We start from the raw sequence: 72,089 nt of genomic DNA on the forward strand, positions 1-72,089 counted from the left end.
AGTTGACTAAAGGTCGTTCCAATAAGACAACAGTAAAGATATACAGTCAAGTGTTTTATAGATATGAACGTGATATTCTTATTTGGCACGTCTCGTCTAAACGAAGCACTGGCTCATCCTGCTCCGATTACTCCGAAGTAAGGCCGAATGAATTCCTTTGGGATTTCTTTCAAGGGCGGATGATTCCACCATTGCTGCAACTGGAGAGGGGCTTGGTTGGCCTCATCTGCGGAATTTTCCCGGCAAACTCAGGAAACGGTCTTCTACTGAGTCAGATCATTGGTCCATGGAATTCAGTATCGTCTGTACTGACTGGCAGCGGCTCTCCAGGGTTATAGACAGCGACTATTCCCTGCGGTGCTTGGAGATGCTTTTCTACTGAGCTACGGCCTTTGGACGCATTTAATTATGGGGGCCTACTCAGTTTTGCTTTTTTGCAAGACTCGACCGTGCAAACTTCTAGCGCCTACTGAGAAGTCAACCCCCCCTGAAGGAAATGGAACCTTCTCCCGGACAAGGGAGCCCAAGACTGCGGTTTAGCAATTCCTAAGCCCCTCTGCTCCGAGGCAAGTCGTTCTAAGGACTGCAGCTCCACACTGTCTTCACCCGAGTAACGATTTCCAGTGGGTTAGCTGTGTCAGTTTGTTGCTGCTGCTGCAGCGAATGAGCAAAGAGTCACGTAGCATCCTAAGCATTAACCCATTTCCGAGGGCACGAGCAGTCCGCTTAATCAGATGCTGCTTTTGCTTCTAGGATAGGCACGCATAAAATTGCACGGGCAGTTACCTAAGCGGCCTATTGCTAAGGAATACAGAAAATGGATTGCTTGCAAGTGAACTTTAATACATTCGGTACATGAGATCTGTATTAAGTTGATCACTCTTCCAGCAACACGTACTGAGGTCCTATAAGTCCTATTTACAGAAAGAATAAAGGCATAAATCATTATGTGTGAGCCCAGCATTTTCGAGAGCCACATATACGCCTTGCTTTGTGTTTCTTTCAGAATCAGAGACTCAGCAAAGGGCTCTGGTTGCTATTTTGATTGAAGCTGTCGTTAAAATCTCCTTTATTGGGATGACAATTCTTCTGCAGTGTAATCCTAGCCAGGTGTCTTCAGAAGAGCAAATCCCGCCGAGCTGAATGACGTTTACGCCCAGGCAAATGCGGTATAAGGACGGCAGCAGCCTACATATATCGACCCAGATATGGAATCAAGAAGAAACCATTGCAACAAGACCCAAAAGCAAACGCCTTTTGCTGTGTCTGATAATGAGTGGGAATGAGGAAGGGCTGCTTGCTGGCTTCAGGGTTACTGTAGATGCTTTATTTCCTTTATTCCTATACCCTTTGACCCTCAGGTGGGAACCTGGAAAATGCTTTAGCTCAGTGGTTCTCAAACTTTTCTCTCTGGGCCACACTTTCAGAATGAAAATTTGCTGGCGCCACACCGAATTTTTAATTGAGGAAAAATACCTTGGGTGGGTGGGAGAAACACCTTCTAGCAGTGCTTGATTTTGAAAATACATGTCTCTCTATCCATATTCTGCAGTTTTCTTTTTTAAAAATCTTCCCTCCACATTTGCCAGCCCCTCCTGCCACACCCTTTGAGAACCGATGTCTTAGCTCCATAAAGGCAAAAGCGTTGGACAGGGACCGTCGCCGCCTTGTCCGGCTTTGCTGCCCTGCGCAGGCAGCGGTCCTGGATCAAATGCCTGCGAGTAACCATGCTCCCAGCCACTGTGAAGATACCACTGCGAGGCAGCCTTGGGTCCAGCGTGCTCCCAGAATAGGGGTGTGTTTGTCACACACACACACACACACACACACACACAGAGAGAGAGAGAGAGAGAGAGAGAGAGAGAGAGAGAGAGAGAGAGAATCGTTTCCACTTGGGGCGGAGTTGGCCCCCATAGTAGGGCAGATGCACCTTTTTTCGTGGCTGCACAGGGAGGGGGCGGGAGGACGGCTTGGATTTCTCCAGCCGTCCAGCGTGGAGACTAATTTGCTTGCATTGGCGCAGGATCCAGCGCTCCTTCCCAGGTACCCGCCCCTCCTCATCTCGGGCATCTCTCTCTCTCTCCCCTCCCCTCCGCGCTCCAGCCCGCGTCCGCCCTATAATAGGCTGTTGTCTGCAGCGGCGCTGGGGCGGAGAAAGGAGAAGGGGCTCCTCGGAGGAGGCCGCGCCTTCGAGCAAGCGGACGCGGCGCGCTCGGCTGCCTGGCCTCACTCCGCAGGGAGGTCCTCGGCGGCGACTGCGGCCAGACGCGCGGGCGGCCCTCGGGGGAGACCGGCCGCGCCTCGCCTTGCTTCCTTCCGAGGGGGATTCGAAGAAGGGGCTTGGCGCCCCGAGGCCGCCAGGATGGTCTCTGCCTCCGCCAGGCCTGCGCGCGTCCGGGAAGGAGAGGCGTCCGGGGAGAGGTCGCGCTGAGGGTTGCGCCGCGGAGCCGGGCCGAGGAGGGACCAGGCTCCCGGGGGCCGCGCAGAGCGATGCAGCACCCGCTGGAGCTGGGCGCCGCCGCGCACTATTTCCCCGCCGACCCCTTCGTCGACCACCGATCGCACCGCTACCGGAGTTTTATGATCGAGGAGATCCTGACGGACCACCCGGACGCCAAGGGCTCTGCCCCGGCAGGAGAGCTGCTCAAGTTCGGCGTGAAAGCGCTGCTCTCGGCGCGGCCCTACCACAGCCCCCTAGGTAGGTCTGTGGGCAGGTGGGTGAACCGAATCCCGTCCCTCCCCGGATCGAGCTGTTTGTGGGGCGTGGGGGGGGGGTGTCGGGAGAGCTCGGCTGCCCCCCTGGAGAGGGAAGGTGGGGACTGAAAGGGAAATAAATAGACGTGGACCTTCTTTTGTCCGCGCGCAAAGAGCTGCTTGGACGCTGCTTTTCCCCCTTTCCCTGCTCAAGGTCAACTCTCCCCGCCTGGAAGCTCCACCGATCTGCTTCTCCTTCCATCTTTGGCCGAGGGGGCGGCGGGTGCCTTGGGGGCAGGGAGGTGGCGCGCGAGGGACAGTGAAACTCTGCTCTCGGGGGAGTTTCAGCACTCCGACCCCCCCCCCCCCCCCAGTATGGAGAAGTCGAGGCAAGTCCCACCTCTTTCAAAGAGAGCAGATCTCCGTCGAACATGGCTAAGGCTTCACGGATCAGGGCCTCGGGTAATCTTTGGCTGCGATCCCCAAAGACACGCGCGCCTTTCCTTCCGTGGAAATCTAGGGGACTCGCTCCCCAAAGGGCTGGCACGCCAGAGCTGTAGCTCAAGAAATGGACGGGCCTGTGGCACAGCAAAGTCTTACGTTAGTGGGGATTTTTCCCGAGTAAGACTGCAGTAACACATAACGACTGCCGTCCTTGATACACTAAACTAGGGAGTAATCTCCCGTAAGCTTCGTGGTGCTGATTCGTTTTACTTAATTAACTTTCCCCCAGAAACGGAGGTGCAAGTTTGTTGTCTTTGAGAGGGTCAGCGTGTCCCACCACCCATACCCGTAAATAACACAATTCGGAAGATTCCTATTCCGATCCATGTAGATCGGTTTGAATAAGTAAGTTCAGAGTTTTGGCGTGCGCGCGTGTGCTGGGTCCAGGCAAGGCGAAAGGAAACAACCCGATCCACAACCCATTTAATTTGATGCCTTTAGGCAAGCAGTTGTTTCCACTGGCATGGCATCAAAGGAAAGGGAATGGATTTAAGGCTGCAGTCTTGTGTTCCCTGAGCTTTTGGGGCTGTGGGGTGCAGGGGGGAGGACACGCGTTTTGGTTTATGAAGGCCCGTTGAGGTCGGTGACACTTACTTCGGAGTAAACTGGGACGGGATCGGGCCTCTCTTTGACACCCCCGCCCCCTCCCTTGTGTCCAGATGAATCTACCGCTGGCAGAGATAGCAGAGCCGGTGTTATGGGTGGGTCTTGCAATAAAAAGATCCCAAGATCCTGTGGAATGGCATGGAGGGAAAGTGTCGAGGCTTGCACCGCGAGAGCCGCGGCCTGGACGCGAGGGGCGAAGGGGAAAGGTATTGATCTCTAGTTGCTCCGAACTATCTCCCTTGTGGTCTAGGAGCTCTTCCTCCCGGGTAACCGGCGGAGGGAGCCAGTTTGGGCGCTGGGTGGGTGCTCCGCTTTGCTTCACGCCCGATTGGACCAACCCCAAGCTTTCGATGAAGGACGGCTCAGTCGTCAACCTCCAGAGCACCAAAAACTGGGAAGGATTCTTCCAAAAATGGGGTCCTCGCGTGGCAGCGCACTGCTCCCTAAGAGAGCGAGCCTGAACCCCTTACAATGCAAGTGGGGAGTGAAACGGACCTTCTTGCGAGGGAGAGCCGTTTCAGGCCCACCCCAACCCCCCACCCCGCTCTCCTCAGCAGCATTAGATCAACCGCCCATGTTTCTACGAGTGGTATTGCTTTGTTTTGTTTTGTTTTCAAAGTAACCGTATCCAAATGCGTAAAATGTTTCCTTTGCGTGCCATTCCGTCTTGTAGAGCGGGCCTTTGGACCTTGCAGTCTTGCTCTCGCCTTCCGGTATCTCTTTGCTGTGCCCCCAAACTTGAAATGGCGCCTCCATGACAAACGTGTGTGTGATATTTCTCTGTAGGAGAATATCCCTTTTCCTCCGAGGACGGGTTTTCTTGCCCCTGGTTCCCCACCCGGGCCTTCTAGAAGCAAACTTACTCTCCTTTTGCAATCTGCTTGGAAACCAGGTGGGGCTAGACGCGTAAACCTTACAGTTTATTGGCGGAGCTCTGTGTGTGAGAGAGAGGCCTGCACAGACCAGGCTCTCAAGCCGGAAGGATTCCGAGAGAGTCTTTCCCTTCCCTCTTCAGTGCAAAACGGTTCCCTTTTCGGACTCCAGCGCTGAACAAATTTGCATCCCTCCCCGAGCGCTGAGCTGACGCGGGACCAAGCCCATCGATTTCAAAGGCCTTTCATGGGGCTGCGTTTGGCCGAGCCTCTTTTCCTTTTTAAAAAAATCCTGAATTGACATGCAATAGCAGAGCGATCGGTGGGAAAATGTATAATATATCTTATCTGTATTTCCCATGACTTCAGGCAAGGGGAAGGGATAGGCCACAAAATGTTAAGGAGGATTCGAGGGCGCACAAAAAGCAGATTAACAGCATAACCCTCTGCACATTTACAGAGTACATCAGCCCAGCGGGGCTTATATGCAAAGGATCATAGCCTTATAAATCCAGCTATTTTCTCTTAGCCAGGTAGTGCTTCGCACGAGGCCTACGATTAAGACAAGCATAACACGATCGTCAACGGGTCTTCAAAACAGAGTCAGGAGATAGCAACGGAATTGCCAAAAAGAAAAGTTTACATAAGTGCTCTGCGCGCTGAATTCACACGCCCTCCCCTTTTCTATTTGAATATGTCTGTCTTCAAACACTGGCCTCAGAAATTATCATTTAGGTCTCATTTTATGTCAGGAGTGGAATTCGGATCCGATACAGCTCCCCCGGCCATCAGAGGGTCATCTGCGGCTGGAGTTTTTTTGCCTAGGGGTAGCTCTTTCCAGTGGCGTAGCGTGGGGGGTGCAGGGGGGGGGGCCGGCCGCACCGGGCGCAACATCTGGGGGTTAGGGTTAGGGGGCGCAAATCCACGGGTTAGGGGGTGCAAATTACTTGCCTTGCCCCGGGTGCTGACAACCCACGCTACGCCACTGGCTTTTTCTCCGACTCTGTAGGAGCAAATTGTTCCACCGTTAGAGAAAGCAGCCCAGGATGGGCTTTCTAAAACAAAACCAAGAGACCCCTCCCTGTGGGACATGCTGGCCCGGTAAACGGTGCGCATTTGAGCCCACGTCGGCTGTTTATTTTGGGGCCTCTTCCGCGGGGACTAGATCCTTGTAAACGCTGCGCGCAAACGCCTAACAAGCCAGTGGTGGCAGCCGGCGCGTTTCGATCTGCTCGTCCTCCCTGCGGGGTGATCCGATTGCCTCCAAGGCCCTTCGACCTACTGAACTACCAACAAAGGCGGCGGAATGGGTTCGTTTTGCCAAGCAGGAAGCCGCTGCGCCTCGATTTAAGCCGAAGTAGGGTGGGTCCGAGAGTCCCTTTTGGAGAGAAACGTCGTGGATGTTCCAAAAGAGAGACGCGAGGATTCTCTCGCTTCCGCGCTAGGACTCGGAGCGCGCGCTACGGATTCGCCCTTTAGAGTGAAGCACTCTTGACACCTTTCAGGATCGAAGGCTGAAGAAAATAGGAGCGCGGAGAGGGGCCCGTGGGTCCAAGACAGCTGCTCACATGGCACTCATTGGGGAGCCTCTTTCTACTCTACCAAGGAAAGAAATCTGAAATTATAAACGATTTGCGTCTTAGTCTATTTTTAACTGATCCCCGCGGTAGCCTGTATGCATTGGCTCTCGAGCGCTGCCAGCGCCTTTCCCCTCCCCGCCCCAAAGTATGCGGAGTGCGGATGAATTTGTAACTCTCAGGCGGATGCAAATGTACCGCCGCCTTTAGAGTTTGCTCAGCAAGATGAAAAAGTACCCCCGAAATGACCTCCTGCCTGGATGGAGCGAATAAAAATTCCTCCACGGTTTTGCGAGGAAATCACTGAAGGCGGCAGGTCTCTTCTGCATGCTTGATAGGGAAGGTAGTTTCATTGAACTCAATGGGGGCTGCTTTTGAGTAAACGTGCATAGGAAGGTGCTGTACAGATATAGATGGATGCGGTGAGTGGAACACTGCATGCCATTACTTTTAATGGGTGAAGATTTAAGCATATGTTGAATTCTCTCCACTCAGTCAGTGCTTAATTATGTTTGGATCCTGTCCCTGGTTTGGTTTAGTTTGGGTGTGTGTTTTTTTTTGGGGGGGGGGTGTAAGCTATGATGTTTTTGCATTAAACAATGGTTGTCTCAAATCTAGGAAAAGTTGTTTACATCTTTTCATTATTCTATTTTCACTTTTTCATTATGGAGGAAAATGCTGGCATTGTCTTAGAAGCTTGATTGACACGCCCTTTAATGTATTTGCATGCAAATTAATGTGTATGTTATGTACAGCTCAGTCCTACACATGTCTACTCAGACGTAAGTTCCATTGACTTCAGTAGCATTTACTCCTAGATAAGTGTGTTTTGAGAATCTAGCTTTAATCTAAATATCGGGTTACATTTCCATTGCCTTGAGAATCGGCCTATGAAAGTGGAATAAATTTAGATTCCATTTTAAATCCTATTCATAAGCTGCTAGACAAAAGACTTTCCAAAATCAGAGCAGTAGGCTATATATCAATCTCTATTTATTACCTGTTTTATGGGAAATACTGAGTTACTGCTTCACTAAATAGATTTCCACAAACATGGAAATAGTTTTTGAGCAACAGTATATACAGACTGCATGTAGTGTCTTGAATTCTTTTAAGAAAAGGTTTTCACCCGTTTGCTAGACGCATTGCTTGAAAGTAAATTTCGGTAAAATCGAAGGGACTTGTTTTGTCTAATATTGTGCTTCCAATGTTATTTATTTATTTATTTTAAAAAACTATTCCTGATGCTCATATGATTCGAAAATACTGTAAATATTTTAGCAGCAGCAATTTTTCATTTCTTTCCAAACGATAGAATATGTTCTACTGCTCTTCAGGGAAAACTAAATATAAAATATGATCACTGGGAGCAGAATGCTAGATACACAAGCTGCTGAATAAAACGGCAACATTTTTCAAAGAAGTCAATTTCTGCCGCTGTCTTAAAGCTTTACAGTGGTAGTGCCATCCTAAAAACATGCAAACAAGCGCAACTTGCGAGTAAGTCCCATAATCGAAGTATTACCAAATAGGACGTTACCTAAATTCGACTGACGTCATCGACGTCTATTTACAGCACAGGAAGCGCCTAATTCACCTTCGTCATAATCAATGGAAGTTTCGATTTAATTTGTTTACGATTGAAATGGCAAAACCACTGAAGTCACTAGGGCGCTAGTTTCCTTGGAAATGGCTTTCGGATAAATACAGCAGCTGAGGATCGAAAGTTAAACCAGTTTAGTTATGGAAAATTGGCAGGATGGCTGATGGGACTTACAGGAAAGGAATCCTTCCCTGTCGATCTCTCCTGCTCTCACCCCCCACCTCCACTTTCGATACCCAATCGCTTTGGATCTAGACGCACTTTAAGAGGCGCTCTCATTACTCGGCTCTCCTTCCCCGCGCCCTCCAGTAAACCTCCGAGTGGCTGGATTCGGCTGCGGGAGTATCGCTAGCCAGTGCGCGAGAAATCGTGCAACCTGCCCCTATTCACCTTTAAGCCAGAATCGGACACGCTTAGACTTAATCCTAAATCAGCCTGGAAGGAAAAGATCGCGCTGCACGATTTCCCGCGCTCATGCAGTCTAATCCCAACCTTGTTTACTCGGAAGTAATGCAGTTTAGTTAAATGCGTCTTAACTGCCAAGTAAATACGTTCATTATTATAAACCCCAGCTGCTCCTATTTCCACCCACTGCCTCCTCCTGGCTGGCACTCGGACACCTCCTAGCTAAGAGACTCCCCGTTTCCCATCCAGCTTCGTCCGGCCAGATTGAGTTGAAGGGAGAGCAGCAGGAGGAGGAGCGCAACCGTAGACCTCAAGGTTCTGAGTACTGGTCCCGCTCCTCCCCGAGGCTTCCTCGGTGATCTGGAGGCAGTGACTCTAATATTCTACCTCACCTGGGTGGGGAGATGAAATGCGGGACCTACCTGCCACGCAGGTCACCCAGAGCTCCCTTGGGAAAAGTTGACATGCAAATAAAGGAAATACATATATAGATCAAGCGATTCGAGATCTCAGCGGCTTCTTAGCTTCTTTACCACCTTAGAGGCCTGTCTTAGGACTCTATTAATAATCAGCCAGCCACATGATGGGAGTTGTAACCTAGCGAGGTCTTAGAAGGGCACTGTCTGCCCCAGCGCAATCCCTGCAGTAAAGATCTTTGTGGAGAGCAGATTTATAGTGATCCAAGTGGTATGCCCGAATACCAGTTTCCGGGCGTCCCAAGCGGGGCGAGTGCTGCTGCTGTACTCAGGTCCTGCTCGTGGTTAAGGCGACTCTGGGTACAGGATGCGAGCTGCACTATCTGGGCCTTCGGCCTGATTCGGCAGGGCTCTTCCTGTGACAATACCTCTGTGCGCCATCGCGCCACGGGAAGCCATAATTCATCTGCTCCCCTTTAAAACGCCACAAGGCTTCTTTTGTCTGTGGGTAAGGAAAAATCCCCTGAAGAGTGGCCGGAGAGTCCCGAGCCTATGAATCTGCCAGGCGCGACAGCAAGCTTTCTTCCCCGGGATCTTTGTCCTGACGCTTTCCTGCTTCCAAACGCTGCTATCTCGGAAGTGGGGGGCGGGCAAGGGTGCTAGACCTAGAATTCTCACCGCCCCCCCCCGCTGTTGACTCTCAATCTCTCTCTCTTTGTTTTCAGCGGTGCTGAAGGCTGAGCAGGCGGCGGTTTTCAAGTTCCCGCTGGCGCCTCTGGGCTGCTCAGGCCTGAGCTCGGCGCTGCTAGCGGCGGGCTCCGGGCTCCAGGGCGGCTCGGGGCCTCCTCACCTGCCCCTTGAGCTGCACCTCCGCGGGAAGTTGGAGCCGGGGACTCCGGAGGCGGGAGGCAAAGCCAAGAAAGGCCGTCGGAGCCGCACCGTCTTCACCGAGCTGCAGCTGATGGGCCTGGAGAAGCGCTTCGAGAAACAGAAATACCTCTCCACGCCCGACAGGTGGGCCCTCGCCCAGGGAGAGGGGGGAAACGGGAGCCCTGGGAGTGGGAGTTAGAGGCAAACCCCCCCCCCCGGACGGGGCGTACAGCCGGACAGCACACGGTGGTGGGGATCGTTGTGGGGTGGGTGAGGGGAATCCTATCGGCTTGCCTTCCTGCCAAAAGAGAGAGGGAGAGCGCACGTCGAGAAAGCCAGCCCGGGAAATCTTCCCCGGGGACTCTTACAGGTGTCAGGATCAGTTCCCTCCAGTCCCCACCAGAGCTCAAAGTCCGCAGGCCCTCCGCGAACGACCCCACCTGGGCAAGCCTCTGACCCCCGCTGAACCCTTCTTCCCCACAATGGGGATGAGGGTCCAAACCCGGAATGAGTCCATTCTTCCTTTGGCCGCCGTTTCTCCAGCAGGACAGCACCGAGGGTGGTTTCCCACATCCCTGCAAGATTTAATTGCGTGCGCAGGAGGATACGGAGGCCCCCAGCTTGCAAATATGGCTCATTTTGGGTTTGCTTATTGGTGATCCACCAGACATTCCAGTGTCCAATACTAGACCTTTCTTTCTGAAAAGGACAACATAACTACTCATTCATGGAGCTTCATGGACGGACCTGATAAATGGCTTATTTATTTCTTTTCTTTAGCGAGCCAACCTCTCGGGGTCGTCATATTTGCTCACTTTATATACGAAAATGCTGCGCTCCCAGAACTAGAGGTCCTGACCCTATTAAAGAGGGTGGATGGTGGGCGTAGAGGGGAAGGGATGGTGAGTGGATAGCGGCGCAGTTTGCGCAAGGGAAGGAGGATCTGGAGATAGAGATCTCGAGCCACGTGCGCCCTCTCTTCTCTTCCCTGTAGGATAGATTTGGCGGAATCCCTGGGCCTGAGTCAACTACAGGTGAAAACTTGGTACCAAAATAGGCGAATGAAATGGAAGAAAATAGTAAGTGTGCTTTCTGGAAGTTCAACCATTTAAATCGGTGTCCCCCCCCCCCCTTCACCCCATGTACTTTAGATAGGCAACCGCTGAAAAACACACTGTTCCAGCCAAATGGCTTTTCTTGACCTCCTAGGAAAGGGAGAAAGAAGGCGCCAGGAATATAATGGCAGAGGTTTGTTTTCTCTCCTCCTGCCTGTCTCCAAGTACCGGTGTGACCTGGACGCATCCATCCCAGCCGCAAAGGAAAGAAAATGCTAGTCAATTGCAACCCTTTCCTCTGTATGAAAAGTAATACGCCCCCCCCCCAACCCACAGATTTCCTAAGGCTGCGGACAGAAAGGGCTCCTTCCAAGGGTGGAGAACCTCGATCCACCAGACGTTTTAGACCACAACTCCTATCAGTTCCAGGCAGCATGGCTAATGATCAGGAATGAGGCGAGTTGTAGTCCAACTCGGACTGCAGTATACAGCGCCCGGAACAAGCACTACGGAAAGCGATAGGGCCCATCTCATTGGACTGTGGCACGGTCAAAGATTGTACCTTTGCCATTGCTCCAACCCGACTCAAACCTTCAGGGCTTCCACGGGCAAAACGTACTCTTGGCAGGGAAGAGCCAGTCGACCCCACTTCCTCGGTCCCATGATGTATAAGAAGGACTCAGGATTCAAAGCTGATCCTCCTCACTGCGCCCCCCCCCCATTGCTGCCAGAAAGCCTGACACTGGTGATCTGTGGGATTGATAGACCCATGGATTACTCGTGGATTTCAATGTGGCGTTCTAACGGGATGGTAATCGGTGCAGCTTTGTCCACACCGATGCCTTCAACCTGCTGTTATCCCAGAACAAGACCTTGCCTGGGATATTCAAGGGACGGAGAGGCTGTCCTGTTCCTCACGTGGAACTTGAACGAGATGATGTCAGATTGAATTTGGGCTGTTTAAAACCAGTCTCTCCTACTCTGATCCTGACCGTAACTTTAAAGTCCAGGTAGATAGTTGATCGATCTTACTTACACCCCGATTCTCACAACAGGAATGTAGGAAACAAACAAATTATTTCAATAAGTGGGGCCTGACACACATTCACGGTGATTTATTATTACTGTAGTCTTATTCCATCGGTGTGCACGGAATATTATAAAGGAACATTAGACAACTTGGGGAGACACCCAGAGGAAAGGAAAAGCTGGAGAGGCAAGTGTAAAGGATTAATAATAATAATAATAATCATTAATTGTGTTTGTATACTGCCCTTCCTATTGAAAGAGCGCAGGGCAATGCGCAGCGTTTTAGAAAAACCTCATCTTTAAATTGAATCAGTCAATTAAATAAATATTAATCCCACTCTTTCCTCCCAAAGGAACCCAAAGTAGTCAAAACACCCGGACAGTGCAGAACTTAAACCATAGTATGGAAAAGCAGCACCAAACTAACATGGCTGATATGCGCAAACACAGTTAGTACTGGCAGTGCACATTGTAATTGCATTTGCGCGCAGTAGTTATGAAGAAAGCGGCAGCCTTGTACGCCTTCCAGGGCTCATAGGACTCCAACTCCCATCAGCCCCCGTCAGCATGGCCAATGGCCAGGAATGATGGGAATTGTAGTCCAGCGACCTCTGGGAGGCCACAGGTCCACCATCCCGGAAATTCTACTGGGAAGAAATCCTGTGGATCCTGTACAGGATTGTAGTGCGGTTGTCTTTTACGGAGTGAGAGTCTCTTCCTTGTCGTGGCCTCAAGCATCCGTCAGACATCATCTGGCAAAAATAGGGGGGCGTTTTGCAGCGTCCTTTAGGCGGAAATCCTGTGCTTGTTCACCCAGGGCTTATTTTAGAGCAGGCATATCTAAGAATGTGATGCGGAGGGCCACAGGTTAGGCACCCCTGATCTAAACTCCTGGAGAAGCTCCAATTGTAAGCAGAAGTACTCCTATAAAACAAACCAGCACGGATCTTTCCTGGTTAGGAACTGGTGCTCTGAGTGAGTGCACAGATCCAGCAGCCAAGGCGATCCTCCCTGTTAGCCTCGCTCCTCTGCAGCAGGAGAGTGACCCTTACTTGCTGCCTGAAGATGGCCACCGGTTTCGGACAAGACTGGTGCTTCTTTAACAGCTGCGCAAGGTAGAAACCCAACAGGTGAGGCGATCTTCTGCGTGGAGAACAGCTTGCTGGAGAAAGGCTCGCCCGCTGGATTTCTGCCTGCCAGGATTCTGTCAAAAGAGCAGGATTTCTGCAGGAAAAAAACCAAACCCAGACAGTCCTAGTTGACCCACTGGTTCGCGCAAGCCAGGTGGAGGGTCAGGGTCGGTGTTAAAATCCTGGGGAACCGATGCTTATTAGAAATCAGGAGCTTTTTTTTTACTTTGAATTTCCCTTTTTTAAAAAAATAAAAAGGACGGGTTCCTTACAAGCCTGTAATTCCCCGCCCCCCAGCTGATTAAATTCTCTGGGCCTTCTTGCTTTCTTCTCCCGATTTCCCCCCCTTTTTTTCTTTTTTGCAGGTTCTGCAAGGCGGAGGGCTCGAATCTCCCACGAAGCCCAAAGGCCGCCCGAAGAAAAACTCCATTCCTACCAGCGAGCAGCTGACCGAGCAAGAGCGAGCGAAGGAAGCAGAGAAACAAGCGGAAAGCCTGGGCTCCCCCTGCCAAGTCAGCCAAGAGGAATAACGGCGCGCCGCAGGCTGAGGCCTCTCGGCGGGAGTGCCTTGCAACACAGAGACTTACGGTACTGCAAAGGCGGCCGCGGCCGAAGCGCCTTGCTTCTCCATTGAGTGGCCTAAGAGGCTGGATCCGCGACGCCTTCGAAATCCTCCCTCTCGCATCCGCGCGCGCCCTGTTGGAACCTCCAGCCATTACGGCTTGAACTGCAGGCTTGTGCGCCTTGCCAATCGACTAGTCCTCGCTGAGGCGCTCGCTTGCGCGTACGTGGTTTCTTTAAAAACCAAGTGGATTGCCTGATGCGTAAAGAGGAGTAGGCGCACAAAACAGACGAGGGGCGCGCTACTGACTTTGTTTTTCAGAAGCTGCAGAGTGGAAGAAGATGGGTGGCAAAATGGTTAGTGGACTATTATTCTCAGTTGAATCCGTTGTATTTACTGCGCGTTTGAGCTGCCCCCGCCTCCGTCCCTGTTGTGCACACGTAAGGAAAACGTCGCCTTCGCGCTGGGTGGGCGTTGGGTGAGAAGGATTTGGGCAGAAGGGGGGCTGCTCTTTTTCTTCTTTCGCTGTCTCAGACACGGGGTGGGGTGGGGTTGGGGTCCCGCAAATTATTCGACAGACAGACGCCTTTTACAATCGGTTTTCATTAACATGAAGATATTGATTTTATTTCAATAAAGTATTTTATGGACGACTGGCCTGAGCAATGTCATGCGTTCATTTCCTCAGAACCGTCGAGGCCAGGAATGGGAAACCTAGGCGCCTCCCCGCCCCCCCCATAGGAGTCAATAGGGCTTCACCCCCCATAAAATATTTGAGGGGTCCTCCGCCAAGTTGATGGACATTTCAATTCAAGTGGTGTGCGTGACCACATGTGATTGATTATGCGGGGCGGGGCTTACCTGGGCCCCCAAATATTTACCGTAATTCTAGTTGGCCCATGGGTATGACCAGAATTTTTGGTTGGGGGGCAGGCTTTTGTTAAGGGGGGGGGCAGAACACAATTTGATGGATTGATTGATTGATTGATTGATTGGAAGCAGCTGCCCCCTGCCCCCCTTGGCTACACCCATGCCCCTGCCGCCCCCCCACCAGATGTTGCGCAACTTAAATTTCCCAGCAGCCCCAGAAAGCGTGGGAGTTGGATTCCAGCAACAATGGAGCTAGCCCAATAGGAGGATTCCGGAGAGTCAATGCACAACTCACGTTCCCCCGAGAGTAATCCTCTCCCTGTTCAATGGTACTAACTCCCAGGGACCTGTGCAAAGGCAGATTTCCTGGGAGCAACTCTCAGGCCACTAATTCGAGGCAATCAGCTGCAGGAAAGACAGTCAAATTCTTAACAGTGTTCGTAGATCAGTTTTCGCAAGAATACAAACCTCCCATTGTTAATACTGTAACGTTAATTGCCACTCTCTGCTTTCTGCATTTCCTTTCGCTTAGATCTCAGGATTTACGATCAGGACCCCACACTTCATACATCTGGTGAAGTGGACCGGAGTCCAGGAAAGTTTACGCCGCAATAAATGCGTTAGTCCTTAAGGTGCCACATGGCTCTTCGTTGCTCTCTTGCGGCAAGACAGACTAGTGGGGCTGCCCTCTTCGTATGAGTTATTGCTCCTCTTTTCCCTTCCTTGTCAGCGCAGCTTCCCAGCTAGAAAGGCTCGTTGCGTAGTTTTTGACCTTCTGTGGTATCAAGCGAAGCGTAAGCTTGACTAAATATAGAGAGCCAAGATCCCTTATAAAGCGAAGCATTTTCTTGGTCTTTTCCTTCAAGGCAACAGTATGCAAACCTTTAAGGCACACAGATGTCTCCATCCGCTTGCCGCAGGCTTCTGTGATACCCTGAAGCTGGCATACTTTGACACCAAGAAACGAGAGAGCCCAGTCAAAGCCATCATTTAATGGCTGACACTTTGGGCTATGGTCTTAAGTTGGCATGTCTGAAGCATGCTCTGTGAACTTCTGTTCACAGAAATCTGTGGACCAAATCTTGCAGAACTTCTCAAGTGAGCGCAAATTAAGTACCCGCTGGACACTCGCGGGTTGAACTCTGCGGTACTGCCATGTGCTGAACTTTGGCTAAAATTTGATCTTGCACTGCTAGTCATTATTTAAAGGTGCTTATTGCTCTCTGTGTTATTCCTGCATTGCAGGGGATTGGACTAAATGATCCTTCCTTGGGGTCCCTTCCGACTCTACGATTCTATGATTTTATGTTACCTTGTCCTAGTTTTGACTGGGGCTACGTGGAGCTTCTCCCAAAGCAGTCTACGCAGGTTTGGAAACTGACGTAGGTTTCGAGTTGCCCGCCAGCTATGTGGCGCTACGGGCTGCTACTGGGCTGTCGGATCCAGCGGAGGATGGAGGCCGGGTGTCCAATCCGAGCCGCGTTTTCCAACAGCAGCCAGCTGCCTTAGGACTGGAGGCTAGCTGGCAGGGCGTGCATGGAGTTGCAGGATGAGCCGCTTTCCCCGTCGCTTGTTCCCACCTGCTGGAAGCCGAGCTCTGTGGAGAGGGGCTCTAATCCAGTTCTGAAGTACATCGGGACTTCTCGCAGCTAAAGGCGGGCGGCGGGCGGGGGAAACAGAGGCTGCGATCCTTAAAAAAACCTCTTTCCTGAGAGTGAGCCCAGTTATCCGTGTACAGGATGGGGCTGCTCACAGCTGTACTACTTTTAGTGCCCGTTTTTAATTCTACTTGTAAACAATATTTCATCCAAGGAGTGCCTTCTCCCCTCAGGTTATCCTTAGGACCACCAATGTGAGGTAGGCTAGCCCGAAAGAATGGCCCAGTGAGTTTTATGGTTGAGGAGGGATTTGAATCTGGATCTTTCCTATCTCTGATCTAACCACTCCGCTGCTTCTCCCTAACAGCCTGAACCCAAAGCTCAGATGCCAGCCGCCGCCATCTCAATAGGGCGCTGCCAACCGAGCGCATGTGGGATTCAACCTGGCCTGCAGTTAAATCTTGTCAGCCAAATGAAACTGGGTGGCGGTGGCCACCCTGCACATACGTGTTTATTCGGAAGCCGGTCGGTGTTTGGCGAGGCTTATTCCCAAGGAAGCGTACCTAGTAGGATTGAGACTGGTCGGCGCTGGGCTGCCCGGCCCTGTCATTGGGCAGAGGGAGGGAGCGGCCTTAGGTGAACTGCAGAAAAATCCTGGAGGGCGGAGCGGTGTGTGCCTCGCAACCTGCCTGCCCTGCTTCTCCTCGAGCTGGCCTCCTGCCCTACAGGAAGATTTCAGTGCCAGTGTGGGGTGGGCGCGGATGGGGGAGGGTGGTATTGCCCTTCGCCTCAGCATTCATGGTAAGTGTGTCGGAATAGACTTGTTCATAGGAGCCTAGCCTTCAGGCACACCCGGAAGGAGAAGTACTTCAGGCACAAGAGCGGCTTAAAGCCAGGACTTTTGATCAGAGTGGTCGGTGGAGATATAAAAGTAATTAAGACCCGCCCCGCTTCACTACTGCTGCAGCCCCACCCGCCATCAATGCTCTGTTCATCTCCTGACTTCAGCCTTGACTCCTGAAGTCCCTGGTTATAAATTAAAAGTACAGGTGTCTAGGTCTGCGGCAGTCGCTCCTGGCCCTCGTATTCGTGTCTATTCGGGAGTTTCCATTGGGATCACTCACAGCCTGACGATGCCTTTCCCTCTGCAATTTTATAATTCGTGTATTTAGTATATTTATATCCCGCCTTTCTCCCTAGTTGGGATTCAAGGCGGCTTACAACATTTAAAAACGTCGTTGTAAAATACAGAATGAGAAAAACAAACTCGTTAAGAACAATAAGACCACCGGAAGACATTTAAAACCAGCTGCCAGAATAGTTTGCCCCGACAGCACTAAGTTCCGCAGAGTTTAATGGGACTTACTACTAGGGAAGTGTGCATAGGTCAGATTAGTGCTCCTCTTTTAGGTGACTTTTACATAGGCGAGGCTTCCCGCGCTGAATGGGAAACCGCAATTCCGTGACTCTACAGCCCGATTCCTCCAGCATATTTTACTCGGAAGTCCCATTTAGTTCAGCGGAAAGGGCGCTTCGGAAGATTAAGCTCTTCCAGAGAAATAAATACTTCTAAAATCAGCACATCTGGATTTTAATTAAAACTAGTGCCCCAATCCAGCGCATATTTTTGGGGAAACTAAATGCTGCCAGCAGCTGATTACAGCAGGAGGATTCCGCCGCTTTAAAATGTGATGGAATCCGAGCTGAATGCGAGGACCTTCTTTGGTTTGAATGGGGCCACCAGCCTTGACTCGTGGCCCTTGGAAGGAGAAGGTGAAAAACCAGGGCCGGCTCCTGTCATGTCCGACACCATCGTCTTCTGAGGAGAGTGGGTGATGGCTTTCAAAAAAGATGCCAACCCGATCAGAACAGGTGAAAGCAGTGGTGGAGCTCAGGTTGGATCTCGCGGATTTCGTAAAGAATAAAAATCGAACAGCGGCAGTAATATAACAGCTTTCTTGGAACCAACGGAAAATTAGGGAGCAGTGTTTTCGAGTTTCAAAACTGGACATTGAACCACCACCCAAAAACCAAAAGCAGCTGATGGTGGAGAAGAAGAAGACAAAGGTGAAGAGCCCGGTGAGGCCTTGCCTGTAATATGTTAGGTCCTATAATGTGATCCGGGAAGTGTCTTGCGGGTTCATTAAGTTAGTTTGTGCCCATCGCAAAAAGGGGTCCAAGTCACTCAGTTCTATGCGATTGATCTGTCTTTTTAGCATTGCGCAGCGAGGCACCGAGCAGAGTTTAACAGAAACGTTAAAAATCTGGGATAGAGTCAGCAGAAGTCCAAGGGAGTGCTAGTCATAACTAGCGCAGCGGTGGCTATCTTTTTCTTTTAAGAGAGAGAGGGAGACGCGTCTGTTGATCTGCGGAGATCAAGTAAGAAGAGAGGTTGTTATCTCCCACATTCCGCTTCTCCGAGGGGCCATCCGACGGAAGGGATGGGGGCGATGTGCGCTTCGCCACTATGCTCGCTTAAAAACAAAAATATTGTAGCCGCCACCGCCCAAATCGGTGGACTTTGTTGGGGCGGGGAGTCTGGTGGGCTGAATCAGGGGTTGGCCACAGCTGACCCGCTGCTTGGAGATTTTGTTTTCTTCTTAGGCAAAGACCTCACGTTAGATGGCAGAAAGCAAATCTTCCAGTTTTGGGGTCCCCATGTGGGTGGCTCTGTTCTCCAAAGGAATGGAGACAAAAGTGCAGTGTTGGTCCTTGGACGGGTGTGTGTAAAACCCGAAGAGTAACATAAGCAATAATACCTTGCTTGTGATCCAAAGTACAGTACTTACTTGCAGTTCACGAGTGCTAGTTTGACAGAACTCTTCCTCATTTTTGTCCAGCCTAAGGAAGAATTCTGTGACACGGGAAACTTTTGAAATTAAGCCAGGCCTTGGCAAAGCACTGAGATGCCGTTGACGCTTATTTTGTTGTGAATGGACCAATAGATTGCTTCTGCTTTTGGGTCTTGAGACAGGGCTGCTGAAAAAGTCTGTGGGGGAAGGAGAAAGAATCTCCCCGGAGTTCTTCGGAGCGTCCAGGCCTTTAATTGTGAGAGTGTCCACTCAAGGTTCGTACTTCGCGCGGATTAGGGAGCCCTAACACTTTAACCTGCCTATCATACTCAGCTGTATTTGGGAGGAGGAGGAACCTAACTAGCCTTCGCTTTGGGAATGACACGTCTTCCCTGTTGAAAAAGGAATAAAAATAACGTGACCTGTTGTGCGCGGGCACGCAGTCTTTCCCTGAGGGATGGGACTTCAGGCGGAGAGGCTGGGCGAGTGCGCAGTGGCGGGTCGTTCCACAGGCGACTTCTTTCCAAGCATTTTCTCCCGGCCACTCCATTCAAAACAACCGCTTACTTATTCCTGCGCTGCAAAGACTGCCACTCCTCGAATCCACTGTATCTCGGCCGTTTGCTCATCTCCAAATCCATTTCAACGATTTAGTGCCTCTTTTTCACCTGGAGCAGAAAAAAAGTGGTTCAAGTCGCAGTCCTAGATAGAAGGAGCGGACTTCAGGGAAGTCAAGGAGGGCTTCTTTCGGATTGCGCTGGGGGTGTCTTTGGAGAGAGGCGCCCCACAGTCATGGAGTTGGCGTGAGCTCCTCTAAGCATTTCCTCGATTGTTGAAACCACTTTGGGGGAAAAGCGCCAGTGAGCCGCACATTTTTTTTCAAGGCTATTTCAACGAACTCTTCCATGAACTCAGTGGAATATTTGCACCAGCTGTTGACAGATTCGGGCTGCAGGTCTATTAGGTATATTTTGGCACCCGGACCGAAACCCGTTTACTGGAAGTCTGGTTGGCTTCCACTGAAATTCACTGCGGCTGCGCGTTGGTAGGCAGCAATTTTTTTTAACTGTCTCAAATCACCTTCCACACCAGGGTCGTGGCTGAAGTATAAAGCTAAGTCCCTACTCTGCCTGGAAGTTCTTTTTTAATGGTGAAATTCTTTCCCAACCCATGAACTTCCCTTTTCACACGTGCCATCCAAGAAACCAGGTCGGCTCGGTGCCTGGACTTGAGTTTTGCTTTCGGATGAGCTGGAAAGGTAATGAAAAACGAGAGCAAGACCTTGAAACCTGGTTCTCCCGAACTTTTGATAAAACTAAACAGCGAAGGAAGTCTCAACTCCCAGGGGAAAAATGCAAAGGAAAGGAGGCGAGGAAGAGCCAACCCATTATTTCAAAGCTCGATTTTATTTGCCTTGGTTATTATTATTCATCCTGTTCTAGCTTTTCCCTTAGAACAACAAACAGAGGCATCAGAAGTCGCTTTAAAACCTTGAAACTCAAAAATAAATGAACAGCAAGATCTTAACCGTGTCTGCTAGGAAGTTAGGTCCTCTGAGCTCAAGGGGGGTTGCTCCCTGATAAGTGAGTAGTACATGCTAACCCCACTTCTCTGGGAGCAAGCCGGCCCCATTGATTCCAATAGGTCTTATCTGGTTTAGGGTTGCTGTAAGGGACGCGGGTGGCGCTGTGGGTTAAACCACAGAGCCTAGGGCTTGCCGATCAGAAGGTCGGCCGTTGGAATCTCCGCGATGGGTGAGCTCCTGTTGCTCGGTCCCAGCTCCTGTCCACCTAGCAGTTTGAAAGCACGTCAAAGTGCAAGTAGAGAAATAGGTACCGCTCCAGCGGGAAGGTAAATGGCGTTTCCGTGCACTGCTCTGGTTTGCCAGAAGTGGTTTAGTCATGCTGGCCACATGACCCGGAAGCTGTCTGCGGACAAACGCCAGCTCCCCCGCTTGTAGAGCAAGATGAGCGCCACAACCCCAGGTCAGGACTGGACCTAATGGTCAGGGGTCCCTTTACCTTTACCTTAAGTTGCTGTAAACTGCAGAGGACCTCCTTTCGGGACCAGCATCCATTCCTGGAAAGTGTGAACTGATCCCCCCGCCGCTGAGTACCCTCATCCTCGTCCCAGCTTTCAGGTCAGAGGATCCTCTCTCTGGGTAGCTTTGAACCTATTACCCCGCCTATTCCGGACGTGATTGAGGCCTATGATGGGTGCGTGTAGTAGGCAAGAGGAGAGACTGGCGCTTATTCTTCGTGTGCCAAGCCGGCATCCCCCTAAACGAGACACACCTTTCCTTTGCCCGTTCTCTCGCAGTTCCCCGGCTGCTATTGCTCCCTTAGCCCGGGGGAGAGAGAGACCTCTGACCCTCCAAATGCAGTTAGACTCCATCTCCCATCAGCTCCTGCCAACCTCGCCAATGGTCCCCTAGGAGAGACTTCCGCCTTCCTGTCCTGAGCACAGTCGGTTGGGAAGGAAGGAAGGAAGGAAGGAAGGAAGGGAGGGAGGAAGGGAGGGAGGGAAGGTGTCTTTGCTTTGGGATTGATTTCCGCTTCATCTCCACAGTGGAGTTCCGCGCCAGAATGCAGGCCTGTCCCATCCTTGACAATATGGACTTGCATACTGGAGCTATCAACGCGCCTGTATTATTTCCGTCTGCCTGATCCGCCACCCAGATTGATCCGATTTGGACCTCCTCCATAATATGCAGGGGTTTCTCGGTTGGGGTATCCATGGGGTTGCCTTCCAAGTCATGACCGCCAGGCGCACCAGGAGTTCAGTCAGCCTTGGCTGGTGGCTGTTTTATTTACCATTAATAATAATAATTAATTTGCTTACATCCAAGAATTCATTTGCGCAGAGAGATCGTTGCAAAACCAGCTCCAACTTCTCAGGCTAGAACCGAAGGGCTCTCTGCGCGCTCGCGCTCCTTTGCGCGCGATGCTTGTATCGCTGCTCTCTCCCTCCCAGGCCCCACTCGCAAAAAACTCCCACCCCACAGGCCGACTTTGTCGCCCAGAGTTCAAGCACGTCCCTGCCGAGGGGTCTGGTCAGAAAGGGAACGCAAGTTGGTTGTTTTTGTTGTTATTTGGAGTGTTTCAGAAGGGTGCACAATTTGATCAGGCGCGGAGGGGCGGACAATATAAAATACATAAGAAATGAGCATTGCAAGGTAGGTGGCACAGGGCCCCTTTAACATGCAAGCCCTTCCTTTTCCTTCCTTCCTTCCTTTCCAAAACAAACACGCGAAACTGATTGTCTTCATCCTCCGGTTGCCGACGAAATCTCCAGCTGTCCACGAAGGTATTCCAACGTTGACTTTTTGGTGCGTTTCTGTGTGTGGACTTGTGTTACTTTTCTCCCTCCACCACTTCTGTTCCCATATCAAATTACCGAGTGGCTGAGGAAGCAGGTAATTATATTCCGTGTTCGAGGAAGAAACAAAAACAAAAATAGAACAGAAATCCACTCATTTGGGAAGAGCGAGTGGGCGAGGGAAGCTTAAAACGGCTTCCCTTCTCTTCTGGATACCGGAAAGGGACGAATGAAAATGTCTGCCTTTTCTCCCTCCCTCCTCCCTGGTTGCTTCTTCTGAAAATTAGTGCAGCACAGTCCCGCGCAAATGTACACGGCAGCATTTCTCAGTGACTTCAGTAGAACTTATTGGGGTTCACCCAATGCAGCCCAATCGCAGCAGCAAGACTCCCGGAGTTCAATGATTCTTTACTTCCCAGGACTGCGGGTGTTTCTGTTTACGCGCGAATTCCGCCCCATTGTGCTCCGCCAGAAGCTCATCTTCGCGTAAGCAGGCATAGCGGGATCGCTGCTTTAAGGCGCACATTCTCCACCCCAGGGGTTTTGCTTTGCTGTCTGGTGAATTGGCTGCCCTGCTGTTTTTATTGTAATGATCATGGGCGTAGCCAGGATTTTGGTTGAGGGAGGGCAGAACCTCAGATTTGTATTGCATTGTGTTCTTAGCCGTTTCTGTTCCACGTGTAAGCCGCCTTGCGTCCCCATAAGGGAAAAAAGGGGGGATATAATAAAAACAACAGTAATAGGAATAATGTCAGTAATATTAAGTGCCTGGGAGGGAGCGTGCAGAAGGAAGACGCCTGTCATGTTACTGATAGATACTGTGGAACATCTAATATGCATTGGAACATTTTTAGGACTTGCAATAGTGGGTGGAGAGTTTTTAAGTTTCCTGACCGAAGCTGCAGGAGTGATGCTGAATAATGAAAAGCCCCTTCCCCGTGGTTCCTCGGGGAAGCGCGGCCCTTCCGCAGGCGCTTTCATTGCCGAAGTAGCTTTGAAATCCCACGAACTCTTCCCACCGAAATTGACGGCTGCCTCTCCTCCTCTTGGTTTCAGCGACAGGGCTACAACAAATCCCAGTAGCCACTCGCGGTCCTGCGAATAATCAACGCAGAATGTTCTGGTGGTGCCTGTTATGGCCTCACCAAAGGAACAGAAGCGAAGCAAAAGCGCACCTTCTCTTTCCATGTTTCCTCCCTGCCAAAAAAGCAAAAACAAAGCCAGAGAGGTCTGCTGGAGGAGGCTCCTTCTCCCTCCCTTCCTCCCACTCGTTTTCGTTTTTTGTTTTCAGGTTTAAGGCTGTAATCCACACATACACACTGAACCTGAGAGAAAGTCCAGTTGAAGTCACTGGACCGAAGAAAATCGTAGGATTGAGCTTCCTTTAACGCAGAGAGGGTCTTGTAAAAAGTTAACGATGTTGACAATCTGATCTTTGCTGGTGCGCAGAGGCATTTGCAATGCCGATGAGCTGCTTAAACAACGGATGCCTCACGATCGTTATTTTACACCCCCCCATAGCTCTCATTTTTATTAAAAACATACCCAAGGCTGCCAATGTCGCTGGACTACAACTCCCATCATCCACTGGGGCCTGGGATGGAAGGAGCCTAATTACATTTAGAGGAGTGTCAACGCCAAAGGTTGCTGCCTCTGGTATGTTTTTATAGGAAAGAGAAGCGACGTTGGAAGATGGAAAAACAATAACGAGACCTAAATAAACACGAGACCTTCTTGCCCAAGCTGCTCACTGGCACCACAAAAGGCTCTTTCCAAAGGTCCTTTCCTCCCCAGCTGAGATCAGATTGGAGCAGCTTTAATTTGCGGGACCTGCCTGCTCTGGAAGATGCGCTGCTCTCTGCTTGGACCATCTCGTTACATCCCAGTTTTTCTCACTCCGGACCTTCCTTGGCCGCCTCGTGTAATGTGTGCGAGCGCAGGTTTAGGATGGGGCTTCTCTAGCTGCGGAGGAGGCTCTTTCTCCTTCTCATTCTAACAACGCATGCCATGGGATGTCTTTGAAGGCCAGTTTTTTCCGTTGCGTAAAGCCACCTGTCCCGCAGGTGAGCTCCCGGGACGGAGGCCTGCGGGGTCGGGGAGGGAGGCGGTTTGCGGAGGTCTTCAATTCTGCAGAAAGATCCTGCAGAAACGAGCCAGGGAGATCCCGCAGAGAGGTACCTGCTGGCACAAGGTGGCCCAGCCTGGACTCACCTGGCGCGACCGGGCGGCGCCCTCCTTCTCTCACCTGACGTCTCCGCCAGGCCGGGCGGGGTTCCTTGTTGTTGTTGCTCCGAGTTTGTTGTTTGGTTTACTTAAAGAATCTATCAACTGCCCACCGTTTAAAAACGCCCTGGCAGCGTGAAAAAAGCAAAGAAAAAGCAAATACCAACAAAATGCAAAGCTAAATAAGAATACATTAAATCCATCTGTAAAACCAACAGAAACCATTTTGAGCAGGAATGTCAACACTGCCTTGGCCAGATGGAGTGCTGGATTTTCAAACTTCTTTCTAGCTTACATTAAGGAACATTGATATAGTTTGAACCCAAAAGGTGTAGGTGTTTGTGGGTGTTTACGGGAGCACAATGATATTTTTATAGTGCACTTCTATACAGGTCTACTCAGAAGTATGCTTTATTGAGTTCAATGCTCCCAAGTAATTGTGTATAGTCTTTGGTGAACATAATAATAATAATAATAATGATTAATAATTTATATAGTCAGCCAAAGATCATAGGGTGATTTACAAGTTCTATAATATTATAGGGTTTCTTGAATAGATTACTGGTATTTTGCACTGAAAAGGTCCTCTAACCATTTACAACCAAAGTAAAAAATACAGTAATAAAATCACATGAACATTATTAAAACAGATTTAACAGTATAATATATATTTATTTTTATTGGGTTTTATAAACAAGAATAATGTTATACAAACAACTATACCAAGTTTTCTCATGTTATTTGTATATCACAAAAATAGCATAATAAATGTGGTTATGCGTCTTTTATTCTACTTAGTGGGGAGGGGTTGTGTCATTGTTACTTGTAAGGGTTCTATTACTAATCACTTGTTGTTTTTCCTTGGTGGTGAGAGAGGTTGGAGGTGGCTTAGGGTGTGGTTGGTTGTCTTTGGTTGGCTGTAGTAAGAATTGTTTTTGTGTGTGAGCAGGGTGTGAGTGTGTATTTTTGAATCAGGTTAGCCAGATTGATTTGTATGCTGTCGGGGGATTCTTCTTGTTATCTTGTTGGGCTGTGCATGTGATATCGTGCTGGAGCACAAGGAAACAAAAATATATTTGGCAGAGCCAGTCTTGTGCTCCTGCTGGTGTGTTTGCACTGAGCCAACCTCCTTGTGTCTTGCCCCTCTTGGTAAGCCGCAAGGAAACTAGTGATTGGTCAGGTGAGTACGACCTCCTTACCTTGCTAACTGTTGTTGCTCCTCCCGCTAGATTGACTTGAGTGCAGATGGGTTGGACTTTTAAATGTTCAAAAACTGAAACACCTTTTGCACATTAAGTTAGAGCAGGGAATCCTGTCTTGGATGCAAATGTTTGTTTTCCCAACCCCATCAGGCACAGAAATGTCTCAGCCCTACACACCCCTACAATATTTTGTTGTGGAGCATTTCTTGTACAAGGCTGCTCCACAATGCTGCAATCTGGAAAGCTGTTTAAAGAAGTTCGTTGATTTATACTGAAGATTATGTTGGGGAATGCCACTGGAAAAGTCCGTAACAGATAATGTTAGGGATGTCTAGAGCAGAAATGTGTAAGTTTATCTTGGTCTTTCCTCTCTTTCCCCCCTCCCAAGGGATCTCTAAGCACCACTTATGAGAAGAATTATGGATTCAATGTCAAAAATTAATTTCTCTCCAAATTGTTTCCATTCTGACTACACACCAGGTCTAAAATATGCTTGGTGGAGCGTCCCAAACCTCATACAAATTCTGCCAAGATAAAAAGAAACAAAAGTAAACAAAGCTGATCAAGGAAAGTTCAGATGACTAATACTTATTCGCAAAGTTTTAAAAAAACCACACACAAAAAATCTAGGCTCATTCACTAACTATGAGTTCCAGCATAGTCCCATTGATTTACATAGACCTACACCATTGTAAGTAGTCAATGAGTCACTCTATTAGAATGCTTCATTAAATCTCTAGGTTTTCTTCTTTCTTCCAGGCACGTAACATGTATTCCCAAATGCCTCACAATTTAAATGAATGCTTTCATGACCGCAACCTTCTTGCATGAATTATGTCTTTCAAAGTCTTCAGTCTCCCCAATAATACACATCTAAAGATGTGCAACTGTTATGCAGGCTGCATATAAATCTTCAGGCATGGTCAGAAAAGATGAAAAATAGGGTTGAATCATACAGTAAAGAAACTACTTATCTTCTCCAGTCTCCAAACTTCTAATTCATTTGGAGAAAGCTATGCAAGTTCAAAGTTGCCCATTCAGTTTGACCTTATATTTCCCCCTTTGCCTGCAACCCCACAAATAAGGCCTGTGAATTCAACACATCCAGACACCAGACACCCAAGGGTTATTGATCCTTCAGACCTGCCAATAAATGAGTTTTTGGAGTATCAGGTTGCTTTGAAACATCTACAGTTTTATAGACATCCTGATCACTCTGTTCTTACTTCTGTACTTTGAAGGAGCAGTTTACCAGATTTTCATATTTTTAAAGAAAGCAGACAAAAAAGCCACAAGTTGCTTGCACACCCCAGCCTGCCTTCTGCCTCTGCAAATTGTACCAAAAGGAACTGAGCGAGTAATTCACCCAGTAGTTTGTGCTATCAATTTGAATACAATCTGCATGTGCTAATTAATTTTTAAAAATAATTTGCTAAAAATTCTGCACCACCAACATGAAGAAAAACCTTGTATGATAAGCAGGAATCAGCTTAATGTCACACATGGGGCCAATATATATGAAAAACCTTTTGTCGGGGGTCCAGAATATAAGGGACTGTTACATGGTCTTTATTCACTGTTCCAAGCAGAAAGCCAGAATCCTCAGTGGCTGGTGAGACTGTTCACTGATAAGAATTGCCCATGCCTGCTATAGAATGATGATCAAGTCTGAAGTGGGAGGAGATATCTGAGATGACAAGGGAAGAAGCTTAGCAGCACAGAAGCACGTATCTGTTGACTATCTAGAAGCCCTTCTCATGGGTCACTAGAGGCAGTTAACAACCATGCAAAACTATGCCCCACAGCCATGGCCATAATTTTCACCTGTGAACAGCCTTGCCAATTACCGGCAGCCCAGATGGTCAGCATAATAATAAGAGACAGCTATGGAAGCCTTCTCTGGGACATGGGTGGCACTGTGGTCTAAACCACTGAGCCTAGGGCTTGCCGATTGGAAGGTTGGAGGTTCAAATACCCGCAACCGGGTGAGCTCCCATTGCTCGGTCCCTGCTCCTGCCAACCTAGCAGTTCAAAAGCACGTCAAAGTGCAAGTAGATAAATAGGTACCGCTCTGGCAGGAAGGTAAATGGCATTTCCATGAGCTGCTCTGGTTTTGCCAGAAGCGGCTTAGTCATGCTGGCCACATGACCCAGAAAAACTGTGTGCAGACAAACGTTGGCTCCCTCGGCCAGTTAGGTGAGATGAGCACCGCAACCCCAGAGTTGTTCACGACTGGACTTAACTGTCAGGGGTCCTTTACCTTTATCTTTTATGCAAGCCTTATCGGCGACTTTGAGGGGGGAAGCGGCGTATTACAACAAACAAACAAATGTGCACAGAGACCCACAAGGGAATGGAACTCAGAAATGAACTTCTATATGCATGGCAATACTTGATGGCTGCCTTTGGGAGGAAGGGATATGATATAAATTCAAATGAATGAATGAATGAATGAATGAATAATATAACATCAAGTGAGTCATTTGTGTACCACCAGTTGAAAACACTACAGGCAGAACTTAGGTATCATCAGGTTAAGCAATACTTTTCAGTTGGGAGCAATCAAGTTTACAGGTAGCACTAGCTGTAAAATAAATAAATATTTTCACTTGTATTCCACTTCACAGAAATCTCAGAGGTTTTGTAAAATGTTTGAGCTTGTTAGTTTGGATTACTGGTACTCGAGGGTCTGGCAGATAGCGTTGTTAGGGGAAAAAATCTCATAAACTATAAGTCTGTAGGGGGATTTTGCTGCGTGGCCTGATTTAAAATCATTTATGAATAAGGAGGGCGATGGATGAATGGTTTCTCCTGTCTAAAGTATGAGTTTCATGAACCTCATGCCTTTTTTATTTTATCATATTTTACCCTTATTAAATATCTATTCATATGGTGCACACATGATAAGAAAACAAGGGAATTAATATTAATATTTTGTTTGATCCACCTCAAGTTCAACATATTGGTAATTATTGTAGTGTTTTCTATTTCAAATATGTAGAAGTACTTGTTAAAACTCTACAATATTTTGCTCTACTCACGTTCTATGTCTGCATTGGCACTGCACAATGCTTTGTTTTTTTGTTTTCTGCAAACTTCTCTTTTATTTCTTAGTTTTCCTTCTGTAATGTTTTCCTTTCCTTATAATTTTAAAAGTCCAATAAAAATTATATGAGGAAAAACACTCTAGTACATTGAAAAGAGCTGACTAAGAGCTGCAATTAAAATCTACATAAAATGCAGAAATAGTCAAAATGCAAACTACACAATGTAGGAGGAGATAAAACAAATGATCATATAACAGCAGAACAGAACATCAACTTCTTGGCCATATGGTCTTAGTAGGTTGCAAAAGCAAGGGAGAACTCAATCAGAACTTAGCTACTGCATATGCCTCCAGAGGCAGGGAGTCCCACAGGTAGGGTGTTGGGATGGAAAATGTCCTGTTTTGGGTTACAGCTGTTTGGGCAATAATGGAACCACAAGTGGAGTCCCCTCTGCAGAACTCAATGGCCAGGTTGGCACAGATGGGGAAAAGTGCTCCTGCAAATATTACACAGGTGTGGAACAAATTCAGAAGCAGACATGGTGTAGACAATCAAAGACTCTATATCCAGTAAGTGCCAGAATCACATCAGAACGAAGTGATGTAACTAGCATGGTAATTCTGAAACACATTTTCCCTATTAGCCTGCAATGTCACTCAATTCGCTTCATTAGTGGAGAGCTGCAAAAGCCAAATAGTCAGATCAAGATATTTTCTACAAATAAAACATGAATTCTCTCCCTAATGCTTTCATATATCTGGAGAAAAAGGCTTCCGCAGAGATATTATCAGCATTTTACTTTTCATTGGCTACGCAAGGGCTGGGTTAAAATAAAAATTCCCTTTAAACCAGAGAGCCTGTAATTGGAGGCTACCAATTTTGCACCAAAGACTTTGGCACGATGCTCTGTTTCCTTCCTTTTAAAATGCCCGACGCTGTTTTTCTTGGGCTCAGGCATGCAAAACCCACAAGGATTCCCTTCTCTGACCCTTTGTTTACATATCTCACTTTTCCCAGTGATATTTTTATTAGTGTGCTTTTGGTAAACATGACCTTGACTGTCCTACAGAGTCTCTCTCCACTATACAGTCTATCAGATAATATTCAGTTTAGGGGAAAGCTTCAGTGTGAGAAGCACACCATAAAAATGTGCTGAAAAGTCAGTGCAAAATACAAAGGGTCACATTTGAAATATGAGCTAGGAATAGGACGCTAGATTTCTTGGGAACGGACTATGGATCGGACTGAAAAATCCTTATTCATGTAAAATTTCTCACCATTGCCAAAGGAAGTTTGTGCCTAAGTAACCAGAGCCGAGCTATAAATTATTATTTGTTGCATTTCTGGGGTAAATTATGAGGGAGGGGCATTCAGAAGAAGTTGTTTTCTTCTGAAGGAGAATGTTTTCAGCTCAGCAAAAACAAAACTCTGCTTGTTTCAGGACCAGTTCATACTTTCACTTGATGACTGCAGCACCTATCAGGCAATGTGAAGCAGGCAATGCAGAACTCCAGAAATAGAACTTCTCACTTCGCCTTAAACAGCAGTGCTTTTCAAAAGAGCCGGGTCCACAGATTCAGCTGCCAGTAATCAAAACGGCAATATTCAAGGGATATGCTTGCCTTTATCAAGCAGCATAAGTCTCACAGTCTTGGATTTAAGGCTGGTGATGTCATGACATTTCATATTTCCTGGCTTCAAAATATGAATCTCAGTAGCTTGCAATGCTTGCATTGACGAGCAAATGGTGAAACCCCACAAGTTCTTTGGCAAAGATTTGGAAAAGAGCTTCCATCTTCCCTCTCTGCCTCCTCCTCACCCACTTCAGACACCAGAGCAGAGTAGGATGTGGAAAAGGCCTGGCTCCCCTTCCTCCATTCCAATAGCGCTGCCGCCACAGCAGCACCCCCATTCAGAGGTGCCAACTTGAAGGAAACCATTTTTTTGTGGGGGGCAGCGACAGATAAGGACATTGATGTGGGACAGGGGGTGGTGGGCAGGGAGAAGGAAGGGAGGGCAAAAAAGGAACTTGAAAGTACATGGCAAAGCTCTGGACAGCAGAAAATTATATCTGCTGCCAAGGTTGTTGTTACCCTATCAAAATGATCTTACCACATTATTTCTCTGTAGTGAAGACTGAATTTGACAGCACATTCATATGGAGAGTGATCACACTTCTTTCTCCAAGGGACACATGAGATATTAGTAGGTTTTTCCCATGTGGCCAAAATCATGTGCATTCAAACTACTGTCAGGACAGAGTGATTCTGAGGTCAAAACTAATGAACTTAAGCATAAAAAGAGAAAATAATTATCATGCTTACGTCACAGTCTTTGAACGTTCTTTTTAATGGGCTAATGTTTTGTTGTTCCTGTGAGGAGAACAAGCTTGACGTTGGGCAAATGGAATTCTGTCCTTGGAACCAAACTAGACATGACATGAAAGATCCACAGTCAGGATATCTTGCATTTAAAACTAGGTCAAAGCTGCAAGGGGGTGGGGGAATTGGATCAGGATGGTGATGTGGTGAGGGGTGGAGATAAGGGAAGATTAGCCTCCATGCTGTCTTTCTGAATCAAAATGCTCTCCTGACATTATTTTATAATGGCCTCCAAGTGGGGAACCCAAAGGTGCTGTCCATTGTTGTGTGTGTGTGTGTGTGTGTGTGTGTGTGTGTGTGTGTGTGTGTGTTTATGTATATTTAGAGGGGGGGGGAAACAATTTTTGTGATCTTGGGGGTGGGGAAACACAGAAAACACCTTGGTGAACTGGATACTTCCCTGTATCTGGAAGTTTTTAATATTTTACTTTGTTTTATATATGCTGTAAGTCACCCAGAGTGGCTAGAGAAACCCAGCCAGATGGGTAGGGTATAAATAATAAAATTATTATTATTATTATTATTACTACTACTACTACTTCTACTACAGGAACATAGTACTTTCTCCCATGGGGAGAAAAGTGTTGAGGAACGGTTTCTGTCCTTCCCCAGCACCATGGTGCTGATCTAATTCTCCTGTGGCTGATACTAATTCCTTTTGAGATTGGGGAGATCCTGATCACAGATCTTTTGCAACATGGCTAGTTGCGTTCCTGCATCCCCATCTTTGATGCTGGTCACAGCCCCACTTCTACAGCTTCACAGCCCCACAATGCTACAACTAAGCAAAAACTCAACTAGGCCATTTTAAGAAAAAGGTATTGTAATAAAGTCATTACTTACTGCTCCATTCATCATGCCCTCTGTGGCTAAACATTTCCTTTTACAGACTGGTTCCATAATCCTTTGTTACGCTTGATTTTGTTACTGTATATTTAGCAGTATACATAATGTTTCTAAGCTTAGAGTAACTTTTAATTATAAATAGTATCTCTCCAAATGAATGTTGCCACTTCAAATACAAAGAAACGGCTATTTGTAATTCAAGAGGATTTTATCAAACTGCAATTTCCTTAACAAGCATGCTAATGTCTCATTTGAGCAGCCTGGGCATATTTATCCTATGAGACAGAAAAATCATTTGCAGAATGCTTTAACTGCTAAATAAATATTTTACTGGCAACTTCTGAAGCATCATAAATGCAAGTCAATATAAACAAAGCAATGTGGAAACAAGCTCTACTCGTGAGACTAAAGTGACGGCTGGCGAAGTCATTGTGGAAGAGGACTCTGTTTTGCATCAGGCAACATATTAGCTTTTGGAAAATCTGATTTCTTCCCACTATAGTAAGCAAATAATTGTAGCTTGTTTGCAAATTCTGCCAGTGAAAAGCACATCAAGCTTCCAGGCTTCATGATACAGCTGGAGAGGACATAACAGCATGCCAATTATTTAAATTCGCTTTATTGCCATTATTTTTAAATTGCGTTCGCTGTTTATAAAAGGTGATGGATTCAGAGACCCCTGTGGAGAAAGGTTGCCTCCTTGGCCCTGGAACAAGAATGCTATTGCTGTGGTAGCATAAGTATATTCCATTATCTCCTGCAATTCCCATAGGGTGACTCATTTTTATAAATGCACCCACATGTAGTGAAATCCAGCCACATGAAATCCAGCCTCTTCCCTCACAACAAACCTTGCATTTGGCTGTGTCTTTCTTTCACCAGATGATGGCCCGCTTATAAGCACAAGGAACCACAGTAGCATTTATCTCGTCTCTCCCTTGAAACGGGCAGCTTCAATGTACACACCTTGGAGTTAAAGAAGTCCTGGAAGCTGTTTATGAGCAAGTTTAGATGGCTTGGAAAAAGAACCAAGCACTTCCTTGGAGGGTGGGCCTATGAACAGCTCATTCTACGTGGGGCTGCCCTTGAGACTGACCCAGAAACTCCAGCGGGTGCAGAATGCCACAGCGAGACTCCTTACAGGGTCCTCACTACGGGATCACATTCACCTGGTGCTATACCAGTTGCACTGGCTCCCAGTGGAGTACAGGATCAGGTTCAAGGTGTTGGTTTTAACCTTTAAAGCCCTATACAGCCTAGGACCCTCGTACCTACGGGACCGCCTCTCCTGGTATGCCCCACAGAGGACCTTATGGGCTTCAAACAAAAACATCTTGGAAGTCCCGGGCCACAGAGAGGTTAGGCTGGCCTCAACCAGAGCCAGGGCTTTTTCGGCTGTGGCCCCGATCTGGTGGAATGCTCTGTCACAAGAGACTAGGGCCCTGCGGGACTTGACAGAGCGGTTCCACCAAGGCCTTTGGCCAAGGCACAATCTGACCCCCTCCTTTGGTAATCCTCATAGAACTCTAGCCCAATGGTTGCCATTAATTTGATTCTGAATTGATTTGATTCTGAATTGATTTTAGAATGTATTTCAATTAATTGGTTGTGATTTTATGTAAACTGTGTTATTTTTAATGTTGTTAGCTGCTCTGAGCCTGGCTTTGACTGGGGAGGGTAGGATATTATTAATAACAACAACAACAACAACAACAACAACAACAACAACAACAACAACAACAACGTCACAACAGCTAAATGGAAAGTCCATGTACAGAGGCAGTATAATGGGGAAGACCACCAGACCAGCACCTTCACAACCTGACAGTGGAGGCTGGCCCATTAGCACAAAGGGGGCACGGCCCTCACCCAGTCATCCCCTCCCCCGCCTGCCTTCTTACTTGCAACCAGTCAAGGGGATGGTGCTGCCTGTCAGCTTCCTCCTTCTCAGTCTCCATGTCGCTCTTAAGAACTCAGCAAGGAGGGAGGGGGGCAAATCCATTGGCTCCCTGCCTTCTGCTCTCTCTGGCTCCGTGGGCACCAGTCACAACTGCAACCTGCTGGCTGGTTGAGTGAATGAAAACAGATTACTGGAGAAGGCAGATCTTGGCCTGATCCTGCAAGACAATTGGTAATGTTCTTACACTGTGCAAGTGTGTTGATGATCCCCAGGAGCCTTTGGAAGACAGAACTGGTGGAATGGAAATGCGAATGGTACAGCGCTGTATTTGTGGCCCACTATTATATTTGGAAATACTTGCATTTATTTATAAATATACATGAAGACAAGAGTGCCTGGCATGCTCTGGTTCATGGGGTCACAAAGAGTCGGACACGACTAAACAGCAAAAACATATTGATCAGTGAATGGGTCAAATTTGCTTCACATGCACATCAGTTTGCTCTATATCTATCTATCATCTATCTATCTATCTATCATCTATCTATCTATATCTATCTATCTATCTATCTATCTATCTATCTATCTATCTATCTATCTATCTATCATCATCTATCTATCATCATTATCTATCTATCTATCTATCTATCTATCTATCTATCTATCTATATCTATCATCTATCTATCTATCTATCTATCTATCTATCTATCTATCTATCTATCTATCTATCATCTATCTCTATCATCTATTTGGAGCAGCCATGCATGGGTAGCAAAAGAACTAGGTGCATTGTAAAGACAGAGATGTCTTTGTTGGACTGTGACGTCTTGGCACTTGTTTGTGTCATTCACATCTTTGCATAGCAAGGAGTAAGTCTTGTTATGTTGGCTCACTCCCTGTTTTTCCCCATGATGAAAAGATCCAGGCGTGCAGCCTGGTTTGGTTTCCTTCAGAAGGAGACCACCAGAATTTGATTAGCATTTGGTAAGACTTGCATTTATTTATAAATATACATAGGTGGTGACACAGCTCACACACACAAACTCGCCAAACATGCCAAAGTCCAGGGCTCCCACACCAGCTTTTTGGACACAGTTGGCACCCTAAGATGCTTAGAGGGGGTAAACTCAGCTTCCTGTCTTTTGCCATTTCACTTGAACTGCAGCCGATTGTTCTTTTGCGTTATCCCTTTGGCTAGAGGAGGAACCTGGATGAGACTCCTCTAACCATCACCTAGCTTTCCTACTTTCCCTGGAGACAAATCACTGGATATCATCACTCTTGTGCCAATTCCAGAGAGGTTGGCCACATTTAAGAAAGGATGTGGAACTTCCACAGTTGTCCATTCTTCCTATTTTAATTTGGATTTTATGTCTTGTGCACCTTGCCCATTTTTAATAAAGACTAAGCTTTTCCTACAGAGCAGGCTGCAAGTAGAACTGAAGAGGGGAGAGAAAGAGATAAATGAGAAGAGCATCAGCAAACCTTCTCCTCGCTTTCAAAGAGAATGAGATGCTCTTTCCAGTATTGGATTTCCGGCTGCACAACTGCAGAACAAAATGAAACACCTGTATAAGGTATACACAAGGAGCCGCACTTAACTGCTATGCCATCTGCAGCCCACCTGTAAATGGGTATTGATTTAGAACCTGGAGAGGGAGCTGGGAATTCTGAAGAGTAGCCAAGCACCAACCAGAGAAGTGGAAGGGTTCTATCTCAGTTCTTCCTTACTCAATCCCACCATTCTGAGGGCATTTCTCAGACAAAGTTTCCAGCAACTGAGGAACCAAAACAATAAACTGAGAAGTGGAATTGAAGCAGCGAAGCAAAAGAGCACAAGCCACCAGGATGCCAGATAGGGAGTAGAGGTGATATTATTGCATTTTATTATTTCTTTAATTTAATTCAGCACACAACTTACACAAAAATAGTCCCAAGGGGAGTCACACAAATTTAAAAGATGCAAAAGGCACTAAAACACAACAATTTTAACAAACAATAAAATACGCAATGTCATAAAGACCTAAAAGCCACCACAGTGTAAGGAGAGAGTCGCAGCCCATATGATGCTATGGCAACAGCACTATATGTCATGGTAATGGATAACACATTTATCTACCATCTGAAGCAGTATTTGCAATATTGTGAGCTGTGGCTCATATGTACAAGTGGAGACCATTTTTCCTCATGTGTGGGATGTAATTCAATTGAATATGAGTCACTTAATGCATACCACACAGGCCCCTGTGATTTCATTTTTCTCTTTCTTTATGTGATATATTTAAAGAGAAAATCATGCTTATTTTATGGAGTGAGCAGCTTTCCCCACCCCCACACCATGTTTGAAGCATGATTGAAAACATCAGAAGAATGTTGCATTGTTCAGCAAAGATGAACATGCGTTTAGTTCATTTATAATATATTTTTCACAGATGGGACTGGGACTGTGTTATTAGTATGATCAAAAATGTGTGTGGGGGGAGAGAAATCAAATTCTAATTAATAATTTTGTTAGGGATTCTCGCTAACTACAATTTATTTTTTTTAATTGGCAGTTGCCCTTAATAGAATGCACACGCACACACTCACGACAAATTCCTTTCTATAAAAGATAACTGGGATTTGTGGGAAGCTGTGGTAGGGCATAGAAAAGCTGGCGCATATATGGAAGATGACTTCTGGGGTAGCAGGGATTTGAGGGATTAAGTTGAAAAACCCACAGATCTAACTATCATAAGAAGATATTGGCCACAAAATGACTTCAAACATTTCTTGGTTCAGTTTAAAATGTTTCTAATGAGTCTGTAAGCTTTTAGTTCAGACTGTCTGAATCTCCCAAGGATATACAATGCTTTTCAGCTACTATAGAAGAAATTAGGATGACACACAACTGGATAAACAAGGGCCCACTTCATGGATACTTCAGTAGCTATGTATCAGTCCATTCAAGAGAATTTGTGCAAAACCTACCTTGTTCTTTGTATCTACTAATCTACTTACAAGTGCTGCCTGCTTTAAAGCTTCCCATAGTTGGGATACCAGAAAGAGAGTGTTTTGATGATAAACTAATAGGTGGCAAAAGCTTTAAAGGTGTTTTACTTTCTGTGGTCAGACAAATATGAGTGATGAGTGGAGAATGTGGATAGGAAGTGAGTTGCTCCACTCCTATTATTTTTGGTTGCCCTTTTCTGAACTTTTCCCAGCTCTACTATATCCTTCTTGAGATGAGGAACCAGAACTGCACACAGTATTCCAAGCACCATAGATATGAGAATTAGATACTGGGAAATATATTTCCCACCCCTTTCCTAATGATCTTATTTGCTTGAATGTGCAGCTCTAAGATGTGTGTCACATTTTGATCTGATGGACATAGGAACAAGTTGTGAAACTTATCACATGCCCCTAAATCAACAAGTGCCTAAATTTGAGAACTCCTCTGAGAGTGAAGCTCAGGCCAAGTGGCCTTCTAAGTCCCTCCTCTGACCCTGAAAGCATGGGGGGGGGGAGGAATTGCTGCAGAATGTGTCCCCCATCACATCCTCTGCCTACCATTTTGTATAACACCCTTTCCTCCTAATAAGGCCAAATATCAGGGGGATGTTTCTCATTCAAAAAATGGTGCACGTGGAAAGAGTAAATTCCTCAGTGGCACAGTCCTGGTCCAGATTGGGCCCTCCTTCAGCTGCTGTTTGCCAACGTTTAAAGAGATGAGAGATCTAGGCATCGAGTTGGGTCCTCAAATGGTCTTCCCCAAGGGAAGGAGCCACAGAATGAAACAACATTTGTGTGTGTTTCATGCTGGTTTTGACAAAAAGGTTTGTGGTTGTCAAAAATAAACCATGGGTTTCATCTTGAATGGCAAACCTCATGACATTCTATCAAACTTTTACCACAACTGGTGTACCAGCTGAAAATGTCTTGGTGCCTTTGAAGCTAGTTAACATACAGAAACCTTTAGATAATATCCTCCCTAGCTTACTTTGCATTTATAGATTCCCCGTTTTAATACCACATTTGCAAACCCCTTTATTACACAAACAAGACCACACTCACCATGGTTTCACCATGGTCTGTCACAACCTATTTTCATAACACAACCCATTTTATTGTATGCTGAGCAGTGAGAGTCCAAGCCACAAGTGGGACTCATTCAGCTTCAAGGTTTCTCCTCCTCCTCCCTCCTGAAACTTTAGCCCTGAAAAAAAAATTATGAAGAAATATAGACATGTCAAAATTAATAATTAACATCACATTTATTTTCCCCATGCATACACAGTCTCTTTTATTCACCTACATACTGTGTTGAAACAAAGTTATTTGTATAACAGCCAAGTGGGTATGGTTTTTAACCTTTTCTTGTGGCAAAAGTGCAACTGGGAGGTTGGGTCAGCTGTTCTGGGCTGCCCTCCTCTGCTTCCTGTGTGCCTTTATATACAAAAAAGTTACCTTATATTTGTTTAAGTTGCTATTTCAGATGAAGGCAGAGGCTGACCCTCTTTCTGCCTGGATGTCTGATTTTGAAATGTTTTAGTATGGAGCGGGAAAAATTGCTACTGATCTTTCAGACTGAACGTTTCATGAACATCAAATCCTTTATTTTGTGTTTCTTACTTCCCTAAATGCTAGGAAGTTCCAGAACAGCCCCTTTTTCTTCTAGGAAAGAATACTAGACTGATGATGGGTTTGTGGTGGGAACAGGTGGTGGTAGCAATCAGTGAGAGGGATGTTTTAGTGATGGAGTCTCTGCTGTGGAATTTTCTCCTCAGGAAAAGTTGCCTGATACTATCATTACTGTGCTTTAAGCACCAGGAAAAGTCTGCTGCGTTCACTCATGCTAAGGCTGAGCTGAAATGCACCCACCAATTTCATTTTCCCATTCACAGATGGTGAAAATGGTTAACAATTGGGGGGGGGTGAAGATGAAATTTGACCAGATTTATTGACAGCAGCAATTCTCTCATGGCGGCTACACCCCCCCCCCCGACCACTGCCTCACATAACAATTCTGAAGGAACTACTAGATGGAAACAAAATGGCTGGCAGCCACTGAGAAGAGCTGCATAACTGCTGGCAGGAAGATGGCTGCAATGGCAAAACAAGAAGTGTCGGGAAAAGGTGAGTTGGAGGCAGCATTTTTTAGATACCTACCCTCCCCAAGCCTGACCCCAGCATTTGATAAATACTTTAAATATAAGACGATGTGAATGCTACTGCAATTGTTTGATGTTTTTAGGCAGCTGCTTTTATATATATTTATTTTTGTGTTGTCTTAATTTTTGTAAGCTGCTTGAGTGTTATTTTAAGTGGAAAGTGAGGTATAAATAAGTAAGTCAGAAAATAGTAAACTCACACAGAATGCCATTTCGTCAAATTTAATTCTGCATGTGGGGAGTTATTAGCGGGTCACAGGACCGGATTTAGGTTTGATGAGGCCCTAAACTACTGAAGGTAATGGGGCCAGCTGTCCTTTGTCAGCAGCAAATTGTCACTGTTATTTTTGTTTGTTGAATATATACTATATGGTAATTTATGGACCTAATAGGTATCTAAAGCATTTGCACATAACAAATAGGAGCCTACACAGCACAAAACACTGTTGCTGTATGTAGGTTTTATTTTTTTATCTTATATTTTGGAAATGTACATCCAGTTTCTTTTCCTTTAAATGTTTTGGGGGCCCCAAGAGAGTGGGGCCCTAAGCTATAGTTTGTTTAGCTTATATGTAAATCCAGCAGTGGTGGGTCATGTCAATATTATCCTTTTTTTTTATAATAATTTTTATTAATTTTCCAAACAAATAATAAAAACAGTATAGAACAGTATGTCTTCAAGCTCATCAGTTCATACCCTTTTTTCTTTGACTCCCCCATACCTCCCCATCCCTGCATCCTTGTTTAATAATTCTTTAGCAACCCTTAGGTCCATTGTCTTAATTCCCTTTCATAAAAATTTCTTAAGTTTTTTTGTTTACTGCTGCAATTCTTTACTTCTTACCCCCTGACATCTTAACATTCCTCAATTTTGCAATTATTTTTAAGATATATTTTGAATTTCTTCCAGTCCTCTTCCACTGTCTCTTTCCCCTGGTCCCGGATTCTGCCCGTCATCTCGGCCAGTCCCATAAAGTCAATCACCTTTGTTTGCCATTCTTCCAGAGTAGGTAGTTCTTGCGTCTTCCAATACTTTGCCAGTAGAATTCTTGCTGCTGTAGTGGCATACATAAAGAAAATCCTATCCTTCCTTGGCACCACTTGGCCCACCATGCCCAAGAGGAAAGCCTCTGGTTTCTTAGGAAAAGTCCACTTAAGGACCTTCTTAATTTCATTATAGATCATTTCCCAGAAAGCTTTAACCCTTGGGCAGGTCCACCAAAGGTGGTAGAAAGTGCCTTCAGTCTCATTACATTTCCAACACTTATTATTAGGCAAATGATATATTTTTGCAAGCTTGACTGGGGTCATGTACCACCGGTAGATCATTTTCATAATATTTTCTTTTAAGGCATTACATGCAGTAAATTTAATACCGGTGGTCCATAACTGTTCCCAGTCAGCAAACATAATATCATGACCGATATCTTGTGCCCATTTAATCATAGCTGATTTCACCATTTCATCCTGTGTATTCCATTTTAACAGCAAGTTATACATTTTTGATAAGTTCTTAGTATTGGGTTCCAACAATTCTGTTTCTAGTTTTGACTTCTCTTTCTGAAATCCTATTTTCCTGTCCTGTTTAAACGTCTCATTTATCTGATGGTAATGCAACCAGTCTCGAACCTTAGGCTTTAGTTTCTCATAACTCTGAAGTTTCACCCTTTCGCCATCGTATTCTAAAATCTCATGATATTTTGGCCATTTAGAATCCATATTAAGCTTTTTTACTTCCCTAGCTTCCATTGGTGACACCCACCTAGGGGTTTTACTTTCCAACAAATCTTTGTATCTAATCCAAACGTTATACAATGCTTTCCTTACAATATGGTTTTTAAAGCTTTTATACACCTTTACCTTGTCGTACCATAAATATGCATGCCAACCAAAACTATTGTCGTACCCTTCCAGATCCAAAATGTCAGTGTTCTCAAGAAGTAGCCAGTGTTTCAACCAGCAGAAAGCTGCTGATTCATAATAAAGTCTTAAGTCCGGCAGGGCAAACCCCCCTCTATCCTTTGCATCAGTTAAAATCTTAAATTTAATTCTGGGCTTTTTGCCCTGCCAGACAAATTTTGATATGTCTTTCTGCCACTTCTTGAAACAGTCCATCTTGTCCACAATCTGCAACGTCTGGAATAAGAACAGCATTCTAGGCAATACATTCATCTTAATAGTAGCGATTCGGCCTAACAAGGAAAGTTTCAACCTTGACCATATTTCCAGATCCTTTTTAACTTCTGACCAACATTTTTCATAATTATCCTTAAATAAGTTCACATTCTTGGATGTTAAGTTTACCCCCAGGTATTTTACCCTTTTTGTTATTTCCAAGCCTGTTTCATTCTGAAAACTCTCTCTTTCTTCCATTGTTAAATTTTTTTCTAACACTTTCGTTTTTTGTCTATTCAATTTAAAACCTGCTACTCGACCAAATATTTCAATTAGTTCTAATACTCTTTTAGTACTAGTGTCTGGCTGTTGCAAGGTCAATACTAGATCATCTGCAAATGCTCTTAATTTATAATGTCTAACTCCGACCTGAACTCCTTTAACCAACTGGTCCTTTCTGATCATGTTTAACAAAACCTCCAGGACTGATATAAAAAGCAAAGGGGATATTGGGCAACCCTGTCGTGTACCTTTTTCTATAGGTATTTCTTCTGTTACCACGTTATTTACAATTAATTTGGCCTTTTGTTGAGAATATATTGCACCTATACCGTTTTCAAAACCTTGGCCTACCCCCATCCCTTGGAGATTCTTTTTCATAAAAGTCCAACAAATGTTGTCAAAGGCTTTCTCCGCATCCACAAAAATCAAAACTGCTTTCCTGTTAATGTCAACGTCCAGCAGCTCCAAAATGTCTATAATGTTCCTCACATTGTCTGACATATGTCTACCTGGGAGAAAGCCTGTTTGGTCCTTATGAATCTCTTCTGCCAACACTCTTTTCAATCTTTTTGCCAAAATGTCTGCAAAAATTTTGTAATCCACATTGAGTAAAGATATAGGGCGGTAGTTTTTGACCTGGTTCTTCTCAGTCTCTGTTTTCGGTATAAGTGAGATGAAAGCCTCTTTCCACGATTCAGGTGCCTTTTTCCCCTTCAAAATTTCATTGCAAACTTCCTTCAATGGTTGTATCAGCCGTTCTTTCAACATTTTGTAGTATTTGGCCGTCAGGCCGTCTGGTCCTGGTGATTTCCCCAATTTCATATTTTGAATGGCACCCTCTATTTCTTGTTCTGTTATTTCCTCATTTAAGATCCTTGTCAATATTATCCTAACAAAGAGCAGTAGTGGGGAGAAGCGGCTATCCAAGGAATGAATAGAACCAAATAGTATTTTCTGTGAGCTACTCATATTGATTTGAGGGCGGGATCCTTTGAAAACTTACCAGAATAAAAAAGGAGACCCAATAAGCACTGCAAATACTGGGTATAAGCATGGTAAGCTAGACCTGATAAACCAAGACCACTTGTACCAGCAACATAGTTCATGAGAAGTAAATGGATGGATGAACACAATCAGAATCACAAAGGTATCATATACCCTCTTCATCCAGTTCTAGAGTTCAACTTCCTATCTGGAGTATGAAAGAACTTGACCCTGTGGAAAAAGCAAGAATAGGCCTCTGCAAGAGTTTGTAAGTATGCCACTGCAGGCGTCAAATAAAAATTTGTTCTCCCAGGTGGTGAGCAACATTACACACTGAATTTTGGTCACACAATTTAAAGGGAAACATGTGGTTTCAGCATTTTGCTGAAGAAGCATCCATTGAAACATTTATGCATACGAGCCTTGTTCTTCCAGGGCCTGAATGAAAACATATTAATTCAAATAAATCTCTTTCATCCATTTCAGACGATGGGTTGGCACTTATAAGCAACCGTTATTTGCTGAAGAATGATTTGCTTTTTGAAATGATACAAATCACAACCATCTTTCCACAGTTTCTCCATACTCCAATTTAAAGAATGTTTCATGGAGCTATTAAAACATCAAGATGATCACTATTTATGGAAACAAATCTTTCCTTTAAATATCATTTCTGACATGCTTGATAAATAAATATCCCTCCAGCTACAGAAATGGTTCAGTGGCAATACAAATGTCTATATGTCAGTGGAAATGAGTTGCATTTTATTTCAAGGAGTCCAAAGGAAATCTGTTTTGCTGCATTTTAGTAGTATTTGTAAATATGGCAATCATTTTCATTTATGAGCTGACTTTGATTGGGAATGGAATTCAACCTACTCCCCACTATGTGTAATGCACAGTGATTAGAATGAACTAACTCAGATTAACTAATTCCCTGGATTAATTATAAATGTATGAATTACACCTGCAAGTAGTTCTTATAATTTCCAGGTGAACAGCATGTGAACTAAACTCCTTTTGCGGTGGAACTTGATTTTTAAAAATTCCATTCCATTTTAATGTAACAATTTACATATATACAAAGAAGTTTAATTGAACTTAACTCTGTGTTTGATTGTGGCCACTGCATTTACCATTTTTACCCATCTGAAAATTGATGCTGCTGTTTAAGCTTAAAGATCATACTTGTTGTGAAAAATAAATAAAGCTATTGTTCGCATTACAGTGTATGTTTTGTTTTGATGTCTTCTTTCTTCTTAAATATATTTTATACTTCAGCAGAGCAGATTGTAAAATTCTGAAAGCTGAAAAAAACACATGCTGAGGACCAGGTGAATGAATTGTGAATTGAATTGGAATGCAATTAGTTCCTTCTCGGATGGGAAGAACTTGAATAGGAACTAATTCCTTTCTGGAACAGGTGAACTAGAATGGGAAACAATTCCTTTTTGGTGTGGGTGAACCGAAACTGGAGTTTCTTTTAGAACTGAATTTTCCAACTACTGGTAATTCAGTCATTCAGATAGTGAACCTATAGGAGGAACATATGGTACAGCAAGTGGTCAAGGAACTCAGTCAGTTGATCTCCAGAAAATATGGTTAAGTGTTGAATATGGTCAAGGACAAAGCAGAACAATAAATATAAATATATAAGATATAAAAAGGGTCAAATCCTGTTGTAAAAACTGTATTTGGTCAGGGAGAGGTTCCAGTTAAGGCTGGTAGCTTTAGGTCTCATCAGCCTAGCAAGAAGATGCCAATTCTGTAAGTGTCCCATTCAGAAGTGCCAACTTCTCAAGATGATTGAGAGGGCCTGATGTGACGTCCTGATGTTGCAAATGCAATGTCACAAGGAGCTGGGGGCAAAGCCAAATGCCCTCTGAACATTGAGAGGGCATACCTCCCTCAAAAAAAGCACTGGGGGGATGGGACAAAGTGCCATAGCCCCCAGGATCCTGCACCTATGGTCCCATTCTGAGGCAAAATACTATGCAGCTGCATAAGGAGGCAAGTCTTGTAAGCATGGAGATCTCTGGGGTAAAATTCATTTCTGCCTTTCCCTATAAACTATTAAATAAATGAACCTGGAAAGCAGAGTTATTAATTTGTGTTTAGATTGCATGAGTGGTGGGAAGAAATAAGCCACACATAATCCCCAAAGTGTTTTTCTTATGAAGACTCTTGCTGGAATCCCGAGGTTTAGATTTCATTTTTTTAAAAAACCAACTACACCTTATAAACGTGGAGAATATTTAAGAAAACATGGAAGAAAAAGACAGGAGCTACTTACTTGAGAAGCCCAGCACCAGAAAAATAGGGAAGCCAGAGTAGGTAATACTGTTGAGCAGTCAAGAAGGGTGAAGCCATCAATTTCCAGTGGTACTATGGTGGGACAGAGCATCACATAAATTTCTGAATGGTGCAGCAATACCTTTTGAAGAACTGGCCCTTGTCAAGGTTCTTCTCTGTGCGCCATATTGGCTATACTTCAGGTTGGACTGGTATTGTTCCAAACCCTTCAGTCTGGGAGAAGTAAGTGGGGTCCCAGGGACTAGTTGCTCTGTTTAACTTCATCATCCAGAGAGAAACTGAAGAAGAACCCCTCCATTTTTAGTTTTTCACATGCAGGGCTGGCCCAATACATTTTAGCACCTGAGGTGAACCACAAAATGGTGCCCTGTCTCTACCAGGGAAGAGGGGAGCGAAGATCTGCATCAGGAGCAAGGCAGGAGGGACTAAAGATCAATATCAAATAGGAGACCAGCAATGCCCCCTATTCAGTGAGAGGGTGCTGGTAGGGCAGCTAGTATAGTGGGGGGCTGAGGAAGTGGAAGATCCAGCCTCCAAGGGGTGCACTGCAGCTGCATTCCTTGGAGGTTGGATCTGCTTCCCCTGTAGATCCTGCCACCTGAGGCAGTCACCTCACTTTGCTTCATGAGTGGGCAGGTCACACTACCATCACACTACCATCAGGAAACCCAGGCTGACTGTGTTAGTTACTGTATGATCATCTGCCGTCCACATAGAAACTCACTACCAGCTGAGTGAATGGTAGAACAAAACACTATTTTTGATGAGGTCTGGGAGCCCTGCAGAGAGTAGTAATAACTTATTCCAGTCAGACCACACCTCTCCTGGGTCACAGTTTCCCTTAAAGGGGTCGTGTATATTTTATTATCTCCACCAGTAAGTATTAAATGAAAATATCCCTGGATGTTTCCAGTGGAGAGGCAGGAACCAGGCTAATTTATTGCTTCTTCTGTGTGATATAGTCCTTCCACTCTTTGGGTTTGAATTTTCTTCCATACCTTAAGTGGGTGTCACTCATACTTGGTAGTGGCTATGGAGAGTCAGGTGATGACCATTCTTCTGCCTGTGGCTCTTCTGTCAGTGTGGTGTAATGGTTAGAGTGTTAAACTAGGACCTGGGAGAGCACAGTTCAGTCCCCACTTGGTCATGAAGCTCACCTGGTGACCTTGGGCCAGTCACTGCCTCTCAGTCTAACCTACCTCAGGGGGCTGTTGTGGGGATTAAATGTGGAGGCAGAGAACCATTTACACCACCAGGAGCTCCTTGGAGGTGTGGTATATAAATGCAATGAATAAATAAAACCTCTTTATGGCCATTGGATGGCTGCTGGTTATGGTTTCATTTCTCTCAGCTGTTCCCTTTGTCTCATCTGCTGTTTCAGCTGCAGGAGCAAGTCTAGGAAAAAGTCTTAAGTGCCAGTGAATTCAACTTAGTGACTTTCCACTTTCTATCTGTACTCTATATGACCTGGGGCATCCTAGCAGGTTTTCAGAGCAGCTCTGCGTTGAGAGGAACCCACAAGGGCTCTGCATTTCTCAAACCCATTAACCAAATGATTTTAAAACCTGTTCTCCTGTTGCTCAAACTCAGACATTTTCTTTAGAAGGTTGACATTTTTCATTTCAAATGCAATCCAGACTGTCGAATTGAAAGCAAAATTGCAGCAAAGCACACAGAGAGCTGCGAATATGTAAACCTCATGCAAAGTGTAAAACCAAGTGAGTGAAACTATTTTTCTTCCTCATTCATTGGTGCCACTATTTCAACTTTGTGTGAATAAAACTGGTGTTTAGCTTGGCTCTGGCAAAGTGAAATGAAATAAGCTGGCCTACCAAACAATCCCAGCTTTGTATGCACAGTAATGATTAGACTTTGTGGAAACGAGGAGAAATATGGCACTTACTCAAGGTTCTCGGGGCAATTGGAAATTAGGATGCACTGGAAAGAGAATGTTGTTCTCTAGCCGGAGCAATTAACAATTGTGGTAATAAAACATCTTGAAGTATCCCATAAGAGCCAAATTAAGTACTAATTTGCAATAGGTAGGAAAAATATTTTTTTTTCTAGTTTAAGACTTTGCAATTTGTGTGCAAAATACTAGACATGGAAGAATATAGCCAAGATAACAGAATGCTCCTTGCTTAGGGCAATTGTTTTCTGTTGGATTTCTGGAAGCATTTCTCCTTACATAACAGCTACATGGATTTGCCATTTACAATCATCTGACATCCTGATCTTGTGGAAATGTAGAATATAGAAGTACTACACTAGAAGGAGGAATGGCCAAGAAGGGTCTCTGCTTCACTACTTTTCATAGTTATGAAGAAGGAGTTTTACCAGCCATACATGTCCCAAATACAGTATTGTCTTCTACATCTTTCTTTAAGGTTCAGCAGCATACTCTTTTACATACTGTGCATGAAATATCTCATGCTTATGAAATATATTTATTTTGAACAGGAATGGTGAACCTATGGTCATCTGGATGTTGGTAGACTCTAACTTCAATCATTCATGGCCAATGGTTATACTGGGTGGGGCTGGTGGGAGTTGGAGCCCAGTAATAACTGGAGTGCCACAGATTTCCCATCACTAATTTGGAGCATCTCTATCCTTCCTTTCTATTTCTATTTTACAAGAAGCTCTCTGCTCTCAAGATGAATATCACATAATAACGTATGAATTAGGGTTGTAAGAATTTGACCAAGCCAAATTGTGCTTATTTGCAGGGACTCGAGCAGAAATGTTTGTGGGATTGATCAGTTAAATTCTTCAGGGGAACAAACTCTTATCAGCCAGTATGTCTGATTTTAATAATTGTGTAATGCATTTTATTCTCTTTTTATTCTGCTTTATGTATTTTATCTTTTGTAATGGCTTCAGCTTGACAAACCAACCAAACAAACACAATAATTAAAAAAGTAATTCTTTATTTATAATACTGAAAGGAGTCTGTAGGGAAGGAGTCAGTCTATCAGATATTTGGGGCTGCTTTGAAATGGCATAAATGCTACTGTTCTCTTTCCAATATTTCTCTTTTCAATATTCTCTTTTAGGGAACCATATAGCTTGGTCATATAATATACGTGTTTATTTGTAACCCACTCTTGATCAGAACTGCAGCTTCCATTTGATTTCCAAAAGTATTTTAATGTCTGTAAGCTTCCTATTTTAAAAAAGACAATGAGTAAATGCTCTTTTGATATATCACTGTGAACTCGGTAAGCAAAAGCTAGCATTGCCAAGAGGAGGTAATTTATGGGGGAAAGGCCCAAACCACACACCAAAACTTCCAGATCCAAGGACTTGAGAACGTAAGGGTTTGAAATCAGAAACCAAACTGTCCCAGACTGCTTTGATTTAGCTTTTGTGTGGAGTTTGTTTGTAGTTCAAATCTTCCAGCCAAACCAAGATCAGGGTTTGGGGTTTACAGACTAGTCCTGACATCTTTCGATGCATCTCAGAATGTGTCTCTAGCCAAATTATTGTGAACAAGAACTGGTTCATTGTGAAGCAATCTCTAGCCCTTCTTGGACCTGGCACCACATCCTTGTTTTTACATAAACATACTGGCACCTTTTGAGCCAATTACTGTCCCTCATCCTCACGTCCTACACCATGGGTCAGCAAGCTAAGGTCCGTGGGCTGGATCAGGCCCAATTACCTTCTGGATCCGGCCACAAGAACTGGTTCATTGTGAAGCAATCTCTAGCCCTTCTTGGACCTGGCACCACATCCTTGTTTTTACATAAACATACTGGCACCTTTTGAGCCAATTACTGTCCCTCATCCTCACGTCCTACACCATGGGTCAGCAAGCTAAGGTCCGTGGGCTGGATCAGGCCCAATTACCTTCTGGATCCGGCCCACGGACAGTCCAGGAATTGCCGCATGGGTCACCAGCGTGTGCATTCTTTCCCTCTCCCTCTCTCTCCCTCACACGGCACCGCCACCTCCTCCTCCCTCCCTCCCTCCTCCTGGCTTCTCCCTGCCCTGCCTAGAGGAGGAAGGGGGCTGAGCTTTGTTGGTCCAGCAGCAGCAGCAGCATTTGAGTGGCTGCCATTTAAAGCAGCCCCTCTCTGAAGCCCTTTCGTGCGCCGCTCATCATCCCGCCGCCAGCCCCTGCTGCTCGCAAGACACTGGTAAGCAGCCACTGGGGCTCGTGGTGCTCTTGCACTACCCCCCAAAAAAATATAGTCCGCCGCCCCCCAAGGTCTGAGGGACAGTGGACCGGCCCCCTGCTGAAAAAGTTTGCTGACCCCTGCCCTACACTGTAAAAATAGGCCCACCCAGTAGTGACTGGTACCCAGTAGACTTGATGGGGATGCTAGATGTGGAAAGAGACCAGCTGCTTGACCTGGGCCACCTTTGGTGGGCCAAAGCTATTGTGAGAACAGCAACTGTCTGGGAAAATGAAAGACTGGATTTGAAGAGCCAGAAGAATCTGAGATAATTGTTTCTTTTTTAAAGAACATATTTTTTATTAAAGATTTATTGGTTTACAAAAGTATGTGCAATGTCTCTTTTTTCAAGTTACATTTTCTACAGATCAGTTTCATGTGTTGAGACATTAGTGTTACATTAGGAAGAAAAGGGGGGAAGAGGTGGAGGGGGGCATGGTGAGTGGGGGTAGGGTCGAGTGGCGATGTTTCTATTTTACTTAGTGTATGTGTGGGATTTTGTGTCAGCGTCGCTTGTGCGGGTTCTCTTTACTATTCACTTGTGTTGCTTTGGTGGTGAGAGAGGTTGGGGTTGGCCTAGGGTGTGGTTGTTTCTTTGTGATTGGCTGTGATGAACTTTGCTTTTATGTGTGAGTCAGGTAGGTGGGTGTTTTTGTATCAGGTTAGCCATATTGATTTGGATGCTGTTGGTGGATTCTTGTCGTTGTCTTCTTGGGCTGTGTATGTGATAAAGGGGAGCCATACTGGGGTGAAGGTGTCTTCTTCTATTTGTCCCCTTGTCAGTTTCAGTTATTGGTTAGTTTTTCTAGTAAGGCTGTTTCCCATACTATTTGATACCAGCAGCCCATGCTTACTCCTGACAGGTCTCTCCAGTGTCTGGTTATGATATTTCTGGCTGCTGAGAGTAGGTGGGTTATGAGCTCTTTATGATGTGAGTGGGCATCATTATCTTGGAAGATGTTTAGTAGGGCCAGACCTGGGGTGACGTCTAATACTTGCTTAGTTATTTTGTATATTTCTTGTATGATTGTTGTCCAGAATAGTTGGATAGTTGGATTATGGGGCATTCAGAGATAATTGTTTCTATCCAATTAGCTTCAGTTAGGCTCTTCTATGACTAGAACTACCAAAAGGTTGCATGAAGCAAACTATCAGTGCATATACAACCGAGAGTGTATTTGGCAACCATGAGAGAGAAGCCATCTTCCCCCTGACTGTCCCCTCAGTGGCGTAGCGTGGGGGGTGCAGGGGGGGGCCGGCCGCACCGGGCGCAACATCTGGGGGTTAGGGAAATCCACGGGTTAGGAGGCGCAAATCCACGGGTTAGGGGGCGCAAATCCATGGGTTAGGGGGCGCAAATTACTTGCCTTGCCCCGGGTGCTGATAACCCACGCTACGCCACTGTGCCCCAGATGAATGCTTTACATCTAATGTAACCAAACTAGAAGAGGCTTCCCCACCTCTGAAACATTCAGTGTTATGCTCTTACAGAAAATTTGTTTATTGGACAGTAACTATTTTTCATTAATGGTATTTCTTGATAGATATGTAGACTATAGGAAAAGTCTGACATTTTTGGATCAGTTTCAGAGCAATCTAGTCCCATTTGGCAAGCATGGCATGGACCTTGTTCATGTGCAAGCTTGTTTCTTGTTTATGATTGTAGGCAGAGGTAGAAGACACTTTATAGCGTCATATGATCTGATATCTGAAACAGTCTTGAGAAACATCCAGAAATATAATGAATACATACTCTTTATTCATATGTTGTAGAAAGTGAAAAGGAATATTTATTTTTCATTACTCTTCCTGGAAGAGAGAAAACTTGGCAGTTTTGTAACATTTCAACTCACATTCTACTTTAAACCCAGAATTCAAAATACAAAAATTATACTTAGCATATCTCATACAGAATCCAGTGGCATGTGTTGAGAGTAAAAAAGTCTCAATTTTAGAAAATGCTGAGGTTATTGTTCCTCACTGATGTGGAGAAATGAGACTTGTGGCCTGTACAAGAACCAGAAATATCTTTTTCAAAAATGTTATTTAAATGAAATAAAGGGATTTACAGAATGTTTTAGTACACGTCTTTACTTGGGTCAGTTACTTGAATTAGCCATTGAATGTTATGAAATTGTGAACGCCAATCTTCAGAGATAACAATCATATTATTATAGTAATATATGTTAATTTATTATGAGATGAAAGAGATCTGAACTTCTGTTTTCTTCAAGAAATATTCAGTGTTGTCTGCCTAAGCTCACCTCAGTCTATGATTTCACCCCTACAGCATGTTAGGATAATTGTAGAGGTTAGGATAATTTATTTTGGTTGCAAGAAAGCAAATAGGAATACTTAGAATCATAGAATTGTGGAGTTGGAAGGGACACCAAGGGTCATCTAGTCCAACCCCCTGCAATACAGATGCCCATCCAGCTTCTGCTTAAAAACCTCCTGTGAAGGAGAGTCCACCACCTCCAGAGGGAGTCTGTTCCACTGTTGAGCAGCTCTTGCTGTCAGAAAGTTCTTCCTGGTGTTTAGTTGGAATTCTGATTTTAGATCAGACCAAAGCAGTCAGGAGGTTTAAGAGTATTTAAACTCTTTAGTAGCACTGCATTGGCTGTCTCATATCACACGACATTTCAAACCTGGAGGATTATAGGTTGTTTGCATGCTTACAAGGGATCTAGTTAGAAATATGTCTCATTAAAAGTAAGTCCCACTGAGTTCAACTGAGCTTGCTTGCATTTACCTTCTTTGCATCACTTTGCATCTTGCAAAAAGTCCAGTTTGGGAGGTGGGAGGGGGTTTGTTGTGCAAGAGTGACAAAACACTTTTAATTGTGCAGCTTGAATTTGCCAGAATGTGACTGAATTCTACCTCAAAATAGCAACAGCCTGGAAGTGCTCTATGGCTGATCCTTGGCCTCCTGGCTTAAGCCCTGCAGTAACACCTACCACCTCTCGAGCAGCAGTTTTATTCTATAATAGTACCTTAATCATGAAAATACACACTAAATGGTTGTCTCTCTAAATGTCATGTATAGCAGATCTTCTTTTTTTTTTTGTCACCTAAAATATACAATTGCTAAGGAAAACTGAAGAGGAAATGTTTTGTTATTATATTATATTATATTATACTACACACACACACACACACACACACATTGTTGAATGGCCTCCAAAATCAATACTGTATGTTGAAAAGCCTGATGTTTTCCCAAGGATGTTTGTAGAATAAAAATATAGCTTAACTTCCCTTGCCCTGCTCTTTTAAATAATTTGCCTTTTCAATGATACCAAATCTGAAGCTCCTCTCTCTCTCATATTCTATTTCCCCTTTTATGCAGGAAATGCCTTAAGGAATCAAACTTTTTGTTAGCTCCCTTAACCTGCATAAAATGATTGTGCTCAGAGGATGTGAACTTTACGTTTAAACTACAACTGCCTAACGAGCAAATAATTTGCATCAGTCACAGGATCTCTGCTGCTTGTTCCTGTGCCAGAAAGCCACGGTGATGAGATGAAGGAATTCTGTTGGTCTCTGTTACTATGAACAATATTTCCCCTGGCAATAAGGGATACAGTGTGCATTGGATGTTGGGACACTGCATAGCTGTGGTTGCTTGATGTCACTGGAAAAGGGAGTGCAACATAATTATTTTTCATAATAAGCATCCACTCTGTAAAGTTGCAAATTGCTCCAAGTTAAATACAGTCAAGTTCTCTTAAGTCTGCCATACCTTGATCTATTGAGACATTATTTCTCCTGTATTCAAAAGTATGTTAAAACTGTAATTGTTTTTTAATGTATGACAAGCCCTGAGGTTGTACAAGCCCATTAATATGTCAGTGATATTATTGGGCATATTCCCAGAGGGTGCTGAGCAACTGGTATCCTAGTTAAAGTCTAGCATAACATATGACTTAGGATCAAGTTTGTTGACTTTAGATTAAGGCTGTTAACCAATGGAAATTTGTTTAGTTGGCTAATAATCTGCTTTACAACTGATGATTTGATAATTTGTTAAATAGGATTGCATAGTACTGAAACTCCGAGAAAGGTTCCTTTTTGAGATACTAAAGGGGAATAGAAATGTAGGTTAAAAACAACAACAAACAAACCAGAAGCTTTGACTGACCAAGAAAAGGTAAGGTTTAATATTGTCCTTTTCATCCTTATTTGACGATAATTTCTACTGAATTAGTAGCTTACTCTCATGTAAATGCAATTAGCATTATGGAAAATACCATCACTTATGAAGAAGTAATTCTGTTAAAACCAGGACAAGTATAAGTGGTCAGTGAATGAGCCCAATTTAAAGTTTCCTGCCAATCCTATTTGATTGGAATGAAGGCTATATCTATACAGCAGAGTGAGATGGCAGAATGGAAGGTGTTATTTCAGATGGCAGGTGGGAAATATTGTTACAGTCTTTAGTGTGATCAGTGAAACATTTCAGAGGTGCAACACCTACTGTGATGAAAGATGTCACCAGGGAATTACTGATCTTTTGTCATATTTGTGGGATAATCAACATGCTTAAGTCTTATCAATGCATGTAGGGGCTAATACCATAGAGTAAGCTGCCCTGCCAGTCTTAGCTCACCTTGGGAGGGACTAGGTAATTAAGCCTTTGTTCTTCTTTCAGTTAGCTGGCGAGTTCAATGTGTGAGAAGGTCTACATGGCTTTTATTGGATACTATATGCGGGTGGCGCTGTGGGTTAAACCACAGAGCCTAGGACTTGCCAATCAGAAGGTTGGCGGTTCAAATCCCCACGATGGGATGAGCTCCCGTTGCTCGGTCCCAGCTCCTGCCAACCTAGTAGTCTGAAAGCACGTCAAAGTGCAAGTAGATAAATAGGTACCGCTCCGGCGGGAAGGTAAACGGCGTTTCCGTGCACTGCTCTGGTTCGCCAGAAGCGGCTTAGTCATGCTGGCCACATGACCTGGAAGCTGTACGCCGGCTCCCTCGACCAATAAAGCAAGATGAGCGCCGCAACCCCAGAGTTGGCCACGACTTGACCTAATGGTCAGGGGTCCCTTTACCTTATACCAATAATTTAAATGATTTGTTCCTTTACCAATAATTTAGGAACCACTTTGTAACTAAGCCAAGTTTTACTGTCTGTGCAACCTTTGCTGCATGGAAAAGCACATGGATCTGACCTTTTGAGAGTTCCTCAGTAAACCATTTTTAACTCATCAAATGTGTGAAGAGGAAGCTTTGGAACTCACTTTAAAGGGCACATATTTTAATGGTCTAACAGCCTAAATTTCCATGTTTTACTTTACTGCATGTTTTGTGATTTTTATACTGGTACTTCCTCAAAACTTGGATCTTGGTATCCAGGAATTCTATTTTATACCTATTTTTGTCCTGCACTAACAACATTTGAGTTTATTTACAGATATGCAGGTTGAGCATAGCTAGAGATGCAGCTTAAAGTATTTATGTTTTTAATACGTCAACAATCATCCTGAATCACTGTCCTGCGTCAGTGAGGGATGCACCTCCTAGTGCTTGTTGCTTATAGAACTCCCTCCCCCAAATTCACCTGATGTTCTCTCTGCATTTCTTTCCGTGTCTCTTTCTCTTTGCCTCAGCCTGTAGTTTTTATTCTTCCGTTTCACTCAGGCATTCAGATTACACCAACATGATGAGTTTTCCTATACAGAATATCCCAGAGTAGGATCACCTAAATATATTTGGATATTAATACTCCTCTATCCAGTTCAAGAATCTGGCCTGGTATTGCCTGATACACCAATCTACATTGATTTATAGAAATAAGATAGGAGACCTATAAATATATTTCTTCTTATTGCTTCACCATGTAAATATTTGCATCAAGTAGAAAACTTGCAGAACCTTTCTCTGCTCTGCTAGATTTCTTCTGGTAGAGAGCTTTTTACATCTAGGGAAACATTGAAAAATGGTATTCCCACCTAAATCTGTATTGGTACTTTTTACTCCATTATATTAAGATGTCAATGCCTCACCCCCACAAATTTCCATGGGACTTACTTTCTACATATGCTTTGGATTGGGGATGTAAGCTATATAGCAGCTGTCAAGGAACCATTTGTTGTGAATTCTACAGATAGCTATATAATCAGTGCCATAATCCATCACATACTTAGAGACGCTTAAACTATTGATTACAATGGGTTTAGGTGTGTTTAATTCTATCATGGATTGTTGTTCATATGTATTTTTTAATTCGAATTATTGTATGCCTCACCTTTCCTCCAAGAACATCTAAGGAACATATACTGGGCTGTATTTAGCTAAAAAACCTGCACAAGCGAAGCAACTTAGGCTTGTGCAATGGCACTTTCCACCCTCTCCTTCCCCCATATGTGCCCCACGCCATCCCCAAAACTTTCCCTCCAGAAGAAAAGGAGCAATTCAACATACCGCTGAGGAGATCACCCTGTCATTGCAGTCATTTCTGCTTGCCTGATGAGATGATCTCCCCTCTCCTCCTCCTGTACACTGATTTGGACGTTCTTCAAGCCAATTTGGGGGTGAGCATGGGAGTGCAGTGGGAGGATGGGAGGGAGAATCCACTGCAGCAGTGGATGGTGTCCTTGCACAGCGTTCTGCTAGGAGGACCACTGAGTTGAAAACGGCACAGATATATGGCACTCTTGAGGAAGGAGATGGGGGAAAGCCCTCTTGCACAAGTAGAAGTCGTTTCTTTGTGCAAAGTGTTACATGGCACTACATTGAACATAACTCATGGTTTGCCCCCAGCCACTCTTTATCTTTCAGAACTCTGTGAGGTAGTTCTAGTAAGAGATAGTGTTTGGTCCGGGGGACACCCAGGGAGCTTCATGACTAAGTGATGATTTGAACCTGGCTCTCCCTGGGTCCTAGTCCAACACTCTTCTAACCACTCTGCCACACTGGCTATGTAGGTTTAAATTTAATAGTGTTCCCCTAAATACAGTCTTTAAGCAGGCGGTGGAATAAACACGAAACCAAATAGCAAACCCAACCTCTGATGCAACTTATATACCAGAGTGAAAATTGTTATGTGTGATGAAGTAGTCATTTCCTTTACATTTGATTATAACATGTATCGTCTGTGCGGCCGGCACAATACTTGTGGTGCTTTTAACTGCTTTCTTCCTTTAAAGTGGGCTGCATTTCATAAGTGATGTGATATCTGGTTGAAATTTTGCAAACATACCCAGCTTTTGAAATAAATAAATAAAACGTTTTTGGCTTTTCAGTACAGTTGGCTTACAATGTAGGGAATCGTCATTAAACTAAATTGTTATTTTTGAAGACAAGCCTAACCACATCTATTTCAAGGGCTCTGTATGGTGCCCTCTTGGATGGGAGAAAACCCAGGCTAGGCAAGAGGAGCTAGATAGTATGAAAAAATCCAGACAAGCCCATGCCTTGGAATTCTGTCCATACTTTGAACTTGATCCTGATCCCAATTTTTAAAAAAAATAATGCACGGGGATTCAGTTTAATGAAATATGAATCACCTATTGTAATCCATGATGCACATGTAGTAGAGAAAGGGTTCCTGCTGTTATTTTACTGGCATCATTCCTGTGTTTCAACGGCAGCCTGAGAACATAAATTTAGCAGGTGAAATGTTTTCCTGGCATGGAGATAAATGGATGGTAAATTTCTATGTGTTGGCCCAGCGTTCAAGGCACAGGAGCGAAGCCAGCTGGAAAAAAAAGTGGCAACCCTCGGAGGCAATTTTGTTGTATTTTTAGTTGTAAAGAAGTATATGATTAACTTTGATAGAACTATTTCTAGGGCATCTTGCAAATAAAATTACAAAATAAAATTCATGAAAAAACCACAACAAAACCAGGACACAGCATATAAAGGTACGTAATGAATTAAGAATGAAAATGTCTGGGATAATAAAAGGGGATTTATCTGGTATCAAATACACACACACACACACCTCAGAGTTGGGGTCATAGCTGCTTTTCTGGGGGGAAATGGGGCTCCCCCCCATTACTATTCACCTTTCCTCAGGTGGCAGGGCCACCTGGAAGAGGTCTCCTAAGATTGTAGTATACAGGCAGATTTCTTCAGGTGTGCAGGCCCAAAGTCATCTGGAGCTTAAAAGGAAACTATTATATATAACATGTCAGTTCCCATTGTGTCACCCTCTACTGTGACCAAGAAACAGAACCTACAGATGAAAGAGACAGGCTTCAGTCTCATTATTACTTGGTTCATCAAAAAAGATGGTAGCTATGCAAAACCTTTCACACAGTTTTAAAATGCTCTGAATGCCTTATAAATATATAACAGAGCCATATACTGGTGACTGGGAGCGGCCGCCGAGACCATATAACACCAGTCTTGAAAGACTTACATTGGCTCCCAGTGCGTTTCCGAGCACAATTCAAAGTGTTGGTGCTGACCTTTAAAGCCCTAAACGGCCTCGGTCCAGTATATCTGAAGGAGCGTCTCCTCCCCCATCATTCTGCCCGGACACTGAGGTCCAGCTCCGAGGGCCTTCTGACGGTTCCCTCACAGCGAGAGGCCAAGTTACAGGGAACCAGGCAGAGGGCCTTCTCAGTAGTGGCGCCCGCCCTGTGGAACGCCCTCCCATCAGATGTCAAAGCGATAAACAACTACCTGACATTCAGAAGACATCTGAAGGCAGCCCTGTTCAGGGAAGTTTTTAATATGTGACATTTTAGTGTACTTTTCATCTTTGTTGGAAGCCGCCCAGAGTGGCTGGGGAAACCCAGCCAGATGGGCAGGGTACAAATAATAAATTATTATTATTATTATTATTATTATTATTAATGCATGTGATACTGGATTCTAATCTAGTGAGAGTCCATCCATTGACTTGAGTTAAAACTGAATCATGCCTTATGATGTAAAGTAGCTAAAATAAATGCATTTCTGAACCCCCTATCATTTAGCAAGCCAAAATGTATCATATTCTCTTCTGCCCACAGAAGATTCCTCCAAAATTTCATTCTGTTTGAATCATATTCTGGAAAACTGTGGTTGGCCCTAGTATCTGACATGAGAAACATCCTCCTCCTCTTTTTCATTCTTTTTAGCAAATGAAAGAAAAAATATGGCCTGTGATTCCATAGAAAAACATTAAAAGTGGGTAAAATGGCTGTGACCAGATATGCCCAGAGGCTGAACTTAGATTACAATATTTATTGCAAATATATTAGCAGAAAACCAGTGAATGCATTTCAGTTTAATAAAAAATATTAGGATAAATGAATCTTGAGAAAGGGGAAATATGCAAGGTACAAAATAACTGATTATATGGAAAAATTAACTAGCATATAAAATTTAACTCTAGAAGAAAATATTGACGCATTAAATACAATTATTACAAGCAAAACTTATGGCATATGAAGTTAGCAATTATTTCTACTTCAATTTGCCTCCCAGAACTTCCACCAGCCCAGACTAATTAAAGGCTTTGCTACATTACAATTATATAGCAGCCTATCCTAAATATTAAGAAAAGAGAAAAATATATAGCTACCTATCCAAAGAGAAATTCAAAGGTACAAGGGTTTCTGGGCTCATGTGAAAGCTGAGAGGTGAATTTAGGATCCAAAGATTAGGATCCAGAAGAATCCAGAGGAAAATGGAAAAGTAAAACAAATAAAATGAAATCCTGATTCTGAATAGGTAAAGATACAAAACAAAGACTATTACACACACACACACACACACACACACACACACACACACTGCAAAAGCTCAGTTTGTTGAAAATTGTTCATGAGCTAAAGTAGCATCCCCAAAGGAGTAGTTCAGAGAAAAATGGCCACAAACTACTTCCAACTTGAACAGGCACAAGGCAAAAAGGCTTGTCTGAAAGACCCCAGAACAGGCAAACATCTGTTTAGCAAACTGGGAGGCAAGCAAGAAAATAAAATTTTAAAATCAAGCACAGAAAAAGTGGTCTTAGCATAGCACAGACTTTTTTTGAATCCTTCCACTTCTCCACATTTTCCTGCCCTCTAATTCACTTTTTTCCTCTCTCACTAAAATTCATTTATGGATTTGTAAATGACAAGACAGGGTACAGAGACCTGCCTAAACGGGTGGGATAGCTCACTTGGTAGAGCTTGAGACTTAATCTCAGGGTCTCCACATTGGGCAAATGATTCCTGCAGGACATTGGACTAGATGATCTTCATGGTCCCTTCTAACTGTGATTCTGAGACATAACTTCTCTGGTATGTCACTACAGTCTCGTAAAACCTGAAAGAAACTTCAGCAGACAAAACACATCGTGTGTCTGATTTATCCCTAGTCGGCAGGGTTTTTTCTTTCTTTCTGCAGAAATGTAACAACGGTAGTTTGAATGATGCTCAGTTCAATCACTGTAAAATTGACACGGCAGCAGTGTGGGATCATCTTCCGAACACAGCTCCATCTCTGGGCGCTCCAAGCCCAAGGACTACTTTCAAAGCAAATTGCAATCATGAGGAAGAGTCACTCCAATGGAATCTGCAGTTTGTAGATTTCCATCTGAGATGCAATTTAATCATTAGGGAAAGTTTCTGCAAAGCCAGCCCAGCATGCCTTCCTAGAAGGAAGTTGACCCCAATTTTGTAAGCGGGTGTTTATGAAGTCAAAGGTGCTCTCTTAAATAGACTCTAAAGCTGGCCCGGCAGCAGAATGCCCAATCTGGCACACACAGGAGAAATTATCCACGATTAAAGAGTTTCTGATTAATATGGCTTATGTGCCAAAACTGCACATGCGGCGTATGATCTCAATTAGACTGAAACCTTATTCTTCAAGGCTGAGCTCCAGATCCATTCTGTAATTTCTCCTTTGTTTAGCTTGGACATTTTTTGACAGGGTTTTTCCCCCTTCCCTTTTTTTAAGTAGATAAAAAACAACAACCCTCGTTATAAATTATACCTCTATGTAAATGTCTTTCTTATGGTGCCTTTACTATTTTAATCTTTTATCCCTGAAGGTTGTGTGAAGTAAGGGGGCTGTTGTGCATTCATCTAAAAAACAACTGCCATTTAGTTTTGCTAATGGAGCTTTAACAGTTTTCAGGAAAGAATGAGTCCCCGTGTGCAAGTTTTCAGTAAGGGGGGAAAAAGAGAGAAAAAGGTAACTGTTGCCAAAGAAAACTGCTTGAAGGTGGAAAGGAATAAGTATATAATCACACCACTGTCATTACCTCTGATATTAAGAAAGTAGGAAATGTCAAAGGCCTGTAATAAAAATAAGTCCAGATTTAATGAGTCCGCTGGAGAGGAATTATCAACATTAATCATTTAGGCTAGTGTATTAAGACAGTTGGCAACAACAGAATAACCTTTTCCATCCTGTGTTTATATACAGCAGTTGCTCTGGGCTTCTTTTGAAGACCTTTTCTCTTACCATGAATCCTAGAATAACCACTTCTTCTGAAAAAGTACTGTCACATTGTGAGCACTTTTGCAAGCTGACATGTGAAATTCACATTCCCTTTGTAGCCCTGTATACAGTATCTTGTGCTGAACAAAATCAGAATCATGCTCTTTGTGATTATCAAATGTCATGCCGCATGGGCACAGGAACTCTGAGGCTGCAATCCAATACACAGAAGAGCAAGCCCTGTTGGAGTGGGCATTATTTACTACCAAGCAGATACAGATAGGACTGCGCTGGAAATAATAATTTTACATTGTTTGAAATCTTGGACTCCGGCATCTACGTTTTTGCTGAAAACTCAATTAATTAAGGCATCCATCCTTCCTTCCTATATAAAAGTGTTGCTTGCTATTTGCTATTCAGGCTCTGAAATTCTTCCTAGATTTGTTGCTAAGGCTTCAGAGAGCTCCGTTCAATGAAAAGTGAGCTTTGAATATACAGAGATCCAGCAGAGGGAGCTAAAAAGTTAACTTGCTGGCAGGCAAATTAAAGTAAGGGGTTTTTCTAGATGCATTAATTAATTGATTAAGGGATGTCGCTACAAATAAAAGGTGGATTCTTAGCAGCCTTTAATTTGTGGATCAGAGGCAGGGAACGTACTGTTTTAAAGGTAAAGGTAAAGGTACCCCTGCCCGTACGGGCCAGTCTTGACAGACTCTAGGGTTGTGCGCTCATCTCACTCTAGAGGCGGGAGCCAGCGCTGTCCGCAGACACTTCTGGGTCACGTGGCCAGCGTGACAAGCTGCATCTGGCGAGCCAGCGCAGCACACAGAACGCCGTTTACCTTCCCACTGTTAAGCGGTCCCTACTTGCACCCGGAGGTGCTTTCGAACTGCTAGGTTGGCAGGCGCTGGGACCGAACGACGGGAGCACACCCCGCCGCGGGGATTCGAACCGCCGACCATGTGATCGGCAAGTCCTAGGCGCTGAGGTTTTACCCACAGCGCCACCCGCGTCCCTAACGTACTGTTTTAGATTGACTTAACTGGAGCTTATTTACTCTCAAGTAAATATGCATATAATCCCAACCTAAGCATCTGATTGGATTAACATCGTTCTATTATTTACATACATTTCACTATATACCCACACCCACACACTTTGTTATATCATTTGAACAAGTTTTTCTTCATAATAAAAACATTATGAAAAATGTCTTCAGCAAAATAAAACCAGTTCTATAGAAGGTGTGCTAGAAGGGGGAAAAATGATATTGATTTTTATATATTTGTATTAATGTAGCATTTTTATATGTAATTGTATTTTTGTAATATTTTTGTCCATTGTTGCTTTTCTTATCTGTATACCACTTAAGAGATACAGTGGTACCTCAGATTAAGTACTTAATTCGTTCTGGAGGTCCGTTCTTAACCTGAAACTGTTCTTAACCTGAAGACCACTTTAGCAAATGGGGCCTCCTGCTGCTGCCGTGCTGCTGGAGCCCGATTTAGTTCCTATCCTGAAGCAAAGTTCTTAACCTGAAGCACTATTTCTGGGTTAGCAGAGTTTGTAACCTAAAGCGTATGTAACCTGAAGCATATATAACCCGAGGTACCACTGTATTTTAAATATATTAAGCGGTATAGAAATGAAAGAATCGATCAAAATAACCAATAAATCATATTTTAAAGCCAACTGTTTCCCCTACCTGGGATAAGCTCTAGAATGGGAAACACTTGTATCTGGTGATTGGTACCAGTAACCAAAGTCTGTAGAACTGATGTCTATAAAACCGAAAAGTAATATTTCTCCCCCCAAAAAAATTATGATTGGTGTCCCTGGACACCTTTAGGGGGACAACTTTGTTCTCCAGCTCACTTAAATTTTGCACCCCGTGTATTAGCCTAAGTTATTAAATAACAAAATAGATTCTGCCATTTCCCCCCAGAATGACTGCGTCTTATCTTACCTCAGCTGTAATCCTAAAGTTCACCGCGTACATAGGCTCATGCTGGATTCAAGTAAGATAGATGCCTTCCTAAATTGTAACAATAATAACTCGAGTATCTTCTGCCCATGTTTTGTAGATACTTCCTGTTAAATTAAATCCATATGTAAGGCTGGCCTGCTAAACAGACTGAATCCTTTGTGAATTGCTTTGCTGAGCCCCTATTCCCATGTCAACATTAACAACCTTAAATGTAAGACAGAGTCCAAATAAAACACGTTAAGTTCAACGATAACATCATTGTTATAATCGTGGTCATTGACTGGGGAGGACATTCTAAATAACACTTAAGCTCTGCTGGAATCATGTTGTTAATGGAGTCAATTAAAAGAAGACTCAGGTTACTCATTTTAACTGCAAATGTTACAGTCTGGTCACAATATTCTTTAGACAGATTCTTTTGGCAGGTCGGTGGCCATGCTCAGTAGTTATGGTGCTTAAGTTTTAAAAAGAATAGGCTCCGTTTCTGGCATGCAGTCTCTGTAAAATATATTTAATTCTGAGCACTGTTTCAGCCAATTAATAGCAGGACAGCAAATGAGTCAATCTGCTGAAGTTAATCATCTAACTAGGGCAGGCATGGTCAACAGGTAGATCACTGGTAGATTATTGGCTCCCCACAAAGAAGCTGAACAACAACTGTGGCTCCCCTAAGAAAAGCTCAACAACTTTGACCTGAACCCCCAGGGGGGTAGACCACTGCCAGTTTTTAACTCTGTGAGTAGATCGCAGTCTCTTGGGAGTTGGCCACCCCTGAACTAGGGCATCTCCACCACCATATGCTCACCCACCTCCCACCTGGGTGACCATCACAAAAGGACCCAAGGGAGCCCAATCAGCTCCTCCACTGTATGCACCCTGTCTCTTACACAGGGCATCCCTTATCCACATAATGACCAACAGAGGGAAGTGCCTCCAACTCTCTGAAATGATTCCTCAAAGGGGCAGCTCCCCTCTTCTGCCAGGGTTGCCCCATTGCCATCTGGAGCAATCTGGGGTCTGAGCTGTTCTCACCTTTGCCTCTTTCCCATCCTGCAGCCTTCCTCACCTGCTCACTTTTGCAGTTCTTCCCCTCAGTGGAGCTTATGGCGGGTTCCTCTTTATGCTCCAAGAACTGGAACCAACGTGGGGCAACCTCAGCACTGGAAGCTGACTTCTTGGCATCCTGGAGCTCCAACAGCAGTGCTTGACTCTATGCAGTTCCAGCTGGGCCAACCTCTCAGTCTGTCCATTATGCTGTTTGTTATTCTTAGACCAGACCCTACCTGCTTCTTATATCAGAACGTACATTTTAAAAAAAACTTGATTATGCTTGGTGCTCCCCCCCCCCATCATTATGGGAATCATGTTCTTCTGTGGTTAATTTATTACACTGCACATACTTAGGGTAGAAGAAAAGGGTCACCCACCTAGTTATCTAGTGTAACAGCTTTGAATCAGGTGAGATAGTCCTGAAATAATTCATTCTACAGCTACCTAAGAGGCATGTTTCATGTTTAGAAATTTACTCATGCTGGAAGTCAGAAGTAACTGTGATTAACAGACATTTTCACATGACCAGCTTTGGGCTGAAAAACTCCTCACCACCAGGGGATTATCCCACCCTGAATATCCACATGGTGAAATGTTCTTGTGAACACATCCTCCCTCCTGCCAGTATTGTGGTAAAGTCACAGTGTCTTGAAACACATTGTCTTTCTTAGGGCTGCCATACATCTGGAGTCTCCCAGATATATCTGGGATTCATCTGTCGAAAATAGCTTCTGGGCAGAATTTCCAAAAATCGGCTAAAATCTCCAGGAAAACCCGGGCATATGGCAACCCAAATCTGAAGTATTGATTGTTTGGCAAACCTCCTAAAATAGCTCAATAACTTCAATTTCTTAGTTACAAGTAGGTAGCCGTGTTGAAGAAGTGTGTCTGAAGTGTATCTGAAGAAGTGTGCATGCAGACGAAAGCTAATACCAAGAACAAACTTAGTTGGTCTCTAAGGTGCTACTGGAAGGAATTTCTTTATTTTGTTTTGATTTTTAAAATCAACAAACTTGCCAAAAAAAAAAAAGCTTGTGTCCGGATTTTCACTTTTTGAAATATGGCAACCTTAAGTTATGGAAACTAGCTTTTAGTTAGAGCAATACTGTTAGAAGGATCTAATTCAAGGTTACTGAACTGAGCATTTAATAGGACAGACAACATCTGTGGAGAACAATATTAAATATTCCTTCCTGTATGATTCAGCATTTGCCTATTTCGGATATAGAATTCAGGACTTAAGTAGATCAGATTGTAGGAAGAGGAAGTCATTATTCTGTTCCTTTTAAGGCCCTCTAAGGCCACACGTCTATTGCATGGAAGTTACACCGGTGTGGTATAGTAGAGTGTTGAACTATGATTGGGGAGGCCAGGTTTTAAATCCCCACTCAGTTATGAAGCTCACTGGCTTACACTCAGTTATGAAGCTCACTGGCTTACACAGTTGCCATCTCTCAGCTTAACTTACCTTACAGGTTGTTGTGAGGATGAAATGGAGAGGAGAACAATGTACACCTCCCTTGAGGTTCTTGGGAGAGAGAAGGTGGTATATAAATGTAATAAATAAAATGAAAATGGCATCTGTTTCCATTCATGGATTGTCCTCATGCTATTTACAGGATTGCAAAGAAAGATCAGTGATGGCATGGAGAAGATGACCCAATGCATACTGAGTTCGAACACATGATTTATGTCCTGATTGTGCAAGATGCCATGGGGAGCAATTTAAAGCAGTGTTCATGCTCTCGTTGTATAAGGTCCACACCTCCTTCCACTTTACTAAACAAAACAGTCCAGACAAAATATTCTCTACCAGCTGCAACCTCTTGGATATGCTCACAGATAGGACTGCCTTGACTCTCTAGGCCTCCTATTACCACTCTTAATGCCACTCTCAAAGTCAGCACAGCAATTACTATGCAGTTTAACTTACAAGTCATTATAGTGTTTAGCCATCATACCATTACAGTGTTTCACTACAATCAACAAGGTAATTAGGCTTACACTGAGTAATTGTAATGTAATTATCGTGCCACCTAAGACTTCCAGGCATCAGGTTGCACTTCTATTTTATCCCGGAGAAAAAACAACGTTTAAATAGTAAATCTGTGTGTTTATGGAACATATATATTTTACTGGTGAGATTCCACAGCAATTAGATTGGCAGAAATTTCTGAGAACGGCAACCCTCCAAACCCTGAGCAAGATCTTATCAAATTAGGTTCTTTGCATAAGTGGAATGAAATATTTAATGGCTAATAGCTATACTTACATCTGGTACAGAAAGTGGTTTTTAGCTATTTTGGGGTTTCTGTGTTATTTGGGACTCAACTGAAGAACTGTTGTTGCTGATGATTTTTCGTCTAGCTTGATTGTTATGTATACCATCCTGGATTTTCAAGGAGGGCTTTGATGTCACTTTTTTTGTGAAATTTGATTTTATAGACAGTCTGAAATTTAGGTTGAATGTATACTAAGTTATCTATTTTTATTTACTTAACAGAATTTGTGTAACACTTAATTGTAAAAATCTCTAAACAGTTTACATAAAATATACATTAAAATTACTGGCAAAAGTCATAGGTTAAAAGCTGGTGGACCTAAACAAATGTCAAAATAGAAATAAAACCAGAGGTTAAATATATACATTGGAAAATAAAAACTACATATTAAAACATATGTAAATTGTACACATTTGACTATGTTTGCATAAATAAAAAGTTCACAGCAGGTGCCTTCCTCATGTCAATGCGTTACTGATTGAATTGGTGAAGTGCAGTAGCAAATTAATTCTTTTTATTATTCAAAGCAATAAGGTCACAATCCCTCCCATTATGTGTGCAGCACCCATAGGTAAGGGATCTCCACAGAGCACACAGCCGTGACTCTCCCACATGTCCAATCCCTAGGCTGGTATAGAACAAGCTTCCTCAACCTTGGCCTTCCAGATGTTTTGAGACTACAATTCCCATCATCCCTGACCACTGGTCCTGCTAGCTAGGGATCATGTGAGTTGTAGGCCAAAAACATCTGGAGGGCAGAAGTTGAGGAAGCCTGGTATAGAACATGGGCATATATCCCATATCCACACCAAGCCATGGCTGAGCTGGGATGAGGTGGTTATGCTAATGAATCTCTAGCTGAGCCATGGTGAGGGCTTTTGCTGGCATAGCCAATTGTACCTGGAATAGGCTGACTGAGCCAGAGATCCACTGAATCCTAATTTACTCATCCAAGCAGACCTTGGGTTTGAGTCTATGGCTGAGAGCAGTTGGGACATGGAATGTTAGGTTGGTGGTTGAGGGAGCAGAGAGAACAGAAAATGGATGACCGGGGAATAGAGGAAATAGACCTGCTCAAGCCCTTAACAGCTTGTAGTGAATGTGCTGATAAGCAAGTTGTTCTTTTTTAAAAAAAATAAAATAATAAAATAAAATAAATACTGTAGTTCACTAAGATAAAAAATGGGACTGGTCAATGGGGAGCATACTTTCCTATAATGAAAAGTTAAAAATAAACCTGCTGACCTGCTTGACAATGTGTCTGTTGAAAAGCATTTCCTACTTAATGTACATGTTATGAAAGGTAGCTGGCTACACAGGTTCTATGAGCCCAGATTTGTATGCCCTGTGTAGTATTTTATAGACATACAAGATTCTTAAAGCAAATAATTAGTATGAGAGCTAAAACTGGCCTCAGGGAAATGTTAATGAGATCCTTCAGATGAGCAAAGAGAGTTTCTGATATATATCTTTATCGTTATCTGTATCTGAAATGAATTTGAATCCCGTAAATTTGTAAGATATACCTAGAAGTTAGAAACTTTGTTTCCTTGTCAATCTTATTTTTAACTTTCTTGTTTTTCTGCTGTACAAGGATCACTAGACCCTGGAGACTAACAAATTTTACATGATTAACTTAACATGATTTTACACAAATAATTTTGGTCAGGAACCCTGGGCTTCATCACATAAGGGCCATACATCGTAGAAGGTATTTAATTACAGCATTTATTTCATTAGCCCCATGCCGCCTTTAAAAAAATGTTGCTTTAAATGAAGCCTCTTTGACTTCCATTTTATCAAATATGCACAATATATTTAACTTAAAGGATAATCACATGGTTCCTCAGAGGGCATCCCAAAGACCATAGAGTGGGTGTCAGAGAGCAAGCTGTTTCAATCCTGGCAAGACAGAGGCCCTGAGGGCAAGCAGTTCCTGTGTCTGAGAAATTGGCCAATTGCCTGTCCTGGATTGAGTTGCTGTCCCCTTGAAAGGAGCAGGTTCACAGCTGGTGGTTGTTTCTGGATCCAACGCTGTTACTGGAGGCACAGGTAGCCTCAGTGGTTAGAAGTGACTTTGACCAGTTCATCAACAATGGCCATTCCTGGACTGGGAAAGTAGTTTCATGCATTGGTTACTTCAAGCAGTGGCGTAGCAAGGTTAGGTGCTACCCGGTGTGGAAAATTTCTCGTCACTCCCCCCCACATTGAATTTAATTTTTTTGCCTGCAAAAATGGTCATTTTTGGGGAGGGAGGAACCAGGGTTGTTGAGCTTTTGTTGGGGATCCAAAATTACTGAGCTTTTTTTGTTTTTTTTGCGCAGCCAGAGTTGCCTGCTGCCCTACAGCTGAGGGGGAGCCGGCAGGCGGACTGTTTTGGCAGCCGGAAGCCTGCGCGCGTCAAAGCAACAGTGTCTGTCACAAATGTTGAGGGCTGCACAACATTTCGTCACTCCCCTCGGAGGTGACGCCCAGGGAGGACCACACCCACCTTGCTCCACTGCTGACTTCAAGTAGTTCATGCGTTCAGAAGCATAGCACAAGCAGGGCTGGAATGGCCGTCACCTTTGGTGCAGTTTTTTGAGGGGGTGCATTCCTTAAGACGCCATGCCAGCCCCCCACGTCATGGCGCTTGCGAGCCCTGGAGCACCTGCCCTAGGCGCCAGCAAGAAATGCTCCGCCGCTGCCTGCGTTGATAACTTCAAGACAGGATTACTGCAATACATTCTACGTGGGGCTTCCCTCGCACTTGATCCAGAAGCTGCAGTTGGTGCAGATTGCTGCAGCGCAATTGCTGACAGGAGTGAGGCCTTGTCAGCATATAACACCTGAGCTCAGAGATCCACACTGATTGCTGATCTACTCCTGAGCCAAGTTCAAAGTGTTACAATTTGTATATAAAGACCATAACAAACTTGGAACCAGTTGACCTGCAAGATCACCTTGTGCCAAATGTGCCAACTCGACTGCTTCCATCTGCATAACTGGCACTTTTACAGGGGCCACATAATACCTGCACCACATCTGTAAGAACTCGATCGTTCGGTGTGGCAACACCGACACTTCGGAATTCTCTGCATTGATAACAGATAGGTGCCTTTACTGTATTCATTACGTCACTTTGTGAAGACTTTCTTATTTAGAAAAACATACCCAGATGTTTAGAAAGTAATAGGAATGTTAGTCTGTTTGTTTTAGTCTATTCTGTGGCGGTTTTATCTTTCTTTGTAGTTTAAGTTGTAAATTTCTAAGGGATGATTTTATTGTTTTATCCTTCTGTAAACCACTTTGAGTTTTTTCTTACACTAAAGCTTTACGTTGTCGCAAGGGCTGAAAGCGACATTCTGGGAAGCAACTGGGAGCTGAAGGATTCTAAGTCTTGTGGTTCTCTGTCACCCTCCCAAACGGGAAGGAAATTTCAACACCTTTCTCACCTCTCCCTCCCTTTCCCCTCCCATTGTCTCCAATTATTACCTTTGGGTTTGCTGCTGTGGGAACTTTTTTTTTTTTGGCTGGAGAGCTGGGGAAAATGTTTTAGATAAATAAACATTCTCCTGACTATAAACATTAGATTATAGAATTTTTTATCTTTGTTGCTAGAAGCAATCCGGAGCTAGTGACATCTCTGCATGGCAAAATAAGCATCCTGCATGAGGATTATAAACTGCATTGCACAAGCTACAAAATGCACAGCTAGTACACCCACACATGTACTAGTGTTGCACATTTTCATTGCCTGGGTCCCTAGGCAAGATGCCCTCCCACAAATAATAATAATAATAATAATATAATAAATTTTATTTATATCCCGCCCTCCCCAGCCGAAGCTGGGCTCAGGGGGGCTAACAACAATCAAAATAATCCAACGATTCTAAAAACATTTCATTATAAAAATTAATTAAAATCAAATTTATGGCAACCAATAAGCAAAATTCTGTGCAGATTGCCAGAGGAGGGGGGTCAGGCTGCGCCCTGACCAAAGGCCTGGTGGAACAGCTCTGTTTTGCAGGCCCTGCGGAAAGATGTCAAGTCCCACAGGGCCCTGGTCTCTTGTGACAGAGCGTTCCACCAGATTGGAGCTGCGGCCGAAAAGGCCCTGGCTCTAGTTGAGGCCAGCCTAACCTCTCTGTGGCCTGGGATCTTCAAGATGTTTTTATTTGCAGACCGTAAGTTCCTCTGTGGGACATACCAGGAGAGGCGGTCCCGTAGGTACGAGGGTCCTAGGCCGTATAGGGCTTTAAAGGTTAAAACCAGCACCTTAAACCTTGATCCTGTACTCCACCGGGAGCCAGTGCAGCTGGTATAGTACAAAACACACATGCTTGATTTACAATTAGTTCAAATGCTTAAAAGTTGGTTTAAACTTTTTGGAAGAATGTAAGTCTTTATTTATGTAAGTCTGTATTTTAGAGGTGCAGCCTGTCCATACATGAAGGTCACTTCTGGGGGTCTCTTGTACAAGTAATAATAATAATAATTTATTTATACCCACCCATCTGGTTTCCCCAGCCACTCTGGGTGGCTACCAAAATCAGATACAGTGGTACCTCAGGTTACATACGCTTCAGGTTACATACGCTTCAGGTTACAGACTCCGCTAACCCAGAAATAGTGCTTCAGGTATAGAACTTTGCTTCAGGATGAGAACAGAAATCATGCTCCGGCGGCGCAGCGGCAGCGGGAGGCCCCATTAGCTAAAGTGGTGCTTCAGGTTAAGAACAGTTTTAGGTTAAGAACAGACCTCCGGAACGAATTAAGTACTTAACCCGAGGTACCACTGTAGTTGTTTATTTCCTTGACATCTGATGGGTGGGTGTTCCACAGGGCAGGCGCCACTACCAAGAAGGCCCTCTGCCTGGTTCCCTGTAACCTCACTTCTCACAGTGAGGGAATGGCTAGAAGGCCCTCGGAGCTGGACCTCAGTGTCCGGGCAGAACGATGGGGATGGAGATGCTCCTTCAGGTATATCCTGTTGAATAAGTCACAGTGGATGGCAAGTGTGAAGAGATCCTTCTTAGTGGTAGTCTCCACTTATGGAATGTTCTTCTCAGAGAATCAGGGAATTCCATCTATTCATTATATGAAAATGTACTTGTGGCACTGTTTTTTTTAAAAAAAGAATTCTTGAATTATGTTAGAGATCACAGCATACATGGAGACATGTTGGACTCCAGCCACTTATGTTTTATAGAACTATTCCATCGCCTAGAAGCCGATATGGGGCTGGTTAGCTGTGGGCTCCCTTATCATTTAATCTAGTTGCCATATAGCAGAGGCAAGTTTGGACACTCAATAAATCCCATGTAGTTCAGAGATTGTTTCTATAAAAAACAAAAACAAACCCATGACAATGAAAACCCAGTGACTTTCCAGCTTGATACTTCTTCAAAAATACTACTCTCTTAAGGGGAGGTTAGAATTGTTTTGAGCAAAGTCCAAGCAATAATTTAACAACTTTTATGCACACAAACACTCGTCTGAAAGACACAAATCATAGAAACCTGATGTTGAAGTCGTTTTTAAATGCTACTAACCTAGAGCTGGGGGATGAAAAACATGTGGCAGACCTTTCTAGCAAGAGTTCATAGAAAAGAGGGAGGCAGGGAGGACGGGAGAGGATGTTTGCATCTGTATAGGAGGGCCTAAAAATACTCTGCAAGCCGACAGTTCACTTAAATCATTAATCCTCCATTGAAGACGTTTCCACATTTTAATGGACTGCAATTAAACCCAATATTTCTTAATACCAGTGTCAGGTGTTTTTCAGCAATGGCGCAAATGAGTGCTTAGTGCTATAATTCTGCAGAAGAAGGCATTTAGTCTGGGCTCATTTGAACAGCCAAATATAAACACCAGCACATAATTCCATCTGCTTTTTGGCAATTTGTTGTTCCTTTTAGGTTCCCTTTCCCCGTTTGTCTTGTGGACACAGTTTGCAGGAAATGTCAGCCTGCGTGATTGATAGCATAAGATTGGATGTACTGACTTCATGCTTTCATAAAGCAAGACAGCTGTTGGAAGGAACTTTTCCTTCAGGAGCTGGAAAGGTTTAAATTTTCCATCTCTTTGACTAGGGCTTGATGAACAACGGAGTTTTACTAGGCAAGTAAATAAATGAATGGCTAAAGAGGTACTAAGATGGGACTCACTTGGTCTTTAAATAGCAATTAAAGAAAGAAGGAATATATTAGCAACAACAACAACAACTCTCTCACTTTTGGAATCTGCTTTGAACCTCAAAAGCTGTGCATATGCTCTCTAGAATTCCCTTTACATAGCTGACCCGTGGTCAGTTTTTGCAGATAGAACTCCAGAGCGCATGAGCATGTTCATGTCAGCTGTTGCTTTTGTGTTTACTGAAGTGTGTGGCTAGATCACAGCCTAATGCCCTGCATCTGCAGATACCTGCAAGATGAAGGTCGCTGCAGCAATGCTTATAAAAGTGCAAAGGATGAACAGGTAAGGCACTGCTGAAGGTGTGTATTACAGGAAGGTATCACTGAAGGTTGTTATATAAAATGGGTTTTCCCACTCCTTTGGAATGTCAACAGGGTGAGGGCTAGGAATTTTGCTAGGCTCTTGGTAGCATTTCTGTATTATGAGTGGAAGGATTATTGAGCTAGGTCAGGCATAGGCAAATTCTGGCCCTCCAGACTACAATTCCCATCGTCCCTGACCACTGGTCCTGTTAGCTAGGGATGATGGAAATTGTAGTCCCAAACATCTGGAGGGCTGGAGTTTGCCTATGCCTGATCTAGGTGTTGTTGCTGTGGTGAAATAACAGATGCCTACCACAGAGCAGTTTAGGTTGGCCTAAATTGGCAAGGATCAAATTTAGTTGCTCCTCCAGAAGAATGAGATAGCAGCTCCGAAGACTG

General features: G+C 44.3%; 1 protein-coding gene and 1 long non-coding RNA gene across 2 annotated transcripts; both read left to right on the forward strand.

Moving 5' to 3' along the window:
• The first annotated feature begins 2,213 nt into the window (after positions 1-2,213).
• BARX1 (BARX homeobox 1) lies at positions 2,214-13,869 on the forward strand. Its single transcript, XM_079965085.1, has 4 exons — positions 2,214-2,698; positions 9,403-9,691; positions 10,542-10,626; positions 13,127-13,869. The coding sequence occupies exons 1-4, from the start codon at positions 2,491-2,493 to the stop codon at positions 13,289-13,291; spliced, it is 747 nt and encodes a 248-aa protein (XP_079821211.1). The 5' UTR covers positions 2,214-2,490; the 3' UTR covers positions 13,292-13,869.
• A 24,631-nt stretch (positions 13,870-38,500) lies between these two features.
• LOC307209723 lies at positions 38,501-43,171 on the forward strand. Its single transcript, XR_013835722.1, has 3 exons — positions 38,501-38,619; positions 42,223-42,303; positions 42,522-43,171. It is a non-coding gene; the product is annotated as an uncharacterized lncRNA (long non-coding RNA).
• Positions 43,172-72,089: the final 28,918 nt, after the last annotated feature.

The sequence above is a fragment of the Podarcis cretensis genome (genome assembly GCF_951804945.1).
Source record: "Podarcis cretensis genome assembly, chromosome: 2".
In the NCBI taxonomy this organism is placed as follows: Eukaryota; Metazoa; Chordata; class Lepidosauria; order Squamata; family Lacertidae; genus Podarcis; species Podarcis cretensis.

Coding starts and splice junctions, on each gene's coding strand:
- BARX1 (XM_079965085.1), top strand. CDS start 2,491: ATGCAGCACCCGCTGGAGCTGGGCGCCGCCGCGCACTATTTCCCCGCC. Junction 2,699..9,402: donor GCCCTACCACAGCCCCCTAG/GTAGGTCTGTGG, acceptor CTTTGTTTTCAG/CGGTGCTGAAGGCTGAGCAG. Junction 9,692..10,541: donor TACCTCTCCACGCCCGACAG/GTGGGCCCTCGC, acceptor TCTTCCCTGTAG/GATAGATTTGGCGGAATCCC.